This window comes from Clupea harengus, chromosome 17, assembly GCF_900700415.2.
Source record: "Clupea harengus chromosome 17, Ch_v2.0.2, whole genome shotgun sequence".
NCBI lineage: Eukaryota > Metazoa > Chordata > Actinopteri > Clupeiformes > Clupeidae > Clupea > Clupea harengus.
Window position 1 is genome coordinate 25,858,678 of NC_045168.1, and position 70,468 is coordinate 25,929,145.

The 70,468-nt window shown below is 39.9% G+C and overlaps 6 protein-coding genes and 1 long non-coding RNA gene across 15 annotated transcripts in view; 5 read left to right on the plus strand and 2 right to left on the minus strand.

Moving 5' to 3' along the window:
- Positions 1-780: 780 nt before the first annotated feature.
- si:dkey-12l12.1 lies at positions 781-10,563 on the minus strand. The gene is made up of 6 exons (XM_042710234.1): positions 10,346-10,563; positions 6,595-6,672; positions 6,377-6,487; positions 2,479-2,514; positions 2,005-2,037; positions 781-828 (listed from the first exon to the last, which is right to left on the minus strand). The coding sequence occupies exons 1-6, from the start codon at positions 10,460-10,462 to the stop codon at positions 781-783; spliced, it is 423 nt and encodes a 140-aa protein (XP_042566168.1). The 5' UTR covers positions 10,463-10,563.
- A 4,327-nt stretch (positions 10,564-14,890) lies between these two features.
- On the plus strand, positions 14,891-23,873 carry uba5 (ubiquitin-like modifier activating enzyme 5). The gene is made up of 12 exons (XM_031584071.2): positions 14,891-15,186; positions 15,364-15,409; positions 15,508-15,597; positions 16,173-16,282; positions 16,775-16,861; positions 17,104-17,188; positions 17,534-17,638; positions 19,116-19,243; positions 19,474-19,609; positions 20,887-20,968; positions 21,130-21,236; positions 22,854-23,873. Exons 1-12 carry the CDS (start codon positions 15,029-15,031, stop codon positions 22,938-22,940), a joined length of 1,221 nt encoding a protein of 406 aa, XP_031439931.1. The 5' UTR covers positions 14,891-15,028; the 3' UTR covers positions 22,941-23,873.
- Positions 23,874-30,070: 6,197 nt separating this feature from the next.
- Positions 30,071-35,911, plus strand: LOC116224458 (perlucin-like protein). Of its 3 annotated transcripts, none has more exons than XM_031584335.2 (6): positions 30,071-30,182; positions 30,400-30,510; positions 30,849-30,893; positions 34,550-34,695; positions 34,793-34,920; positions 35,159-35,911. In XM_031584335.2, the coding sequence occupies exons 1-6, from the start codon at positions 30,125-30,127 to the stop codon at positions 35,319-35,321; spliced, it is 651 nt and encodes a 216-aa protein (XP_031440195.1). In that variant the 5' UTR covers positions 30,071-30,124; the 3' UTR covers positions 35,322-35,911. The 3 variants fall into 3 exon arrangements, with proteins under 3 accessions (XP_031440195.1, XP_031440196.1, XP_031440197.1); XM_031584336.2 differs by having other exon boundaries at positions 35,168-35,911; XM_031584337.2 differs by lacking the exon at positions 30,849-30,893.
- Positions 35,912-41,778: 5,867 nt separating this feature from the next.
- Positions 41,779-44,156, plus strand: LOC116224411. The gene is made up of 4 exons (XR_004165567.1): positions 41,779-41,931; positions 42,892-43,085; positions 43,169-43,213; positions 44,027-44,156. It is a non-coding gene; the product is annotated as an uncharacterized LOC116224411 (long non-coding RNA).
- Positions 44,157-49,128: 4,972 nt separating this feature from the next.
- LOC105894746 (patched domain-containing protein 3-like) lies at positions 49,129-51,892 on the plus strand. The gene is made up of 4 exons (XM_031583904.2): positions 49,129-49,962; positions 50,414-50,541; positions 50,834-50,979; positions 51,141-51,892. The coding sequence occupies exons 2-4, from the start codon at positions 50,495-50,497 to the stop codon at positions 51,872-51,874; spliced, it is 927 nt and encodes a 308-aa protein (XP_031439764.1). The 5' UTR covers positions 49,129-49,962; positions 50,414-50,494; the 3' UTR covers positions 51,875-51,892.
- Positions 51,893-54,020: 2,128 nt separating this feature from the next.
- LOC122133642 (multimerin-2-like) lies at positions 54,021-56,059 on the minus strand. Its single transcript, XM_042710245.1, has 5 exons — positions 55,723-56,059; positions 55,597-55,650; positions 55,170-55,253; positions 54,559-54,690; positions 54,021-54,452 (listed from the first exon to the last, which is right to left on the minus strand). Exons 1-5 carry the CDS (start codon positions 56,018-56,020, stop codon positions 54,169-54,171), a joined length of 852 nt encoding a protein of 283 aa, XP_042566179.1. The 5' UTR covers positions 56,021-56,059; the 3' UTR covers positions 54,021-54,168.
- Positions 56,060-59,426: 3,367 nt separating this feature from the next.
- The window catches only part of LOC105894744 (F-box/LRR-repeat protein 7-like), a 32,903-nt gene continuing 21,861 nt past the window's right edge, over positions 59,427-70,468 (plus strand). For 2 of the 7 annotated variants that reach the window (XR_006152915.1, XM_042710243.1), the window contains exons 1-16: positions 59,427-59,850; positions 60,011-60,086; positions 60,193-60,247; positions 60,724-60,856; positions 60,989-61,017; positions 61,190-61,285; positions 61,373-61,447; positions 61,553-61,629; positions 61,760-61,825; positions 62,113-62,224; positions 63,007-63,131; positions 63,305-63,426; positions 63,616-63,814; positions 64,322-64,417; positions 64,529-64,631; positions 65,002-65,335. Coding sequence is in view for 6 of the 7 variants with exons in the window: in XM_042710243.1 (XP_042566177.1) it covers positions 59,629-59,850; positions 60,011-60,086; positions 60,193-60,247; positions 60,724-60,856; positions 60,989-61,017; positions 61,190-61,285; positions 61,373-61,447; positions 61,553-61,629; positions 61,760-61,825; positions 62,113-62,224; positions 63,007-63,131; positions 63,305-63,426; positions 63,616-63,814; positions 64,322-64,417; positions 64,529-64,631; positions 65,002-65,335 (1,920 nt within the window). In the remaining variant the exon portion in view is untranslated. Of the gene's footprint in view, positions 59,851-60,010; positions 60,087-60,192; positions 60,248-60,723; positions 60,857-60,988; positions 61,018-61,189; positions 61,286-61,372; positions 61,448-61,552; positions 61,630-61,759; positions 61,826-62,112; positions 62,225-63,006; positions 63,132-63,304; positions 63,427-63,615; positions 63,815-64,321; positions 64,418-64,528; positions 64,632-65,001; positions 65,336-66,921; positions 68,239-70,468 lie in introns of those variants that run through there. The other 5 variants (XM_031583954.2, XM_031583953.2, XM_042710244.1 and 2 more) reach the window with 5 other exon arrangements.

Sequence of the window (70,468 nt, forward strand, 5' to 3'; positions counted from 1 at the left end):
TTGTAGTGTATTGTTGCTATGGACACGCACACATGTCAGGACGTGGTCAGGACGTGTAACAAAATACACTGCTTCCAACCACAAATAAAAGATACATTTAAGCCACTTCTGATATTAACAAATACAAAGTCTAAAAACAATTGACAGCAAGCAAAGTTAATAACAGCGACTTCACGCAGAGGCTCTGGTTTAGGGCCCCCCTGAGCTCAGGGGCCCTTGGGCCTGGGCCCGTTCAGCCCGTTCGGTAATCCATCCCTGCACGCACACTTTCTGTTGACGGACTTTTACTTTGACAACTGTCTAGTCTAGTAAGCCTCTATTAAATTTTTTTTTTTTTTAATTGCGTTAACTGCGTTAAAATATTGTATTGCGTTAATCGCGGCCGCATTAATCGCATAGATTAATGCGTTAACGCTGACAGCCCTAAATGATACACTTCAATTTAATTCAATTTTATTTATATACAGCCGAAATAATACAATTGTCTTAAGGCGCTTCACAGAGCTCAGGGCCTGATCCGCCTAGAGCAAGCACAATGGCGACAGGGGCAAGGAAAACACATGCATTTATTTTTTTATGCATTAACAATGCTGAACTGTTGTTGTCTTTTTGTACCATTGAACCAAATGTGATGACATCTTGTCCCGAATTGTCTTCAAACATAAAATAATAATAGATGAATGAATGGGTCTGTCTGTATTACATTAAAGCCCCTTTTTGTTAGAACTGGTATTGGACTCCCCTTACAGTTGCAGAGTCTAATTCACTTTTACACCACTGTTACACCAATTGCGCTTTGACAGCGGTACGCATGCAGTTGTTGACAACCTGAAGGATACAAAACCGATGGTGGGTGCAAGTGAGACCACAGTGTCAATGAGAGTATTGCCAAATAGAACAGACAAAGTGTTTCCTTGGATATTAAGACAGACCGCAGGATGACTCATTATGCTCTTTATTCAATTTTCAAGAAAGTCTGCAAAGTATGAACTATAACCACAAATATCAAGAAATAACATATCTTTTGTTTCAGTGCCATTCAAAACTTAACATGCTAAAAGCTCAGAAAAGTTAACTCTGATGTCATGGGGTCTACAAACAAAAAGGTTACATATGGTTGCTTCCAAATTGTGTGTGTGTTGCTAAATTGGTCAAGTTCCTAAGGGTTTGCACCTCAGTAGAAAACCAAAAAATTATAAATGCAGTGCATTTACTAACCATCCTTTCACAGAACATAACTTATAATTATTCAACATGATTTCTAACTTAAGATAAGAGGCGAGTTATACTCTTGCATGAAATGTTATCTTATAGTGGTCTGGGACTGTGATACAGAACATCAGTAATTTCACTAAGCAATGAGGCTTGCACCAAATGTGTTCTTTAGGCACAGAAGAAACCTAGATGAAGCAGGACAGTTAGATGACTACATAAGAAATATTTATAATACATTACACTACAGTACAAGAGGAAAGTTCCTGGGAAAATGCATATGAATAGGCTTACATAAATGTTAACTAAGATTATGCTAAAAATCACAATATCTAAAGTATTAAATTGTGGTAAAAGTTCAACTTTGTTTGAAAGAATAAATGCAGTAAGAGTGCGTGCTTCGAGTATATACTTCATGACACTTTGGGATGTCATACACATGAATATAGTGCTTTCCTACATTTTTATTTTCATGTCTAATCCATTCCAAATCATTTTGTTATGCTTCTTATTTGCAAGTTGTCTTCTGGTTGTCCTCCCCTGTAGATCAGAGACAAAAATAACACTTTTATTGACAGCTATTTTCTTTGTTTCTATTTGTCAAATATTTATAACAGTTTGTTCATAGGTCATAACATTACAGTCCATTTGTTGTTCATATATGACCCTGCAGCCTGGGTGCCTGAGAACAGAAACACTTTGGTTGTTTTCCATCAGGCAAGTCTGTGCAATTCTAATAAATAACTTAAGATGGATTCAGTAACATGAGCACATGCTTTAGTAAAGCCTTACCAGTTTGGCTGCCTCGCAACTCAAAATGTCAATCTAAAGAACACAGACATCAAAAGCACATGTTCCAACTGATACTATTCCCAAATCAATTCTATGAAGGCTTCACTGTAGCGGCAGTATTTAGGTACTTAAATCCCTCAAAGGGATTTTATCCAAATGTTTTAGTTAAGAGGATCTGAAGTGTACTTATCTCTATTCAATTTTTCTTCTAAATTAATAAAAGCATATTAAAAGAACTCCCTGGGTATGTGATTTTAGTTCAGTTAGATGGCATTATTATAATTGTCCAGGCTTACTTTGACCATACTTGCGGACATGTGAAATGAAAGTCCATTGTCAGTGTTTTCATCTAAGTGGATCTATTTCAAGTTTGGTCTTAAACATTTCAATGAATGCATTGATTTTTCAGTCTATCCACACAAGGAAAGAATGTGGGAAAATATGCATGGTCCAATTCAAATGCGTTTGACTTACACTTTCCTGTCTGTCGTCTCTCTTCACCCTAGTGACCTAGGCGGACAAAAGACAAAAAGACAAAAGGCGGAAAAAAGTTCACCAATGGTTGAAATTCCTTTTCCTTTTACCAAACTATGTTGAACCGCAGTAAAAGCACCCTACTGGCACAGCTTCAGACAGGTGTGTCAGGATGTGAGATTCTGCCTGCGTTCAACACGGAGGGGGGGTATGCTTCCCTGAATGACTCTCTGCATTGGTTTTCTGCTTCGCCTTGCCTTGATGGTCAGCAACAGTATGGATTTCCATCTTGTCATTGTTCCCATTTTACATTGCACCTCATAATAAGTTATTGAGGTAAACAGACACAGGTCTATCTCTGTAGGGATCAGTTATTGAGGTAAACAGACACAGGTCTATCTCTGTAGGGATGAGTTATTGAGGTAAACAGACACAGGTCTATCTCTGTAGGGATCAGTTATTGAGGTAAACAGACACAGGTCTATCTCTGTAGTTATCGGGGTAAACAGACGCAGGTCTATCTCTGTAGGGATCAGTTATTGAGGTAAACAGACACAGGTCTATCTCTGTAGGGATCAGTTATTGAGGTAAACAGACACAGGTCTATCTCTGTAGGTATCAGTTATTGAGGTAAACAGACACAGGTCTATCTCTGTAGGGATCAGTTATTGAGGTAAACAGACACAGGTCTATCTCTGTAGGGATCCTTTTCCATGTATTCAGACACTTATGGTTACATTATGAACCTCGCAGTGGCGGAATAAAGGGGTCTACTTTGATGCGAAGGGACCCCCCGTAGGATTACAATGTACAAAGGTTTTGCAGTTGCCAGTTATAGTGTTCTTACTCAATACTCGACCGATTTTGATTGTGTTTGTCCTAGTAAAAAGATGGGGAAAATAGGGCCCAGGTTAAAAAAGCCCGAAGTTTCCCTTTAGTACTAGGGCTTTAGGGTAAAGTAAGTCAAGAGTTGTCAATCGGAATGGTCAGCTCATGAACATTCCAATAGCTGATGAACTCTCAGAATGTTATGGCTACACTCAATGCAACTGACAGTAAATTAACAGAAGCCTACAAAGCATCAGAAGGAATTTAAAAAGATATCAAAGCATTTCCGGCTTGCAATTTCGGATTACTGAAATGTTATCTGGAAATGGCTGTTAAGAGTAACGGTAGAAGTCAAGATGAGATGTTGAGGACCAAGAACACTCTCAGATTAAAATAGATGTCCAAAAGGCCAACCAGTCCCCTCATGTGACCAGTAGGAAGATGTATCTGACACCGGTGGGGTGCTGCACTGTTCGACTGTGCAGTGCTGCTTGCACAAACAGGGTCTACCTAGAGGGGCCATCAAAAATGAACTTTACAAATGACCTAATCATAAATTCTAATGTCCTAAGTATAACTTTGGGATTTTGGCATTGTTAGGCATTCTTAGATCTTTATGGGTCCGAACTGTCAATGTTAAGTAATGATCGAAACTGGGCCAGTATTGAGTCAGAATGCTATAACCACTGCCAGGCTCGTAAATGTTATTATAAGGGCCTGTTTACCCAAATAAAACGAGAAAATCTACGGTTCCTGACGTAGCACCTCATTCAGTGCCTGTAGTCAATTATCGAAGGGAGGCACTCCCCTTTGAGTGCCCACTCCAGCACCAAACGGTAGGCCAATGAATGGGGGGCTGCATCAGAGACGATGTCGGTTTTAGTCCAGAGTAAGAGCAAGAATGAAGTGAAAAAAGATATTTTCTGTTCCAAGAAGAATGTTGATGCACATATATCATTATCTAACATTTCTGGCCAAAATAGACAAAATAATTTGTTGTATGTCTTACTCTGAGTGAAAATGTAAGGGACTATAGTTTGTGGATATGACGGCTGTACACTGATAGTGTGAAGCAGTACCTGTGAGTTACGTTCTGTGGTTTTTTAACCAGTGTAGTGAATATGAGGCATGAGTGCGATTTTATGATTTTTATATATTGTTGACATTTTATGAAAATTACATGTATACATAAAGAACAACTTTAACTTCTTTGTATAAAGGTACTTGCCATTTATTTATAAAGTTTTGGGAAATATGCATTTATGTATAGAATGTAAGATTTGTAGTTGAAGGGAAGAATAGGTTTGAAAACGATACTAAATGTAGAGTATCAACATTTATATCAGAACAGAGGTATACCCTATCATAATAATGAGTATAAATATAGTCGCAAGCAGCAATCATCGGGGTCCAGGCAGAATGTCATTAAGTTTGAACCTTTACACCACAGGCATGTAAATGCTGAATTTTGATTGGTTGTTAGCAACCATTTTGTTGAGCAAGCAAAATGAAACAAAGAAATGTGAACAAATATAGTGAAGTATAAGCATACAAAATTTTAACATTTTAGCTTAAGCGGTTTTTTAAGATATCGCAATGTGTCAGTTGCAGTGCCCACTATGAACAAAACTTCAGAACAGAACTTCAAATTCGGCGTGTGATCAAAGAATCTGATAGGATGCAGTGTGTGACTGTTACGGTCCTCTTTAACCTCCGGGTGGTGTAGCTCCTTTCTTTAGTTTGTGTGCCTGCTCTTTTGTCTTTTCTGTTTCGTTAATAGGTTTCAGGTGCGTCCTATATTGGGGGTTGAGGCCGTTCCCTTTATAACCGTATAACCTGCCATCACCGAGTGGCCTCACGTCCCTTTCTTGAATGTCGAGACGTTTTCTACCTATGTTAAATGTTCTGTAATCTTTCGTTACTCCCCTAGACACGAGCTCCTTTGACCCCTCCTGGTCATTCGATGTTGCAGTCAGCAAAGGCTGGCCATAACAGTGACATTTCATGAAGTTTGAACCTTTACATCACATGATGTTAGCTAGTGAAGTGCTAGGTTTTTGCTTTTAACATTATTCACTAGGTGGCACCACTCCACAATCAGGTAGGGTAATGCACCTCCTTCAGGCCAATGGTCTTTGAGCTGTTGAAATATGTCAGTTGCAGCACCCCCTGAGGATGAAATTTCACTAAATATGGCGTGCGTCCAAATAATGTCGTAGTGATTCAGCTTGTCAGGTTTAGTGGCTAGTGAAGCGCTAGATTTTTGCATTGAACAATATTCACCAGGTGGTGCTACGAATGAGTCATTTAATATAATTTTTGGGCGAGACTGTTGCTGTTACCCAAAAAGGTGCCCAAAAAAGGAGCAAGAAGGATATGTCTGAAATCTTGAAAGCAAGTGGGTGGGATGTGTGTTGGTCAGACGACTTGCATCATTTTGGTGTGCTAACCAATCGTCTCTTTCTGGAGCTGCCAATCCTTTCTGTGCTTGTCAGTAGTGGCTCAGACTATGGTGACAGTGTAAATGTGTATTTGTAGATTAGAAGATCAATTTACAGTATGTGCAATCATCAACTGAATAGATGGACAAGGAATGGGTAACATCAAGGTAGGGAGTTCAAGTAAGAAGTATTACATATGGAGAATACTCAAGTAAAGAACAAATACATGAAAAAACCTCCTTAAGTAGAGTAATGGAGTAGATGTGTTGCATTACTTGCCACCTCTGTGTATACACTAACTGTATATATGTAACTTTAACGTTACCTCTGTGTATACACTAACTGTATATATATAACTTTAACTTTATATTTATAGATATGTAACTTTAACGTCACCTCTGTGTATACACTAACTGTTGAAAACCATATGATGTGTCTAGACTTGTGAAGCAAGCACAACAGCATGTAGTCAAACTCTGGATCAGAAAAAAAACTGAATCTAAAGAAAACTCATACGTCAAGTCAGAAAACTGATTGCTTTGTCCAAAAGGTATTGAAAAGAGTGAATTTGAGTAGACCATTACAGTTAAAATAAATCAAGAGTGTGGTTTTTGTTTCGGGTAACCCACCTGCAAAGGAGCGGCAGGGTTGTTGTTGCTAAGCAGCGAGAAGGAGCCGACACGTGATTTGCGCTTGAGCTTCCGCTTGTTATTGGACAGATGTCTTCTTGACCTGTCAACCTTGAAGAAAAGAAAAGGCATTGCATATTTCACACATTACACATTGATCATCTTGCAGCTTTACAGATACCTTCGCTTTACTCATATTTAATAATTGTTAATTTTACCTGTATGAGTAAGTTGGGGCTGCCCTTCACTGTAATAGCTCCAGTTTGGCTTAGGTTAGTTTCCCTTTTCAGTCGAGTCTGATGGACAGGGATTGCATAGGAATGAACAAAACAGTACTGCAAGCAAATCATACAAACTGCTTTCTATTACATTTGAAAAATCATCCTGAAAATTCAAAGTACTTTTTTATATGTTCAATCCAGCTCAAGGTAATATTTCAGATTACTTTAAAGGAGTCATCGTATGCCCATTTCTCCAGAGGTTGACATGGTTCCTTGGGGTCTTAATGAAATTTCTGCAACATACTTTGGTCAAAATACAACAAGGATCAAGTAAAATAGCACCCTCCTCACTCTGTCTAAAACAGCCCCGGTCAGAGCGACCTGTTTTGAGGTGTGCTCAGAGACGGGCCCCGGCACTACCATGGCAACTGTTGAGCGTGTACCTTGGTAGAAACATGGCTGCTGGAGACTGTGACACAGCAGTGCACTCTTACCATTTTGAATCAGTCAAACCATGAACAAGAAGAGTTAGAGAATTTTGCCTTCAACAGGACATTTCTGAATGGTTAGTTAACTTTATGTCACTCCGACAATACTTTTTGTATGTTTGTACAGTGGCTACGGTCTTGTTGGCTGTGTCGAAGACAACCCAATGCTAGTGAGTCAAGTATGTAAGTGTGTTTAGGTACGAGTATGTAACAAATACATTATGTTTATGTAGGTTACTGGTAGTTATTATTCTGGTGTGTAAGTAAATGCAAGTAACACAAACATCATTAAGTTAAGCCTACTACACCAGTAAAACTCAAGCTGTAACGTTTAAGTTAGGTCACAGTCAGCAATGTTATCTGACAACAGTAATGGGCCAAGCAGGGGGTGTACGACCTTGGTGACCTATGTGTTAATTGTAACACAGCATTCAAAAAACCTTCACCTGCAATGTTGTTAGTTTTTGACCAACATGACTAAGGAAGAAAATACAATATATTACTGTTCCCTCTGTCTTACTTTGTTTGTGAATTGCTAACATGTTACATCACTTATGCCATCTCAGTCACCTTACACATGTGTATAAACAAAACTGTTGATGTATTTATTGTAAAGCACCTCAGGGAAGTACTTGTAATCTATACCATCGCACTTTGTTGAACTCTTAATATATATATTAAGAGTTCAACAAAGTGCGATGGTATAGATTACTGTATACATTACTGGTATAGATACTGTATACATCTTTGCTTTAGCTATTTGAACTGTTTTTAGCTATTTGTACTATTGTTGTGTTAAATTTTGTTGTTGTGTTTTATGTTGTCCCTCATCGCACCAACAGGAGCAGCGCTCGGAATTTCGTTGTATGCAAATACAATGACAGTTAAGGCTTTTCTATTCTATTTCTTCTAACTGTAGCCTGATGCCACCTGAACTACGCTCCCTGACCTGGTGAACAAGACCTCAAGTCACCTAGAACTACTCTCTCTTTCTCCCCACTCTTACAGGGGATCTGCTATTCTCTCTTCCTCCCATCTTGCTCTTACCTCTACTGCTACCAGCTCTTAGACCTAAGGTCCCCATTCACCATAGTCTGCTCGAGGTAGACGCAACAAACTCTTTTTCTGCCTAAGAGAGTAAACAAGTTTAGTATAAGCAGCTGCAACAGAAAGTTTGCTAGCTAACTCTACGATGGGAGCAAGCAGAGCAAGTTATCGTGAAGATGACCCGCAACTGTAAGTTGAAAAATAAGAGTCACCAGTTCCTCTGATCTTCACTGCACAGCAATGACAAAATTACTTTGATACAGTACAGTTGCACGTACCTATGGTTAGCCAGATTGGTAACCATACTAATTGGCTAAAAAGAGTAGATTAGCCAAATTATATCCACCACGGAAGACAAAGTATTTATCCCATAACTAACCTACAGTCTGTCAACGTTATACATAACACAAACTAAAGTATTTTATCCTATAACTAACCTACAGTCTGTCAACATTTGACATAACACAAACTAAAGTATTTTATCCCATAACTAACCTACAGTCTGTCAATGTTAGTCATACAAACTAACCTACAGTCTGTCAACGTTAGACATAACAGTAAAACCAAGCATTTCAAGTCTTACCATTAACAATTGTTTTGTTTGTATTTATATATCGTGTATATTTATGTGTTGCTTTATCACATAGATAGATAAATGAACCCCAGCACTGAACAGGACGTCATAGCGCCACACAAACAATAGAGCCGTCATTATTTCTTTTCACACAATATTTTATTATTTTCTCTAAAAAGAACTTGAAGCACCATGTCATGTAGGCTAGCCCATCCTAATAAGTTCAAACGTCAAATATTGACTGCCTAGTTATATGTTGCTTTTAGGTAGTTAGCTTGCTGTTTTTAGATCAACACTCCTTACTTCTGCTTTGAGAAAACATGTCATTGGCACAATCTAACCTAACCTTATATTCCACAGCTTCCACGGCAGGGTTTATTTGATCTACTCTGCGGCTGAGAAATGAAATAAACTACATATTTCTACTAAAGGCATAATAAGCACAAGGGCTCTCATGATCTGGCATGATGTACTGGGATCCATTTATTCATTCATTTAAAGTACTTTTGTTCTTTTCTTAAAATAAGGAACGTTCCATTTAATTGAATGGGCCATCCTGACGTTGAGAGGTCCGCTATTTATTGATAATGACCGCTGCCACTTACAACGGGTTTTGTGCTTTTCCCATCTTTCATATCATTCCGAAAGTGCACTTATTGTAACAGAAATGTATTGTTACTTGAAGTATCTGCTTGAAGTCAGTGAATAATACATTACTACACAACACCTGAAACTTTAAAGTTCTATTTGTGTGAGGAACAATTTTTTCTCAGCTGAAGCCATGAAACTGACATAAAGTCACTAAAAATTGATATTTTGGACAGTTCACTTTTTGGCAGGTGATCATATAATCCTGTCAGGATTTATTTTTCAAGGATGACCAGCAGACTATACATGATCCATCACACAAGCCACAGAAATGCTCACTCTCAGTAACTTTCACTGATGTCCTGTTAGATTTTATATATGATTTATTTATGTTCTTGTTTCTAGACAGTTTTTGTTTCTGGAGCCCACACACCAGGGACAATTATGGAAATGAGTTTTTGACTCTTTAGTTTTATCCTTTTCATGGCCCTTACATTTGGCCCGAGCATCTGCTTTTGATGTCAAGTCAATAAGTCAGCCAGTTTGACAGTACAACAATCCTCCTGTGTCATTTTTGAATCAGGAAAACTGGAGAAATTAACCTCACCAAGAGGACTGAAAAGACCAATAAAGTCATCTTTTTGAGACATTCGACAGAATATATGCATGACATGCCTGGGCTTTCTCCTGGTATTTTGATATGCTTTTCCACTCCATAGCCTTTAGGGCTTGAAGGTTGGCATGCAGCAATTATGACGCAGAAGTAGAAACCTTTCATGGAATTTTCCACCCTCCTGCCTGTGAAACATGTGTCTTCTTCAATACAGAGGAAAAGCAACATTGGAAAAGCAGTAGGTTCCCATGAGCCTAACTCTCTCGACTTTCTATCCCTGAGCTGCATACCTAGGCATGTAAATTGGTTGAAAGTCCAGTGTGCCATGATATAAACGGCTCAGTGATATAGTTGATCTATCTATCTATTTGAAAGCACAAGCGGCATATCCAGAGACTTAATAATACCACAGATTTGACCATATGAAATGCTTCCTACCTGTGTCATGATATCTTGGTCTTTGGTGAGGTCCCTGCTCATATCTATGCTGTTCTGACCCGCTGCAAGTAAGCAGCTCTGCAAGCAGAACAAACAGACCCAGAGTGCGGCTTCCATAGCTGAGAGTGTGTCTGTGATCACAGTATAGCCAGGAATCCATTTTATACCCACAGTCTAATGGGAACCAGATGTGGGAAGTACCATGTCACAGCTACAGACACACACTCACATATACCCAAACAGCCATGGACACACACTCACACATCCCTAAACAGCCATATACACACACTCACATATACCCAAACAGCCATATACTACATACACTCACATACATCCAAACTTGCCTACTCTATGTCAAAACCAGTAGTTACAATGACACTGAAACCATACTAATAAAACTCCAGTTGTACACATACTTAGAGCGCACATGCAGTATGTACAGAGAGAAACTTCTATATAGGTGGACACACACAGTCTCCCACGCAAGGCTGACTGAAGCTCCAAATATGTAGTCTTTCATCCAGGAAACTGTGGTTCTTTTTCAGCCACGTTAGAGAGTGCCACCACAGACCACAACGAAAATAGAATGTGAGTAAAAGAATGTCTGAACGGTGGAAGAGTTAAGTCCTGTCTTTAAATTTAACCCCTCCAGCATTTCTTCACAACTCCTCTTTTTGTAGCTTGATATGATGTAGACAAAAACAGCATGTACTTAAAGCCATGAATTTTCCAAATGTTTTCATAAAAGCCTTATTGGTATTGCATAAGAGGATGTGAAACTCTTAATTTGAGCTCTCTCTTAATTATCTAGTTTCCATGATTCTGTAACATTGTAGAATGTCTGCATGAAGTTGGCTTTAAATAAATTAAAATCATACAGACATTACGGCATGTTGCAAATGGATAAACGTACAGACATTACGGCATGTTGTTGCAGTTTAATGACAGATGAGACTCTACTTCTGAAACATGACAGAATATCCAGCAACAATATGTTTGGTTTGTACCATTCCTGTACAATTGTTCTGTATTTTTTATAGTCATTTCCAGGTACTGTATATGGTCATGTGAAGGGGAGATAAACACATCTGTCTTTCTGTAGGTGCCCAGGCTGTTCTTCATGTAGTTTTGTGGTCACAGGTACGAAACTTTCATCACAATGTTGCCAAATATAAAGCTAGTTTTTATCAGTTGTACTGTTGGCTGTTGGCTATTAGGTAACCTGCTAGTTTTGGAGAAAAACTTCTTGCTACCACTTAAAATTATATAAGAACCAACAATCAAAGATAATTATAAGATGATTTTACCTCTGCTTAAAGCAACACTATGAAACAATGTGCTACTTTTCAAAGGGAGGTAACATGTCAAATATGGCTAAGGACCTCTCAGACAGACACCCCGAACTTTTCAGAGAGTTCAAAGAACGACAGGTTAGCAAATGTGATTATAAACATGAACACCCCCAAGGTCACCCATATACAGCCTAACACGAGTAGCCATTTTTGGGATCATTTTCAAATTCACTGTGATGGTGTATGGTCATGTGACCTACAGACAAACACACCAGTCTTTCCCACTACTCATCCACTATGCCCTATGTAGTTCTGGGGTTCAGGACAGAACACTCCATGAAAATGTGAGAAAGCCTTCACAGCATGATATCGCTAACTACAATGTCAAAAGACACCAGTTAGCATGCTGGCAACCTTTATCCGTGTCAACTTGACTGTTGGTGGTGTTTGCAAGGTGTTTGCATGAGTTTAGGTAGTCAGCTCGCTAGTTTCAGACCAATAAAATAAAATAAATGCTTTTGCTCCTTCACAATCACAAAAAGACAGACATTGATAAATCATCTCATTTGCACACTAAATAACACAGGTCCTCTGCTTATTCACACCTTTACCCAACATGTGTCTATGGATCGATCTCTTATTCTATGATTTTTTCTTTCCCCCCTTTCTCCCTACTCTTTCTATCTGTTTGCTCAACCCTACTCTATCTATCTGTTATTCACACATTACCTTACTTTTCCCCATTTATATATCTATACACCTCATTGTTTTTTATCATACAACCCCATACCCTATGAATGTGAAAATTCACCATTATCTTCATTATCTTGCATGCGTGCATGACACATTTCATCATGTTTTAAAAGGAGAAGTGCTGTTGTATTTATGAGCTGTTGCGAAGAATAAACTTTCCAATGTTATCAACTAAAATAGATTTTCACAAGCTGTTTGTTTGACGTGAAAGTGTGTGTGTGTGTGTGTGTGTGTGTGTGTGTGTGTGTGTGTGTGTGTGTGTGTGTGCGTTTTTCCTTTTTAAGCAATAATTGGGTGATAAGTGACACCAGAAACCTTTCAACCCGCTGTCAAGTATTCGGCAATAAAGATGACCCAGCAGCGCTGTGTTAACTCAGACATACACCTCATACATCTGCTACAGAAAACATATAAACGAGCGATGCTGTGAAATATACAACTTGGCAGAATGCTTTTCACCTCAGACATAGTCACATCAGAATTTTTTCACCTGGCTATAGTCACATCACAGGCTCTGACCTTCCACTGATTCAAAGTAGTTCAAAGTAAAGAAAAACTATGGGAGAAAATGCATGCTTTAGCAATAAGGTGAGAGTGCGTCCACTAGTGACCTAGTGACTCCAGGACGGCTCGGATGGGGTCGTATTGACAGATCTGGTTTCAACAGAAGGGTGTATGATGCTGAAAAACTCATTACCAAGCCTGCGGTAACCTGAGAAACATTACGTTAGCAACATCTTCGGCAATGGTGAACAGTATACCTGGTGCTAGAGCAAACAACATCGAATCACACTTACAACTAATCGCTAATTCTAAACGCAGATACACCAAATGTATTATTCACACTGGCTCAAGCGATGTCCGCTTACAGCAATCAGAAATCAAATAGATAAACTTTGTGTCACTATTTATTCTTTCCATTTCCATTTACATTTCCATTTAGTCATTTAGCAGACGCTTTTGTCCAAAGCGACGTACAAGGGAGAGAACAGTCAAGCTAAGAGCAATAAAAAGCATGGTGTAACAATAAATACTACTTTACATGAGAATTAGAAAAACAACGACCTAGAAAAAAGGAAAAAGAAGTGCATGAATGTAACTGCTGAAGTGCAAGTTAAGCGCTAGTCAGGTGCCAGTTAGGAGGAATGTCAAATGTCTGACTCTGTAGTGTGTTCCGGTCACATACCCATGAACCGCAGTAATGAGATGTATAGCAGAGTATCATCACCCAACAACTGCCTATCAGAATGGTGCCCATGTGGTTGAATAGGACATATGCTTGAAAGTTTGCAAACGACACGCAGACAACAATTTCCCACTTTTTATTTTACAACCATGTTCTACACACTCGAATAAAGAGTTTTGACCCCTATATTGGGAGGGTACAAGTTATAGTTTTCCCAGCCTAACAACTATTGCAGTATCAGTGTATGTCAAGAAGGCCTAAAGCGGTCAATAGGACACGCGTTCGAAAAGGCTGCGGATGCCACGCGGACGACAATTCCCCACTTTTATATTCCAGAATCCTGTTCTGCACCCTCTAATAAAGCCATCTGACCCCTATATTGAGGGGGTACATTTTAGTTTTCTCAGCCTATACGTTTGCAGTGTCAGTGTATGCATCTGATTCATCAGTGTATCTGTTTGAAAATGTGACATAAATCTGCAGGCTTTTTTTTCAATTTCACATATATCCCATCCATCCGAAATCCATGAGGTCAGCGTTTGAAATCGGTGAAAATCTGTGGGCCACCCCGACTACCCCTTCCCACAAGTCTATTGGACTTGTACTCAGTATTCTATGCTATTGGGTGTGAAAATCCATGAGATGTAATGACATCCGTAAAATTCAGACATGTGAAATGTTGAAAAGATAAAACCTGAGATTTGACCCGTCATGTAACCTCATTTGTGGCATAGGCATGAAGGCGTGGACTCACAGAAGTACGCACATGATGGACAACCTTAATGAAATGTTCTCATCTTTATTTCTTTGCTTTTTTTCATATCACAACTTTATGGAGTTGAGTTGCGCATCACAAATATTGTGTTGCAAATATTGTTGCAAAAGCCTTCTTAAAGTTCTTCTATTTATTCATTTATTTATTTTTACTTCATTGTGCAGTTACATAACTGCAGTAAGAAAGGAGGAATGCTTTTTATTTTATGGTGAGACATTTCTCTGAACAATTGGGAAATTGTTGTAGTTTGATAAAATATGTGATACTAAATATGTGTTAGGCCTACATATGTTTTTAGAGCATTAAATATCAAAATGCTTTACCGCTATATGTATTACACTAAAGTAAGATAATTTCATTCGTGCTGATATACCTCAGTATTCTTGGGCTTTTACTTTGAGTTTTTGCCAGTCTTCCACCCGGAAATCGAGACCGGAAGAGGCCTTCATTATTTAGGGAAGTTCCACGCCGCTCGAACGCTTTACCTTTGATCAAATAAGAAAACGCCACGTCACACATACGACTGTTCAATGACGTATCGCTGTAGCTGTAATATCTACTAAATACAACCTGAACATATAGCCAGCCGTCTGTCGTATTGCTCGGGTAATCAGAAGACTCTTAAGTAGCCACTCGTAAAAGACAGCGGAATACATCTGCTGCTTTAAAGTGCTGCAATGTCGACTGTCGAAGAACTCAAGCTAAGAGTTCGTGAACTCGAAAATGAACTGATAAAATGTAAGCAGAAAAGCTACGAAGACACAGATCATCAGGCATGTCCTCGACCAAAAATCGATCAGATGAGCGCAGAAGTAGTGGATTCAAATCCATACAGGTAACGTGAATAAAGTTATTTAATCTTAAAGGTGGAGTCCGATGGGGCATATATGATTTAGCTCGTTATCTAACAGATGTAGGTGTACTGTTTAAATTAACATCGAAAGGTTAGATATTCGTCAGCGTATTTCAGACAGCTGTCAAGTTAAATCAATCGTATGTTCTTGTATTTCAGTCGTCTTATGGCTTTGAAACGTATGGGCATTGTAGAAGATTACGAGGTAAGCAAGTAATGTCATGATAGTAACTTTAGCAAACTACACTGGTTGCCTAGCCAGAGACATTAATGTATAACCCAGTGTTTACTTTTCCCTACCAGAAAATTCGCTCGTATACTGTTGCAGTGGTCGGGGTTGGGGGTGTCGGTAGCGTCACTGCAGAAATGCTAACGAGGTGTGGCATTGGTAAGGTAATGCAAATTAAATTTAAGTTACACGTTGTATTATAATGTGCATTCTCATCCGTCTGATGACGTTATACTTAAAGGTACAGTATTCTGCTGAAAACCAGCACTGGTATTGTGTTAGCTGTTCCTAGCTGGTATCCACCCAGCACCGGCATCTAACTATACGAGACTTCTTTGGTCCCCGCAATTCATATGTTTACGCTGTCGTTTGACTTCCATTCACTTTATCTGCAATTATTCGTGCAACACAACCGCACCTGAAAAAAAATGTATACAGAAAGAATGAACAACAACTACTGTTGCATTTTCGATCTTCAATATACTGTTTGTTTTGAGAAATCTTGGTTTGGAACTCTGGCCCGTCAGCACCCTATCTTGAAGGGAAAGCATTAATGCATATATTAGCCTACACTATAGCAATTTCAGATAGGCTGTGTAATATATGCGGAAACAGCTGTTTGTTGTGTTTTGTTTATATGTGAGTTTTGTTTATATGTACTGAGCAGAATTGCCTTACAGGATTTAGGAAGATGTAGAACAATCTTTCATGCTGCTTTACTTCTTTTTTCACTGCACAGTTGCTGCTGTTTGATTATGACAAAGTGGAGCTTGCAAACATGAACCGACTCTTCTTCCAGCCCCACCAAGCCGGCTTCAGTAAAGTGAAAGCAGCTGAGCACACACTTAGGTACGTTTCTTACATCATTTTATCACCATCAATGAAACCAAACATTTTAAAATATAAAATAACATATTTTGCTTTAACACTTTTTTTATTAATACATAATCCCATATGTGTCCTGTCTTAGTTTTGATAGTCAGGGTTAATCTAGAGTGTAGGAAATGAAAACCATTGAATGAGAAGGTGTGTCCAAATTTTGACTGAATTGTATTGAAAAACAACCATTTTATCAGGTGTGCATGTAAGATATTTATAGAAGCTGTTCATGTTAGCTACTTCTAGTGACCTGAGAGATGGTGAAAATGTTCTCTGATTGTATTTTGAGATGGTGCTGGAAATGCAGATGACATTCTGATTTTTGCACCAGTATTTTGTACTAAATAAAGTCAATCGGTTGGAGACTTCAGATTAAGGACATGTTGGCATAAATGTTATTTAGCATACACCAAGACACTGTAGATAACATGCATCAATAATGAACTATTTTCTTCGGAATAGAAACATCAACCCAGATGTCATATTTGAAATCCACAACTACAACATCACCACAATGGACAATTTCACACATTTTATGGATCGCATAAGGTATGTCAAAACTTTGGGATGGGATTCAGTCCTGTTCAAGGCTGGGGTGGTTTTTGTATATTGCATAGTTGTGCTTATATTTCATACATCATGGTTATGTTTCATTCGAGTCATAGGGGGCTTATATTTCATATATCATGTTTATTATATATCATATATCATGTTGTTTATTCCAGTCATAGGGGGCTTGTATTTCATATATCATGTTTATTATATATCATATATCATGTTGTTTATTCCAGTCATGGGGGGATTGAAGAGGGAAAGCCTGTGGATCTGGTCCTGAGTTGTGTGGATAACTTTGAGGCTCGCATGGCCATCAATACTGTGAGTAGGCCATCAATACTGTGAGTAGGCCATCAATACTGTGAGTAGGCCATCAATACTGTGAGTAGGCCATCAATACTGTGAGTAGATGTTGAACATCATTATCACATGGCCATCAATACTGTGAGTAGGCCATCAATACTGTGAGTAGGCCATCAATACTGTGAGTAGGCATTGAATTCCATTATCACATAATACTTTGAGACATGCATGGCCATCAATACTGTGAGTAGGCACAATAATAATAATGTCATTATCACATAATCCTAATTTCAGTGTGGATGATGTTTTTTGTCCAAAGCACTGTTGGTGTGTGTATGTGTTCATATGTCTCTGCTCATTCAGGCCTGTAATGAGTTGGGTCAGACCTGGATGGAGTCAGGAGTCAGTGAGAATGCCGTGTCTGGTCACATTCAGCTAATTATCCCCGGAGAGACGGCCTGTTTTGCTGTAAGTCTTACATTTCTTCTAAACTATGTACTTGAGCTTATATTTTGTCCTACTTGAAGTAGTTTTCTTATATGAGCATATTTTTAATGAGAAGAGCTGCGTCACTCCATTTGTTTTTAACATAAACAAAATAGGGGAGAGTTGTCAAACAACAAAATACGGTACCAATGTGACAAATTACCCCAGACTATTAACTGCACCGTATATAAACCGGATAACAGTGTTTTATGTAATGTCATAAAACTAACCTGTGTATTGACCGCACCCATGTATTTACTGCAGTTTATTTAATGTTATGTCATCGTATCACTTAAAGCTAAATGCCATGTAGCTGTGGTGCAAGTGCCACTCACCATTTCAAATTGTATGAAGTAGGGATTCATACCACTTAGTAAGCATTTCTTTTGTGGAGGAATGGACGCTAAACGTTGTCAAAATTGCAAATTGTTGATTGACTTCATTATATAAACGATAATCTTCTGACACAGTTTTAGTGGGAATCGCAACCATGATTGTGAGAAGGGTAAGGGGGATGGATTAACGTGATTGTGAGAAGGGTAAGGGGCATGGATTAACGTGATTGTAAGAAGGGTGAGGGGGATGGATTAACGTGATTGTAAGAAGGGTGAGGGGGATGGATTAACGTTATTGTAAGAAGGGTGAGGGGGATGGATTAACGTTATTGTAAGAAGGGTGAGGGGGATGGATTAACGTGATTGTGAGAAGGGTAAGGGGATGGATTAACGTGATCGCAGTGCTTCCATTTTGACTGTTCTCTCGTATGGCCTATACAATTTTGTTGTGAACTGAACTATCAAAAACCTGACCATACGCAGTCGCATGCTCATTTTCGTTTTACGGATAGATGGAACTGTTTTAAGATGCATTCACATTTTGTCCTGTAGGCTTGTGTGTTGTCTTCTACGAACCTAGGGTTCTCGGTGCCTTCACTGTCCCACTCAACAGTGGTTACTTGCTGAAAGATGCAGTGTGGTTATTTGCTGAAAGCAGTCAAGATGCAGTGTGGTTAATTGTTGACAGATCCAGTGTGGTTAATTGTTGAGAGATCCAGTGTGGTTAATTGTTGAGAGATCCAGTGTGGTTAATTGTTGAGAGATCCAGTGTGGTTAATTGTTGAAAGATCCAGTGTGGTTACTTGTTGAAAGATCCAGTGTGGTTACTTGCTGAAAGCAGTCAAGATCCAGTGTGGTTACTTGCTGAAAGCAGTCAAGATGCAGTGTGGTTACTTGCTGAAAGTGGAGGATTCCATTCCAGGAATTTCTCACTTTGTCAATGTTTTGACTATATTTGCAATTTATGTTCCGCCATATTTGATGGGGGTGGGGCGTGAATCCAAAGTTTTGAACGGTAATGTACATCTTTAAGATGTATCTGATTTTCCTGCAACACGCCTCCTGCTTCGGTCAAGAATGGATCTGATCAACACTTCCCCCTTTTACTATTTGTTTCATGGCAGTGTGCTCCTCCGTTAATTGTGGCAGCAAACATTGATGAGAAGACGCTGAAGAGAGATGGGGTCTGTGCAGCCAGCCTGCCTACAACCATGGGTGTGATCGCTGGGGTGCTAGTACAAAACGTCCTGAAGTAAGTGAACATATCACTCCAAAATAGTGCATTGGCGTGTTTAGTAACAGCTCAAATGTTTTTAGTCTTAAAATTGAATGAAAATGTAATTTGTAAAGTCATTCTGATTTGAGATGTTTGCTTGTGATTGTACAGGGCTCATTATATGCACACGTTTTGATTGAGATGTTTGCTTGTGATTGTACGGGGCTCATTATATGCACACGTTTTAACATCTCCTTCTTTGACAGGTTCCTGCTCGGTTTTGGGACAGTTAGTCACTACCTGGGTTATAATGCCATGCAGGATTTCTTCCCCACCATGTCCATGAAACCTAACCCTCAGTGCAGCGATGCCTACTGTGGGAGACAACAACAGGAGTATCAGGTAAGGCACATCACAGGCCTAGGAGAGCTAGGGTTCAAGGGTAGGGTGTTGCTCTGTTTAACTCTATGGAGTTGGGGGACGATTCAATGGAAGATTCAAGCTTGTAATCTGTTTGCATATATCATTAGACACTGCGTGAAAAGAGGTGTATCTGGACTAGCATGTCCCTGTATAATCCTGTAGACTCCACAGATTCTCGAATGTATGGCGGGAGGGTGCTGTGCTGTTAGGCTGACTGGAATAATCCTGCATATGTACCCGGTGTATAGCCATTCGTTGCCATGGTGAATAATCTCTTGAGGGTGCATGCTAGGAAACATTTGCATTTTATACCATGGACCAGCACGTGTCCTTCTATTGGTCAAACATCTTGCCTTGGATTGGTTGCTCAGTGCTTGACCCCTCCTCTAAATCTCCAATGGTCATTGATTGATTTGATGATTTATTTATGTTTGTTGTGTCCATCAACATTTGGCTGGGGTGGTGCAAAGCAGTCCTACACCACTGACAACAGGCCTTTTTGTTTTTAGCTTAAGACAGTTTTCTTGACATTGATAATTGCTCTTAAGCTTTAAACTTACATTTTGTGAGTGGATTTAAGGTTTATGTCATTGCTATCATCATATTTATATGATAAAGTGCAAAGCTTTGAATCTATATTCCAGACAAAATGTATGTCATTGTTCTTCGTCTCGCCAGCAAAGTTCCAGATTCCAGAGCGTTAAGTGCAATAATGTGAAGGTATACTTAAGTGCAATAATGTGAAGGTATACTTAAGTGCAATAATGTGAAGGTATACTTAAGTGCAATCATGTGAAGGTATACTTAAGTGCAATAATGTGAAGGTATACTTAAGTGCAATCATGTGAAGGTATACTTAAGTGCAATCATGTGAAGGTATACTTAAGTGCAATCATGTGAAGGTATACTTAAGTGCAATAATGTGAAGGTATACTTAAGTGCAATAATGTGAAGGTATACTTAAGTGCAATCATGTGAAGGTATACTTAAGTGCAATCATGTGAAGGTATACTTAAGTGCAATCATGTGAAGGTATACTTAAGTGCAATAATGTGAAGGTATACTTAAGTGCAATAATGTGAAGGTATACTTAAGTGCAATCATGTGAAGGTATACTTAAGTGCAATAATGTGAAGGTATACTTAAGTGCAATAATGTGAAGGTATACTTAAGTGCAATCATGTGAAGGTATACTTAAGTGCAATCATGTGAAGGTATACTGTGCATTCTTTATTAACACATGCGCTCTCAATCAGAAAAAGGAAGCACAGAGACCCAAGGAAGATGTTGATGTGTCAGAAGTCAAAGAGGAAGTGGTGCATGAAGACAATGATTGGGGTAAGTATGTTACCATGTGACTATATATATATATATATATATATATATATATATACTGTATATATATATATATATAATATCTCTGTCACTAGTGTTCTATGATTACATGTGGACATGTATGAATGTTTTACTAGATTCTTAAACCCTTTTCTCGCTGATAGGTATTGAGTTAGTCTCTGAGGTCACAGAGGAGGAGCTGGAGCTGGCGTCTGGGCCTGTACCTGTCTTGCCAGAGGGCATTGCTTTAGCGTATACTATTCCAACGCAGGTGGGTGCTTTAGCGTATACTATTCCAACGCAGGTGGGTGCTTTAGCGTATACTATTCCAACGCAGGTGGGTAATCGGCAACATACAGAGAGGTCTGTAGTAGATACCAGTGTTCTAAAGGACGGTCTTAACTATATAATCGTTATTTTAAAAAAAACTTAGATTTTACTAATGCACCAAGAGTGAACTGGTTGCCAGTTAGTCAGGAATCTAAACTAGGAATAAAGTTCGGATGATTACTAATTGGTCATTTAAGCACTGGATTGTTCAAATAAATAGTTAATTATTTTTCCTTTGGGGCTTATCAATGACAATGTAATATTAAAATAGCAAAAAATAATACTGCATTTTGACACAATGCATTCAATGCATTCAGTGCAGGTTCACTCTTCTCAAATATAAAGTGTTGTATGAATATTTTTCCACGACTACCCCGTGGAAGAAGAATATATTGACAATATTTGTAAGCATTTTTTAAAACAAGAAACTCAAAAGGTCCTGTGCTTTCACACAGGAAAGGTGGTTCTGTTTGTCATTGATTGATAGATAAATGTGAAGCTCTAACACACATACATACTTGATTAAAGTCAATCATATGCCGTTGTGAGCTGAAACATGACGTTTCTGTCTTTGTATGTTTTAGAAACGTCAGCACTTAAGAATCAATCTCGGTATGTGTGCTGAATTTTCACCAACACTTATCAATGACGCCACACTTCACTATATTTTTCAAGACATCCGCCACAGACAGAGTTGGTGGGCTAGAACTGGGGGGGTTAATAATTATTAGTAATAATAATGCAGTGATGCAGTCCTGCATAGAAGATAAGTAATGTATCCACCTTTTTAACATGTCTGTGAATATGTGTAGTTTACCTACTTTTTTACCACTACAACACTGGCCCCAAGGCTCAGTGCTTGGGCCCCTTCTCTTTGCGATATACACCACCTCCTCGGTTCCGATTATCTGCTCGCATCACTCTGCTTCTCTTATCACTGCTATGCAGACGATGCTCAACTATATTTGTCACTCTGCCAGATTGATTCCATGGTCTTGGCTTGTCTTTCATACCCCCTTTCTCCCATTGCGAACTAGGTGTTCGTGCCGGTTCGGAGTTGGTTCAACTGGAAACCGCCTTGCTTTTTAATAGCCGCCGTTGGCAGAGTGCCGGTTCTTCGGCTGGTTCGAGATATGGCACCTGCTCCGAACCAGCCCTCGAACTGCCTTGGTGTTCAGATTGTATCAGATACAGTGATGAATGAATGGCACCTTAAACTAAACCTCAAGTCCTTGGTCATCCCAGCCAATCCATCTTTCCAACATAAAAATCGCCTCATGATCTCTTACCTCAAACAAGGTTGTGAGAAACCTAGGTGTTATGATTGATTGATCAGTTAACCTTCTTTGACCAGTTGCGTTTGTGTCTTGGTTATGCCACTTTGTTCTGTACACAACATAAGAAAAATCAGGCCTTCCATGACTCGGTATGCAACCCAATTCTTGGTACTGGCCGTGTTACAGTTTCTGTAGGGGTTGAAGACTTTTACTTCATGACTGGTGCAATACATCTTGTCCCAAAACAGAGTTCTTAATATTAAAGTTGCTGTTGATTTCAGAGCGGAGATTCTGCTTCATCGGCTGCGACGGTGGGAGAGACAGACTGTAGCCTTGAGGAGCTTATGGCTCAGATGAAGAAGATCTGAAAAAGTGCATTTCACACCGATAAAGGCAAAGCCAACCATCATAGCGGGGGAAATTCCATGCAATCTTCAACTCTGCCATCATTTGCAACTCCTCAACTCTGACACAATTGACATGATATTAATATGGATTTATTTTGTAATAATAATTTGCTGTAAGTAGAATACCTTGAACTGGGCCAAACAATTGAGCAAATGCCATTCTTAGAAGAGGTAAAGCACACATGTCTGTACCTTTGATTTTGATTTTGCTTCTCTTGCACATTACATAGTTACCTAACTGAAACTTATTTCAAATTCAAACACATCTCTTAGATCGATTTATCTTATTTATTATCAAGTTAGTGTCATGCTGAAACAAAAGCTATGATCAGTGTTTTTTTTTTTTTTTTATGTAACTGGCAGTATGTATCTGGAAAAAAAATCTCAAGTTGAATAAAATGTCAGAGGAATGGTCTGTCTTGTGATCTCCATCGCCCTACAGGGACACTTAGTGCTGTAGATGGCAGCTACAACATTCCACATTCTGCATGCTCGTTGGACATTTTGGGATTCACAGTTAAGAACTGGTTATCATTTCATAAATATGTTTTTGATGGAAAAGAATGTAAAAAGACACATTGACTAGCTTCTGTTTTTACCCATACCACACATTTAAAGATGTTTAGGTTGTACATAAAATTTTGTCCAAAATTATATCTCTAGCTATGCCAGTGACACCATGCATTACATCACTTGGTGGGAGGATCAATATATTTTAAAATGATGTAAATTGAAATGGATAGGAAGAAAGTGACCAGGTCTTAGCCAGAGGTTGTCCCACTTGTCCCTAATGTTTGCAAAAGTCAGCACAAAAGATGTACTTGTCCCTCCCACAACTTGTATCCTCACAGATATAACTGGATTATTTATAATAAAAGGAAGATGGCTAAATTATTAAGTTCTGTATTCTCCCATGCGAAAAAGTATGCAGCTACACACTTTTCTGCCTACGTGTATTCTCCCCTTGACTCATCTCTATGGTAACGTGTACTCTCCCCTTGACTCATCTCTATGGTTACGTGTATTCTCCCCTTGACTCATCTCTATGATGACGTGTATTCTCCCCTTGACTCATCTCTATGGTAACGTGTACTCTCCCCTTGACTCATCTCTATGGTTACGTGTATTCTCCCCTTGACTCATCTCTATGGTAACGTGTATTCTCCCCTTGACTTAACTCTATGATGACGTGTATTCTCCCCTTGACTCATCTCTATGGTAACGTGTACTCTCCCCTTGACTCATCTCTATGGTTACGTGTATTCTCCCCTTGACTCATCTCTATGGTTACGTGTATTCTCCCCTTGACTCATCTCTATGGTTACGTGTATTCTCCCCTTGACTCAACTCTATGCTGACGTGTATTCTCCCCTTGACTCAACTCTATGGTAACGTGTACTCTCCCCTTGACTCAACTCAAATTATGACAATAGACAGCGCTGATTAGACGCATTCAATGTAGGTCTACGGTGGATTACAGCTTTCGGGATTTTCTTTGGCACATTTCTGAAATGAGAATTAATAATCAGTATACAAATCTCTACACCACCTTGTCACCTGTACAACAGTGTCAGGGACTGAGAGGAACTGACTGAATCCAAACAGCTGGTCCACATCACCAACTGCAAAGCAACAGAGGCTCCTCATCATGGCCTTGACACAGTCGTGATGAAGCATCAGCTGCTCCTCAGCATGGCCTTTACATACTCACAAAACACACACACACACACACACACAGGAGAAACTGTTAGATAGTGCAGAATTATAAAGGGAGCCCATGATAACTTACCGGGTGGATCAGTAAACTAGCGTTTTCATGCATAACTTCCACTCATACTGCCAAAGTATTCAGACTCGCAGCTGCAGTAGCTCAGAGACAACTTGCTGTATTGGTGGCAAAGGACTGGTGACCATGCAGTATTTACACATGCCTTGATCTCTTTCCAGTGCACTTCTTTCCCCCTCTCTTACTGAGATCCAACTGATCACTCTGCCTCAAAAAGACTTTTCTTGGTCACTGTTGCCACAAGCAATGTAAATAAAAACAACTAATGTAAATAAAAAACAAGCAATGTAAATAAAAAACAACTAATGTAAATAAAAAACAAACTAATGTTAATAAAAAACAACTAATGTAAATAAAAAACAACTAATATAAATAAAAAACAACTAATGTAAATAAAAAACAAACTAATGTAAATAAAAAACAACTAATGTAAATAAAACACAACTAATGAAATGGAGCCCAAGGAGTTGTTCTTTACTCTGACGTACCAGACCAGTGTGGTGCCAACCAATCTTACCAATCTTACCAGACCAGTGTGGTGCCAACCAATCTTACCAATCTTACCAGACCAGTGTGGTGCCAACCAATCTTACCAATCTTACCAGACCAGTGTGGTGCCAACTGGACGTTGCTAGCTGCTTCTTCTTCTTTGGTACTGTCCAAACCAATGATCATCTGACAGGCATTCACAGTTTCACTTGATAAGCCACAAGGGTTATTGAGTAATGCAAAATATTGTGCTCTGAAAAAAAACAAAAAACAAAGAGGAAAAGGGTAATGTGTAAGGGTGGGCTAAGAGTGATTGGCGGCGCAGACTTTGACAGACGGCCTGACCCAGCACCCTGTGTGAACTCTGGACAGGCATTGGGTAGCCTACTTTCTGTGGTTGCCATGGACAGATCTTAGGAATGAAATGAGAAATGTATTACTACAAAGGGACATGGGAGGAATCGCATCAGAAATGATGCCAAGTTTTCTTGAAATCCTCCTCTGAGCTGAAAGTATTTCCAAGGCAATAATCACACCTACACACATTTAAGTCACTGAAGCCATGTAGATCTCGTATTTCTGCTATAGTCTTATGTGCATGGTTTACTATTCATGAATCTAGACCTTGGGCAAAACAAACAAATAGAAAGAAAAAGAAAAGCAGAAACCTTTAGCTCCCCCCTTTGGCTGTTGGTCAAAAATGTATTAGGACAGTTGCAGTGGCGATTTTAGCCTGACATTTCTGGTGGGGCAATTTTTTATGACGTCGTGTCACCGTCACAAAAATAGAGGTAGCTGATTATTATAAGCAGTAGGCCTATATTGACCAGTAAGATATGCTATGGGCTGCATTTTGAGTGCCGGCAGGGAGCAGAAATCCAATTCCAAATACATTTCACATGCTTGACACAAAGACACAAAGATGTTGCCTATAATACAGCATTAAAGTAAAATGATTGCAACAAAGTAAAAAGATTAGACAGACACATAGCTCAAATAACTTGCATAATTTATTAAGCTTGTGGCTAGTGTTGCCACCTGTCCCGGTTTTACCGGGATTGTCCTTCTTTTTTGTAGCCTGTCCCGGAAAAATTCTAAATTCTCCCGGGACACGGAATGTCCCGGTTTTTCATGGGCTTTGTCAACATGAACATTCCTGATCATAAAATATGTTTTCCTGCGCGTCCATACACTCAAAATATGTGTTTTATCGTGCGCAGACTGGACGGCTACTAGGGGTGTGACGTAGCATAGCTTATCTCGCTTGTGCATCAATTCAACTGATGCTTGCTATCGGAGGGCGTGTGAAAGAGAAGGTTGAATCACTTGCTGCACGTTACTGTAACTAGGCACTGCAAAAGGAATCACTGCAAATGGTGAGGTGCACATTACCACTCTAAATACTGCATGCAGTGCGCGAAGAGGAGGACTCAGATCCGGGGGCCCCGTAGAACAGCTGCAACACTCAGAAGAAGGGTTGAGGTTAAAAGTATCGGTTAAGCACCGGTATCGAAAAAAAAACCGATACCCATCCCTACTTACAAGTATAACATTTATTCTCAAAATAGCCAGTGTGAATGATAACATGGGTAACATTGTGTAAACATTAGGGCTGAACGATTTTGGAAAATAATCTGATTCCAATATTTTTCCCCCAATATTGCGATTGGGATTTTTTTATTTTATCCAAATTTTTTTCCCAACAAATCGTAATGAATGATTTAAATATGACCAACACAATATTAGATACATTTAGTGTAAAATATTATTTCCCACATTTTACATTTTTATTTAACTGCTCATTACAGAATCAAGAACAACAAATTGGTGGCTTTGCCACTGTGCATTTAAGTAATTTAAACAAAGTCATTGTAAGAATAAACACAAGGCATGCACTTTTTAAACACTGTGTGCTTTTTTTTATACCACGTTTTTAATGGCGAACGTTGCGGTTAGAAAATCGCGGTGTATCATATCGCGATTAAATCGCAAATGCAATTAATCGTTCAGCCCTAGTAAACATCCCTTAAAAAACTGCAATTTAATACAATTATTGCCGCGAGACAGCGTCTCCCTTCACCTTTTTTTCAATTAAAAGACCGGAGACTGGATGTAGGAATCTGAAGTTTTATTGTAATCGATAAGCTACAATAAGGGGATGCCCATGGATCATCTCACTGTGTGAACGTCCTGCATGCCTTTTTAAGGCCCATATCTTCATGTGGTCTGTTCTCTCTATCCAAGAGATCATATCATATGTCGTGGAAAATTCTAAAAGCTTCTCAAGAAACGTCTCAAGGCGAACAGGTGTGAAGATACTGAACGGTTTATTTCAGAGAAGTTAACTGCTGCTGAGCTGGTCCATGGAACATCTCAAAAACTAAGCATAAGGCAAGAGCGATCAGGCAGATGAACTGAGGACAAAGCCTCCTCCAACCCATTTTACACAGTTCTAACCACATCTCTTCTTCCTTGCACCTCTGTCCTTGTTACTTCTCAGAATGAACCACATCGAACTCTTTTGCTGATAAGTTTTGAACAATTTGTAGACTGGGCAGTTGTCACACTGCTGAATGTTCAGCTGTGACCACAGTCGTCTTGCCCTTTTCAGAGGAGCCCGGACAGTTTTCACACTGCTGACTGTTCTCCTGTGAAAACGGTTGTCTTGACCTTTTCAGAGGAGAAGGCCTACAGATTCGCTATGTCTAGTGGCCTTCCTGAGAAGCCTCTCTGCCTTGTGGCAGCCTTCCCACATGGGCAGCCATTCTGTGTAACTATTTCTGTCTATTCAGGTGTTCCATGCTCCAGCATCCGCAGTCCAGTTCTTGTTCAATATTACATTCATGAATGAGTTAAAATACAACAAGGCCTACTTATCAGCAGTTAATATGATGGTGATAATGGTCCCATTATGTGGGCAGGTTAGCTTTATCCTTCTGGCTTCAACAAGACCAGCTGCTGCTAACACACAGGTCGAAAGATTGCGGACGCTAGGGATAGATTTAATACAAGCAAAAGTTACATGCTCTCCCGCAACCACTTTCAAAACATGTTTCCATTGTAGAATGGGTGGCGATGTTAGGCTAGCAGGTTTTCACTGTGTGGGTAGTTAGTCTACTACTACTAGTACTAATAATGACTTGCATTACGCACTGGTAACATGTATAAGGATGTAAAATGTTGGTGAAAATAATGAAGAAGTATAAATGAACAAAGAAAAAAAAGCGAACAATAACTAACAATAAATATTAAAAACACCATAAAATATATGTTTCAGAGACCCTGGATAATAAAGGATTTCTTTCCTCTTTACTCCTTTCATTATGTGTGTGTGGAGCTGAATGTTTTATTTACAGTAACTTTTCCATACACTGTATTATGTAGACCCACACATGGCTTTCAGCAGCATAGAAATGGAGAGTAAGAATGCGGAAAACCCATAGACCTCAACTATCCTACCTGGTGAGCTGGTTATATACGAGCAGCACGTGGCAAGAGCAGGACCGGAGCTACGGTGGCTACTGGGAGACAGGACCGTAATTCTGCCGTTTACACATAGTTACTGTTGCCGAATTAACAGCAAATTATCATGGTGTGCGACATGGTCACAGCTACCTGTCAACTGACTGTGGGAACAAAGCCAGTGCACAAATGCAGGTGGGCCGTGGTATGTCGTGTCATCGATATGTCCAGGTTTTTGTCAGACACAGGTGGCAACCCTACTTGTGGCACACCTGTGGCATACAATATGAAGCAAAAGGCACAACTGAAACAAATAACAGCACCAAAACATGCTGCTAAGTGAACAAAACTTTGTAAAAAGACGATGTCCTATTGATACATCCATCAGCTCCAAAAAAACGATGTTCGTAATTCGAATCGTAGTGTCTTTTCAGCCTGGTGTCACCCTCGCACATCGTCTCAAAACTCACTTAAAAATGTCTGGGTTTACTCTTACTGAGTCGGCTGACTCGTCGTGACCACGCAGGCCCAGTTCAAATCAATTGTCAAATTTATTGAAATAACGATAAGTTCTAAATCAAACAAATAACATCAGTTCAAAAATAGAGAAAATCAATAACAAATAACATCAGTTCAGAAATAGAGAAAATAAAAGTGCAATGGTGTCAATCCTTGCCTCAAATGGGCTGAGTTCCAAAAATATATAGAAATAGGGCCTACAATGCAATTGTGTTATCAATGGTAGACCAAGCTTTATACCTTTGGATAAAAGCGTCGGCTAAATGACTAAATGTAATGTAAAATTGCCACATTTATTTCTATTTTCTTTTAAGTTGATGGTGGATCAGCTGTCTTTTTCGCTACTGGTACTGAATCGCCAACCTTTGTATTTCGTGTCACAAATGTATCCATAATGTCAACATTAGCCTATCGCCCACTACACTTTCATGCTCCGGGAAAGTTATTTTTCATTGTCCCGCTGCAATTAATACGCCGACGTCAATGAACATTTTCGCACTATGGTTCCAGGTCACATTTTCATCCCAGTCGCCCATCTAATCGTAATAGTGTTGTATAATGGTGAGGAATGGGCTAATTAATACAATATTTCTTTGTTTGAGTGTGGTTGTTTAGTGCGATGGGGGTGTATGATCGTTATTGTCTATAAAGGAAGGCATTGTAACGGGAAAATCTCCCGTTCATTGCGTCCATTCGCGCCCCACCCCACATTTTGAGAAACGCGGGACTAAACCAAGTTGTCTTCTAATTTAAATAAATCACACCTCTTTTGTGTGTCCGCCTTCATTCCGAAGTTAGTTAAAGGAAGTAGTCAAAAACAGAACAGTCAGTTCTTACATGGTCAGCCAGTGTTACAGTCAAATTATTTGTTGGCTCGACAATAGTAAAGATGATGGATGATGAGATTTATCAAAATATGGACGAACTGACCGGACCAGACGTCAGTGGTAAATATTTTTTTCATTCATCATCAAAACAACAGCCTGCATACATACTATCCTAATATATCTTAGACTAAGATGTATTTTATCTGTGAAAAACCTGAACCTTTGAACATGAACCTTTGTCATGTTTGTGTCGGAGTAATGTAGTCCAATGGATGTATACTCAAGATTCAATTTCACAATGAAAAAAGAATGAGAGCCTTTTTGTATAAACTGACAGGTCCGAAGTTGAGGTCACAGGTTATGACCCCTCGATGGAATCGTACCAAGTTCATGCTGGTCGCTATGTCTGTTGTACAACTGTGTGGAATCATTGTCCTGGGTGTACTCTGTGAGTATTGGTCACCATTTGAGTTAACACTTAGCTTTAGTATTTTGAAATGTCTATAACTTAAATGATGTCCTGTGTGCTGTGACATGATATAAAAAATACACCACAAATGCATTTTGTGCACTGACACATTACCTATTATGAGGCTCTGCTAGTTAAATGCATCTTCATCGACATTAGCACCCAAAGGACAAGAGGAAATAATGTCAGTCTCAATTGATGAACAAAAGAATGCAGTGTTATCTGGGGCTTTTGTGGTGTTCAGCTCAAATCATTTTAGGTACAGAAAGTAAGTGATGGTTCACAGATATTTTAGTAACATCTCTCTGTGTCTTCAGATGCCTACAAAGACAACAATCCACAACAGTCAACTTGCGTCAAAGGTCAGAAAACTAAAACCGCTGCATACATTATTCATCTGGAAAATTATTTTAGCTAAATTGATCAATAAATAGTCGCCTCAACACAAGATATAATTTTAGGGAAGCTGTATGAGGCTGAGTGTACAAGATGTGAAAAACAGATAGAGGGGTGCGAGAAAGATTCGATATGAATCTGTGCTAGCTGTGGTAGGTGTGCACCTTCGACATTGGCAGCAGACCCAACGGAAATGAAAAGAGGAAGTGATGTCTCGCGGCGACAGTGGCGCAGGAGGTAGAGAAGTCGTTTAGTAATCAGAAGGTTGCTAGTTCCATTCCCTGTCGTAAGCGTCCTTGAGCAAGGCACTGAACCCCTAATTGCTCCTGATGTGCAGTGTGCCATCAATGTAAATGTAAAATGTGTATACATTGTAAGTCGCACATATGTAAGTCGCTTTGGATAAAAGCGTCTGCTAAATGACTAAATGTAAATGTCTCAATTGATCGAAAAAACAAGATAACGATGTGCTGCTGCTTTCTTAGGTTTCGACGGTGGTAAACACAATTGACCGTTCGCAAAACTCCTCCCTAGAACTAGGACTCCGTCAAACTTTGAGGTCTGAGCAACATGGTGAAATGGTGTGCCTATGTGACTTGTAGATCTGACACAAGGTACCCTGAGAGATTAGAGGGAGACGCAGGAGAAAAGGTGGATTAAACCGTGTGGGAGACCCCACTCCCAAGTTAATATATCGAAGATCAACAAACACACATATATCTGCTCCAAGGTAAATTAAGCTGCTCGCAGCGAACTAACCGAGCTATCAGGGAACATCTGAATGTGCCAATCACTGACCATCACTGCCCAAGTCAGAATTATCTATCTGCCAAAAAATATCACATTCCCTTTATCGGCAGAATGGCGAATTATGCCCACATAATGTTATAAAATACCTAGGAGTCACACTCACATTACAACAGAACAGAACCCTGGGTTCCCAGCTATTGTTGGTGAGTGGGCTGGACTTCCTGCCTACCACTACATTTAGGAATTTTAGCAATAGAATCATATATGGTAAGTATATAGCCACTAAGTAATAACACACTAGTAAGTAGAATGTGAACAAAGCAAATAGCGCGTTGCCTCCACTGAAGAAATGCTATACCAGTGTACCTGGCAGGAAATATGGAAATCGTCAGATATAGTTACGATGGAAGAAGTAAATGTAAAGAGTAGCTCCTATTACCAGTACTTTTAGTTAAACAATAGTGATTTAATGGCACACTCTGATAGAATTTAACAAATAGGCGACATTTATTTTCCCTTTAATCTACAAATTAAATAAAGAAATATTGTGTTTGTAGCTGTGTGTAAAATGTATTTATATAAGTTATAAAATGTGACATGTACGTCAATTGTCTAAATACGAAAACCAGCAATATGAAATTAGAAGTTTCACCTCAATTGTGTCACTTTAGCACACATTTACGTGATGAACTGAAAAGTATCAAGAGAACTCTTGCAACCCGCTGCTCCAGTGTCTATAGTGAACATACAACTCTGCTAATCCTCTCTGTAGCAGGCAGAAGACTTCCGATTCCTGCCTCCTAAAATCCAACTAGCTTGAATAAAATAAAAAATACTTCTCACACAGGATTGGGTACAACAAAACTAATTCCAGCAGGAAACAAGGGTAAAAAAAGGCATCATGGTAATTGTAGTTACTTCAAGCAGACATTAATTTCAACCATATAGCATTATCAATAAAAGAAAGGCATTAACAAAATGAATAATTTTCTTAAAGGGCCTTACATGGGTTAATTAATGCTCTCTCAGCTATCCCCGAAGTTAACATATATCCTGGCATGCTTCTAAAAAAGAACAAAATGTTTTTTTTAAAAGGTTAAATCTTTGAAAGACTTGGGAAGGGGTAGTTCCATTGTACAACTTTAATTAAATGCTCAGTAAGCAGTAAACAAATGTCATCTATGATGTAAACACACAATAATGACATTTCTAGTTCTTCTATTCACATATTGTAGTCTAATTACACTAAGGCAGAAGAAGAAATGCAGCGCACCCGCACCATAAAAGCTCTCTTTTATTTTCTTAGCCGCTATACAAAATGCAGAAAGATTCCATTCAGCATCGTCCAGGTGTTCAAATTAATCAACATAAACATAGCTTGTAACCTCCATATCTTGTGCGTTCCCAATCCATGTAGGCTACTGATCATTGCTGCTCTTGCTGTTTACGCATCAGTGGTGTCCCGTCTTTGGGATATCCCCTTTTGTTAGTATATATAGCCTACATGTCCGCTCTCTCCCGTTGATCCAATGCTTAACCTAACAGTCTTTCACTCACCTGTCTGGTTCTGCTGGGTTTCTGGATGCACCAACTGCACTAGATAGCCTATAATAATAATTAAAAAAGCCATTTAAAAGATAAAAATTCAATCCAAGTAACGTCGAATACCATAGTCTTGCATACCTGAGATTAACCTATACTTGATATGCTGTTGCATAGCTTAAAAGATTAAGATCATTCTTTCACATTACCATGCAATACGTCGCCTGTGCTATTGGGGAAAGTAGTACAAATAACCTACTATGAAAACCCAGGTTTACATCGGAGAACTTTTATTTCCATAGGAAATAGAACTGACCTCTTCTGTCCCCACAAGTCACACTTCAGCAAGTAATGTCTGCTGAAACATTTAACATTTCAGCAAAAATGTAAGATCTACATTTTTCGTTCTAATACCTCCAAAGTTGCACATGTATTCCATAAAACGAATTTAGATTATTAAATTGATTACGTAGCCTATCATATTTGGACAATTTACATTCTAATCTAAAATAAATTATCCAGAATGTATGCCTACGGGAGATGGGCCTATCGATCTCAATAAAAATTATGATTGTCATAGAATAAGTGAGCAAAACGCTTTATTTTTGTACCAGATCAAAATCACGTAGGCTACCCTGAATAACAATATAACGGTCAGTCCGAAGGGATGTGGTAGGGCGTTTTAAAACAGATGTGACGGGCTAAAATTATGTTTCAAGGAGGAGTTCTACGGTTTATTTCTTTGAAACTGTCCGGAACCCACTGCGATATTGCCATCATTTCACACTGTAATCTCGTCTGACACATTCAGATTAAAGGGGTTGCCTTACAATGCTATTGGTCGACTTTAACCAAACCTTTGACTAATTAAGTTCAGCCAGGCTCAGTACCTTTGATCGCCCCTTTACCGCTTGCTCATGCACTGTTTCCGCCAACAGTTTTTGTCGCCGACCGATTTCACCATAGACACATACATATATACAAGGGCGTCAGCAGCATTTTGAGAGTGGGGGTTATATTGTGGCGACGCCCATGCATATATACGTATATATGTCTATGGTTTTCACCGCCAAACTAAGGCCCAAAGTGTGCAAGATGCAAAAAACAAATATAAGTTTGCGAGTTAGTTTGAATAAGCATTTATAAACATAATCAGGTGATAGCCGCCAAAGACAGGTTGCCTGCAAGACAATGTCTTTTTTCTACGACAGATGCCTGAGTGAGATATGGTTGACTGGTGCTTCAGGGAATTTATGGCACAAAATAATGTTTTACAAGGCATAACTGGAAATTGGTTCATTTGACACTGCATGGCCTTTTACCTCTGCAGCGCCCAGACCTTGTGATTCCGGATGGATCCCACATAAATGTAAATTCTACCTGTTGTCTGATGAGCTCCTGCAATGGGAAGAGAGCAGGCAGAAATGTATTTCTGCAGGAGGAGACTTGGTGACTATTGACAGCGAGGAGGAACAGGTTAGGGACATTTTATAATTTGACAATCAGATTCACCCAAAGACTTTTATGACCCCAATGTATTAAACTAAACAGATGCTGAATTTATCTTTTCCAGTCGTTCTTGGTGAACCATATCGACAGAACTACCCTCAAGGAAATTCCCTTTTGGATTGGGCTGACCGACAGACAGAAAGAGGGTCAATGGCTGTGGTTAGATGGCAAGTCTCTTCAGGACAACTTGACGTAAGAATTACTTCACTCACGTGTGGAATGGAGTTTGATAAAAATCCCCCCAAAATAGTCTCCTCCAAACAAAGGTTTTCTCTGCAAGACTATCAAGAACAGTTACTTTGACATGCATTGTCTAGAATTTCAAGAACTTTCTAGTTAGTTTTTGGATCAGGACCGTATCTATGGCAGGAAAATGTAACCAGATCTGATCATTTCAGATATAGCAACAAACACACCTTACTCATGATAGGTCTTATAGGTTCTGGGACAAGGATCAACCTGACAATGGACCAGATGGGGAACGTCCAGAAGGACAGGACTGTGCTTGGTTTCGAAGTGTTACACATATCAATAACTGGATGGATGGATATTGTGTACGTCTTCATGGAAGAATATGTGCAGTTTCTATGTAACTAGTAAGCTATTTAAAAGGAATGCAGTACCTTGCAAACACCAACAACAGCACAGTTAAAATTGATGACAGCTTGCTAGCATGCTAACTGATGCCTTTTGGTGATATAGTTGGCAATATCGTGCTGTGGTGGTTTTCCACTGGGACTTGGACCACAAAACTACATAGAAATAGACTTTATTTGTGTTGATCTGTCCTTCACATGACCATACACCATCAAAATTAATTTGAAGAAGATAGCAAGTAGTTGTCTGTAAAATCATACATGGGTAAACCTCTTGAGGAACAACCTGTGGTTAGAATAACAAAATTCAACTTTGAGGGATCATCAGTCATTTTGCAAGCTTGCACATCAACAAGAAAACTGTAAAGAATCTTTACACAAAATGGTGGCCGTAAACCTTAAACTGCGCAACCACTAAACCAGATAACATCACACGTCATAATATGCTGACGTAGGAAGAAATGGGAACCCAACATAATAGTGGCAAGTTTCTAAAGGGACGCTGAGTTAATACCATAATAACTCTGATACTTCATTAGAACCACAGACTCCTTATGTTGACCTTCAATAAAGGCTTAATTACTCAATGAATATTCTTGAAGAAACTTTATTTTATAATTAGTTGAAGAAATTATCCACAACAGTGCTTGTGGTGCCGTGGATGCTAAAAGTACCTCCATGTATTTAAGTTGCACTTCAGTGACTCCATTTCTCATCGGCAGCGCTAAAGGCAGAGAACAGCAGGATGTTTCGGTACATGTATTCCAGAGTTTAGAAGGTGGTTGCTTTGTATGCAATATCAGTGAAATGATATGTGTATGTTGCATCTCCTAGATTTTAAATAATTTATTAGGAATAAAGGCTTTTTTTTCATGATCTCTGGTGTCGGTCTCATTTTTAAAGTTGCATTCCAGGAGCCGGTATCGTAACAACATTCTACTTCTTTGCTGAAATTGGACAGACTAAAGTTCAATCAATGTATCCAAATGAATACAATTTTGCAGTCATCATTACAACGTTCAAATGGGTTGCACATGTTCAGCAACTCAATACTGCCCCCTTCTGGACTTGTAGCATTTCATAACCCTGAGGTAGTGAAAACTTCACAGCCTGAAAACCAACAGAGCATCCAAAATGGAAGAAAGCCAAAAAAAAATAAAAGATGAAGTATTAAAAGTCCGTAACAAAGGTCCACTTGAGGACGTTCCTGATTCTATTTATATAGTTTTATTTACGGTACCAGACAGACCCTTCAAAGAAGGGCAATACACAAGTTATCAAAAGACAGGCCCGGGGTGGGTAATCGGGAGAATTGGGAGAGTTCCCGGTGGGCCGCTTCACTTCTGGGCCGGTCGAGAATTTAATTTTTTGACATTTGTCACGTTAGTCCATCTTCTCTTAAAGTAGGCTACACACGTTCCGCATTCTGACACCGCAGCCTCTGCATGGGTTGTACCATGCTAGGGAGTTCTCCCCTCCCAAATAGAGTTGGTTGGGTCCATAGCCCGTCTTTTCCAAAAAGTTTTCTCAGATAGGCTACCGCTGGGCCTGCCCTACCGCAACGATACGCATCAAGGAGGATGGATGGGAGGAAGAGGCCAGGAGGGGCTGAAAAAGCCAGGTTAAAAAAAAGAAAGGCATTGGTGGAGGATGCTGCCAAATGTGCCAAGCTTACCGATTTATTTTCAAGAGGACAAACACAAGTGGCAACTGGTAAAGAGAGACATAGGCCTAATGATTAGCAACGTAACTATTCGGCTAACGTTGTAGCGTTGGTTAATATCGTTGTAGCGTTGTCAACCTATTCGCAAGCAAAATATTAAATTGAATTAAAATATTAGCCTTTTTATATTACCCAAAAACTGTGCCCGTTGTGTCCATTTAATACTCTCACAGTACAACCTCCTCCTTACAGATGCTTATCATGTCATTGGGTTAGCATATACGTTTCTGTTATGTTTCTGACAACTTGGAGGCTTTCATGTTAATTTGCATAGAGAAGGAAATCCTCATGTCTATAAGCAACGACACAGTTATAGATAAAGTGGCTGAAACCAGTGCAGTGCTTAGGCGGTTACTGATGCTGTAGATGCTGTTGGTGCTATTCGCAATGTAACTATACTGTACTGTGAGTTGAACTGTAAACATTAGTTCAATATGCCTCTTTGTTGAAGAGTGGGATACGTTTCAAATGCTTTATTTATTTATTTCTGCTTTTGTTAATTTATCAACCTATCCTTGTGGAATAGTGGAAATTTGACTGGCTAATATAACGCATTCTTCGTGACGTTTGGCTACGCAACAGTTGCTAAGGCACAAAGTGTTGTCAATTGACCGATCGCGAAACTCCTCCCTAGAACGGCCCTCGTCCAATCATACCTTAGCAACCGCTACTAAGAGAAGAAGGTCCGACAACTTTGAGGTCTGAGCAGCATGGTGAAGCAGTGTGCTTACGGGACTTTTAGATCTGACATAGAGATTAGAGGGATGTGTGTTTTTTTTCCGCATTTCCAAAGCCCAAAACACAAGAGGAAAGGTGCCGGCGGTGGATTAAACAGTGTGGGAGACCCCACTCCCACCTCAATATATCGAAAAACACACATATGTCTGCTCCAAAGTAAATGAAGCTGCTTGCAGCTAGCTATGATATCTATCTAGCGAACTACGCTATCGCTAGGTATGATAACTAACTGTCTAGTTGAGAGAACATCCCCAAACAGTTATGGTTCATGACAACTTGTATTATTACCACTACAAGTACATAACTAGTCTCTCCAACTAAAGTGTTAATGTTAAAATCAAAATGTTACCGTCAAAATGTTAATGTTACCGTCTGTAAAATTGCACTCTGAGCTATCCTAGCTAGCGATAGCAAACGCCAGCATTGAACAGAACTTTTAACGAACACTTTGTATTTATGCTTGATACAACATTGAACAGAACTTTTAACGAACACTTTGTATTTATGCTGCTGGCGTTTGCTATCTCTGGCCAGGATAGCTCAGCGTGCAATTTACAGACGTAACATCAACATCGCTAGCTAGGATAGCTCAGCGTGCAATTTTACAGACGGTAACATCAACATCGCTAGCTAGGATAGCTCAGTGTGCAATTTTACAGACGGTAACATTAACATTTTGATTTTAACATTAACACTTTAGTTGGAGAGACTAGCTCGAGCTTAACATACTGTATCAATGTTGAACAAAAGGCCATTATGAAGTTTGTGGCATTTTGTGAATGGGCAACCTACTCCTGAGTATCCCAAGGTATGCATAAGGCACAACCTGAGAGCAATAACCTGGTGATCTGATACAAAGCCATAGCATTACATCAGGATCATCATTTTACAAGGAAGTTATCACTACAGTGACTGTGAAATACTTTCAGCAACATGCACACACATCCCTTGAACAATAACGTCACTAGCAGCTATCTTGATCCACACTGGTACGTTACTGTACTGTTCTCTAGATTGTCACCATCCTAGCTAGCTAGATCGATAGATACCTCCAGTACCAGAGTGTCTCGCCAGAGACGGAATAAATAATAAGAATAAATAATCGTTGTAGGTTATTAGCTAGCTTGAAATATTATATACATATCTTACCCAGTGGTGAAATAACATGACTAGTCTACAAGGTTTGTGCTGGTTGCATTTAATGAAGAGGTCGTAGGGTTTCTCATTTTTTTTTATTGAGACCTGTATACTTTTCCTTCGATTATTGTTGTGTCCACTTCGTTGTTGATCTTAATATTTTGGATATACTTCCACTGCATACTGCAGTCCCTTTTGCCTTGATCTGGAGGATATCGTGGAGGTATTACTCCAAAAATCATCACTCACACTGACAGCTATAGCGCTTGTCCCCGTACTCGCCATGGCTTTTAGCTTGACAGTTCCGGGAATTGTGTCGGACGTAGCAACAGTAACTAAGGGGGCGGGGCCCTGGCGATCGGTCAATTTTGACGTTTTATTCGTTTGACGTTGCATTCTTTTGTGGTTGCATTCCTTTGACGTGTCTGCATTACCACGTTTCACGGCCATGAATTTGTTTTTAATGTTTTGTTCGACAATGTTGGAACTTGTGTCTTTTCTTTGGAGCTTTCGATAGATGTCTTTTCATAAAGAAGTTTTTTCAATGTTTTTTTTTTCCAGTAGGATTTTTGTCTGGCCTATGTTGTAATAACCCTTGTAGAGGATCATTTTGGGAAGACGCAAATAGGACCCTTTAAATTCGCTGCATAGCCAACGTCAGGCAATGTTTCTCCCCAAACCTCCAAAGAGATGATGCTGCTCAGGGTACTGAGCCCCTGACTAAGGTCAGTCACTTTAAAGGGGGTGAATACTTATGCAATCAGTTCTTTTACATTACATATTTTTATTTAATTGACATTACTGTGTAGAAATCTGTTTTCACTTTGACATTAAAGAGGGCTTTTTTGTATTTTTTTTGTCAAAAATGATTGATTTATAAAAGCAATAAAAGGGTAAAACATCCAAGGGGTTGAATACTTATGCAAGGCACTGTATGTTGAAGTGTAACTGTTGTTGTCTCTGGTAGTGGCATGTGCTCTAATTGTTCATGAGTATGGAGGGGGTGGGTCGGTCAGGGACACCAGACACCACTGTTGAGTCTTCTGGTGGTGTCGCGGACCTAATTCAACTAAATATTGATGAAGGAACTTGTAGAACTTGTATATTGGGATTGTATTTTATTTTATTGTATCTTTTTAAAAATTTTTTTTTTATTTATTGTCAATGTTATGTTTGATATACGTTAATGCCTTTTTTAGGTTGTATAGCCTTTTTCACTCTGGCAGGGGGACTGCCAATGGAAACTAGCCTTTTGGCTATAATTGGGTGCATTTACATTTTAATGTTCATGAATGTACACTGTCCCTCTTGATCAAATAAACAAATTGATTGATTGATTGATTGATTTATTGATTGATTGATTGATTGATAGGAGGGGTGCCTGTTCGAAAACTCAGGCAGCTTTGTTGTTGTATCATGCTGCTCAGGTTTTATGGGTGGGCAGCCATGTTGTTGTGTTTTTCAGAACAGAATTGAAATTTTTAAAACAATTTGTTCAACCTCCACATCATCTAGTCTCTTGTGCACATGATAACTAGTCTCTTCTGCACATGATAACTAGTCTCTTCTGCACATGATAACTAGTCTCTTTTGCACTTGATAACTAGTCTCTTGTGCACTTGATAACTAGTCTCTTGTGCACATGATAACTAGTCTCTTCTGCACATAATAACTAGTCTCTTCTGCACATGATAACTAGTCTCTTGTGCACATGATAACTAGTCTCTTGTGCACATGATAACTAGTCTCTTGTGCGCATGATAATTACTCTCTTGTTAAACAGCAGTTTATCAGTCTTTTGAACACATTGCAAATGCTTTGGTTCAGTCATGCAAATGAGTCTCACTGGCTGCAGTTACCTTATCAGTTCCATTATCAATGTGTTATGTTGTGGAAATGCATCTTTATTTTGAGATACTACATGTGAATGAATTAGAGAGCTTTGTGTCTGTTCACCTCTTAATGCCTCCATGTGCCAGTCCACTGTGTCATTCTGACTGGAGGGGTTTGGTGCAACATGCTTATCTGTTGACCATCTGGTCCCTGACTTCCTCCCTACACTAACACTCACAGCAGTGTACTTTAGTATATATGAATCATATTTCTCATCTTTCCTTCTACAGTCAACAAGATGCCTCAACTCATTGAGAGCCCATCTATATGTTATTCATTTAAACAGCTGATTTGAGATCAGTTCAAACATCCTGGATCCTGGATCCTGTGCTCATGTGGAAATGGAAATGGCCCAGTCTCTGTGAATTCACATCAGAGTTATTGTAGTTTTTATTTTTATTTGGACTTTCAGTTTGTATTTTTATATAAGTTTAGTTTTAGTTTTTAGTGCATACGTGTTTTTACTTTGAGGAATTGTTTAGTTTGTATTTAGTTGTAGTGTTATTGTGAAGAAAGCCTTAGCATATAGAAGCTGAAAAGGTAGGATGAAAGAATGCATGACCATCAATATGATTTATTTCATTCATCCTGGGTCCTTTTTCATTAGGCTAGTGTCTCACAAGAAATCAAACAGAACAGGGACAGCCACAAAGCACATCAAAGGGGGGAAACGAAAACAAAGCTGATTTTACCTGCAATTCTAGTTCGTTTTAGTTTGTGTGGCATTGTTCAATAAAGTATTGTTCAATGTATTTAGTTTTCATGTTTTTTCGTGTTAAATTTTTTTTATTTCAATTAACAGAATTATCTTTTCATTGCAACTTTTAGTTTAGGTCTTAGTTTCCATGAACTATAACAAGCTGACTCACACTGACTTCTTAAAAGAAGTTTGTGCAAGGTTCGATGGTTTCACAGATTGTCTTCTCCGACAACATCTGCTTTTTTGCAACGTCTAACATTTAAAAGCCCAGGCCACAGACGTATAACCTCATGTGGACTAGGACTAGAGGAACATAGACTCTCACTTAAATACTACCACACGAAAGAACATCATGTTCACCTCTGCATATGCAGCTCTCCTGGTTTCCGCTTCGTTGCTACTAGTGCAAGGGGATGGTAAGTAAGAATTGGAATTATGTGAGTAGAAGATTTGTAGAGAAGGAACTGGGTTTTGTAGAAAGTGACGGTAAAATATTTCAGTTATATGTCTGCAGCAGATAGGCCATCCAGGTAGATGAATGAGAGCTACACAATGAGGTATTGATCTACTTTTTTGATCTACTTTTGTATTAAAGTCAAAATGAAAATAGAAAAAAGATCCCTTGAGTAGAACAAAACAATCTAAATGTATATACGATGAATTAGGGATGGGCGATATGGATCACAAATCATATCTATATGTATATCTATATGTAGGACATGTCTTGTCTTATCTGTTGTTGTGCGTGTGCACTTTATATGTTTCACCGTGGGAGAGTGGGAAACGTTTTTTCGATTCCTTTGTATGTCTTAACATGCAAAGTAATTGACAATAAAGCTACTTTGACTTTGACTTTGACTTTGATATCCCAGTTTTTTTACCTGACTATTTACCGTGGTTTATACATTGATAGATATACTGTAATTACCTGACTATTTACCGTGGTTTTATACATTGATTTTGCTAAATGTCTGCAGCCCTGTGGTAAATAGGTGCAATTGTCATACACAGGACAACTTTTCCCCGCCTGGTAGTTAGAAACGTGCACAGTAACTCTGCCAGATAAAGCGAGAATATGTCTGTCTCTCTCTCCCTCTTTCACATACGAAAGACGGCATCGGATAGATCACACATTTTCATTCACACTTTCATTCACAGAAAATACATAGACAGGAAAAACTACACAAATACATTTTATAAATGATATTGTCTAATCCTACATCTCGTTTGAAAAATATATTGGTGTTCCTCTTATACCGATATATCCCCCAGCCCAAAGATGAATTCTTTCTTCAGTAAGACTACAGAATCATGTCTCACTATGTTTGGTGGTTCATAAAATATATTTTTATTTTGTTTTTATAAACTTTTCTCAGCGGTCTCAACCGTTTGCCTGGATGAACAGGGTCAAACATACCAGGACCAGGAGAGTTGGCAGCCACACCCATGTATGTCCTGTAAGTGTGATAATGGAAACCCAAATTGTGTTCTGAGCTTTTGTGCCCCCCTGCTCAACTGCCCCCATCCAGGGGTCGTCCCACAAAACCAATGCTGCCCTGTCTGCCCAGAGGTAACTATTGCTCCTTCCTAAACCTAAGGAGTTTTTTTTTTCTTTCTTTAACAGTGGTTACATATCATTTTGTATATTCACAGATGCAATGATATTCAGATGTTCCTCCTCCTGGCCCCCAACAACAGGTACGTTTTCAGTCCCAGTCCTGAGGGGCCTTTTCCAAACTTGCCCCTACACCCTCTCCCTACCCACTTCCACTCCGTTTGTGCGTTCATGTGGAGGGTCCGCCACATTAAGGGTCATCTCAAACCAATTAGCAGGAAGTGGGTTATAAGTCCCTCCATCAACATGCCTGAGTGAGTCTGCATCCATGCAGCCTTCACAAACATCTGCAGCAGTTTTCTTTCAGGTCCACGTAGCACCATAACTCTACCTGTCAGTTTTCTGGCCGCAAGGCCGTATTTGTTAATGAAAGAGTCACTAATAGCACATCAGTGAAACTGATATTAGGACCAAACGTAGTAAAACCCTGAATGTCGAAAAGTAGTAGACCTACATCATACAAACATGTGTTTGCATATTGCAGAGTATGGGGAAAATGAATGAAAATAACACATGAAATGCAGCTCAACACGCACATAATGAAAAGCGAAAAATAAATTCTATGTTTCACAGCGTCCCCTAAACATATTTTATGGTGTTTTTAATATTTATTAGGTTTGTTATTTCAATGAAACCAGTCTGTCAATTCCCTTTTTCTGTTTAAGAGCGTGTAGTCACGCCGTGACGGAGTGAGGAGGGTCCAGTTTGGACAAGGCCCCAAGTGGGTGTCTCTTAGTTTCTACTCTGTAACTCAAATGTCTTCACACAGGAAATGATGAGACCTTTTGCCTTGTCTCTGTCACTGTTTCTTCCTCTTCTTCTCTCTTCTCTTTGCATTTGTTTATCCTTTATCCTCTCTGTCTCTCTTCTCACTCTCTCTCTTCTCTCTCTTGCAGGGTCGAAGGCCATGGCCAGGGCAGTGATCCCACAAGATGGATGGGACAATTATGCGTGCGGCCATCTTGTGTTTCTACATGGATTTATTAAAGCTCCATGAAGCATGTTGAATAAACGAATCAGACCTGACTCCTCATAGCGTCATCCTTCTGGTTACTCCTCATAGCGTCATCCTTCTGGTTACTCCTCATAGCGTCATCCTTCTGGTTACTCCTCATAGCGTCATCCTTCTGGTTACTCCTCACAGCGTCATCCTTCTGGTTACTCTGCACATCTAGTCCTCTGCACATCTATTTTTAATTTTGTATGTGTCTACAATCACCACGGTAATCTATTTAACAACAATAGTGATGTTACAAGTACCCATGTCAATGAATATGACAGCCTGAAGCCTTCTAATTTCAGCAATTCATTTTAAATTCAGCAATGAATTCAGCAATGAATTTAATGCAGAATTAAATGACTTTCTATTCCTACAGTATGCAATGATTCATTCTGATATTTTGATTCTCAACTTTTTTTAAATTTTTTTATTCTTCTGATATTAATAACTACATACACAGAAATATTTCTTACTATAATAAATAAATCGAGTTTATTCTTAATGTCATCAAAAGATATAGAAAAGTTCTAATTGCCTAATTGAATTGTTCTAATTGTTCTAATTGGCAAGTAAACGTATAATAAGCGGGATAATGTACAATCCGACGGTCAGCATCTGACAATAAATCCTTTCAGGTTCGTCCCATCAGGATTTATTTTCCTATACTGACCGGTGGACTATACATTATCCCTCACATGTTCACTGGGTGAAATGAAGGTGTATCTGGAGATATTTTCACTATATTTTTCACTTTTTATGACACTGCAGATAGAGCAGAATTAGTCCATATCCAGAAGTAGATCCAGGGTGTATGAGCCAAAAGTATGAGGAGATCACTAAGTAAGTAAGTAAGTAAGTAAGACTTTATTTATATAGCACATTTCGTACAAGTTGAAGTTCAAAGTGCTTTACATAAAATCAATAAAAGCAAGCAGCAAGAGCAATACATGGAGTAAAATAATGATCAACATCGTATCAGAACCTGATGTTCCGATAGACTTCTTGGATTACTAAAATCATGATAAAAGGTATAAAAGTAATTTACTTCTGCCTGGTCTTTAGCTCAGTCGGAACCACAGTGCTGCTTCATAGATTCTGCCTTACCCTGTTAAATATTTTCCCTAGTTATGGTTCCGCCCAGAGGCCACCCTTCCTTCTCACTAAGCTACATTTTGTGTCATTTTGCTAAAAGTCAGACTCTGGAGTATATGCTGGTCCCATAACCATTAACTGTTGCGATGAGATGTATAGCAGATTCTTTTAATTGATTACAAAATTGTTTGCAAACGTGTTGCATAAACAATTGACTATCCATATCTACCTTTAATAATTTCACTTGAGTTAGCATGCCTAGCTTTTTAAACAAGCTTATTTTACTGCTGTTATGACTTAACATGGTTAATGGTGCATGGTTGCATGGTTTAAGGGTGTTTTCACACCTGTGCTTTTCAGTCCGGTTAAATCAGACTCTGGTTTGTTTCCCCCCTTGATTTGTTTGGGTCGGTATGAACACAGTTTTCGCACCGAGACCGTTGAGAGGAGGTGGTCTCAGTCCGGTCCCAAATGAGCCCTGGAGTGGTTTGTTTGTGGTGGGAACGTGATCCGACCCAACTGCCAGGGAAGAGAAAGTGGTAGCAAGAGTCAGAGGTTGAGAAGAGATGAAAAGAGAGACTGACAAAAAAGATGAAAATAGGATTATATGAATGATGCTGAAGAAGAGGGGAAACTGAAAGAGTGAAAGAGAATAAGGAGCTGAATAGATGGACATACATAGAAAGTGAGGGGTTGAAATGGAATCTCTCTGCTGCCGTCAACCTGTCCGTTATAACTGTCCCAAACAGCCAAAAGGGGGAGCTAAAGGTTTCTGCTTTTCTTTTTCTTTCTATTTGTTTATTTTGCCCAAGGTCTAGATTCATGAATAGTAAACCATGCACATAAGACTATAACAGAAATACGAGATCTACATGGCTTCAGTGACTTTAATGTGTGTGATTATTGCCTTGGAAATACTTTCAGCTCAGAGGAGGATTTCAAGAAAACTTGGCGTCCCAAGGCCATGATGAGGAGCCTCTGTTGCTTTGCAGTTGGTGATGTGGACCAGCTGTTTGGATTCAGTCAGCTCCTCTTAGTCCCTGACAATGCGCCAGCCTCGTCTAGTTTTTAGGTCCTGCTCAAGCTTCTGCTGAATGACCTGCATCCTTCGCATCCTGGCCAGTCACCACCCGGGCCTAAAACAAGAGAGGATAGTTGGTAAGACATTAACTAGCGACCGTTCTCACGTCAGATTCCAAAGAACTCATTTAACTGTGCTCCGCAACTCAACCAATGGTCATGTTTACTGAAAATGACTTTTGCCCATCTGGTGTTTGTAGTGTCCTCTTCCTCCAGTTCCCCTGACCTACGCATAAGGAGAGGAACAAATCATTCTGACACCATTCTCAGAGACTGTGCCTGACAACGGACCACCTAAACACTCTTTAAACCTCTTATTTCTGGCCTGTCTCTGCTAGCACACGACGCTGGGAGTCCTCATTCTTTTCAGGTGGCACACATATACGCCAAGCTCACCTCTCTGTGCAGGTAGTTCGCCTCTGACAAATCAGAAAACACGTAGGAAGAGTTTACTAAGAATGTACTGACAAAACCCACTACCAGGACGAGCTAGCTTGAGAAGACGTGAGAAATGTTACTTTCTCGTAGCGGACCGCCCTCTCCCAGCGGAGATCAACCGTGGTTTGGACACAACACGACCACATTAACAGTGGATATTTTAGCCGCAGGACTGAATTAATTGTACAGTCGCTGAAAGTTCAGATCATACGTACGTAGTCTGAAGGGGTACGGGACTGTAAAAAGTTTGGGAACCACTGAATTAGACGATCCCAAACCCAAAATCAAACCATAAGTAAATCAGTGATTTCACATGGATCAAAATCAAATTAAAACACCTAACTCAAACCTTGGGTGTAAAACCAAAGATCAAAACTATAATATTAAAGGCAGTAAAACTCAGCAAGACCCTAGCATTCTTGTCACTCAGGGGTTGCAACACGCGAATAATTAAACCTAAATTAAAAGGGAAGTCAGTTAACCGCGACAGTCAGGCCAGGAGCAGCACAGTGAAGCCAAGCAGTGGAGCAGAAAAGCAGGTGACAGTGAAGCGCCGCCGCGACGGACAGCAAAGCCAGGCGCAAAGAGACAAAGCAGCACAGCAGCACAGGATGGCAGCGAACAAACTCAGCAAAGCAGCAGCCAACAAGCCTCTGTACACAAAAGTAATAGGTTTAACCGAACGGTGATACTACTTAGAGCACGTACCCACTGGTTGCGGCAACATACCTGTAACGTTGTATTTTTACCGGGAGACAGTAGAGAAGTCCACACACCTCCACCTGTGCCACACCAGAGAACACGCAACCATTACCCCACGCCGGCTACCCCCAATACTACATATCCTCCTTACCGACTGCACTCACCGGTCCCAGATAAGAGTTGTGTTAGAGTGCTTGCTCACGGAAACGTATTTTTATCTGGATGTCAAACAAGCCTGACCCAGGGTTGCTACAAGTGGAGACATAATCAGGTTTTAAAATCACTTGTGTGTCTGTTTGAAAAAAAAAATAGTTAAGTTGAGGTTAACTCTTTGCTGGTTAATGACAGAAACAGTAGGATTTATTTTGTGCAAGAGGGGCAGACACAATGGACACCAGGCACGTACAAACAGGGCTGGCTGATGGGCCAAAGCGTGGGATTGGGGTTTGCTGGCTGATGTCAGTAGACAACACCCAAGTCCCACAATGTTGTGACTGCTATGAGAACAGACATGGTGTTGTATTCTGAGAGTGGGCCCATTGTTTAGTTTGGTAAGATACGACTGAGGAAGCATTTGAAAGGAAGAAGCTTAAGTATGCGTTACTGGTAACAGGAGAGAACGAGGCTGGCAAGCACACACAAGATCAGTTGAGAGGTTCTAAGGCTTTGTAGCTCAATCAACCACAACGCTTCTGTTAGATTTTGGTTTTCAAGGACGGTTATTCAAAGAAGAGTTGTCTGAGGCTGCTGAAAAAGCGAGCCAGTGGTTGTAGCTGAGCTTCAGCTTAACCTGAACTAAAGCTGAAGTCAGTGAAATCTTGTCAAGTTCTATCTTGAGGTGTATCTGTTGTTGTCTCTGGTAGTTGCATGTATTCTTACCCATCATGAGTATGGAGGGGGCGGGTCTGGGATGCCAGACACCGCTGTGGAGCCTTCTGGAGGTGTCGTGGGCCTAATGTAACGAAATACTGATGAAGGAAGGGGCCTGCCTGCAAGCCCCAGTGAAATGCTCACAGTGGCAGCTTTGTTGCTGTTGTTGTAGAACTCAGGTTCTATGGTTGGGCAGTCATGTGTTGTACTGTGAAGGAGGGCCCGGGTACAACATGCGGCGGTTGTTGCGACTGTCTCCAGCCAGTTATGCGTTGTTGTATCTATGGTTTGGGCAGTTTTTATATGGGTGAGGTTGCTAGCCATGAGTACTTGCATGTGACAGCCAGAGAAGCGAGAGGTGTGTGTGTGTGTGTGTGTTTCCAGACTCTAGAAACAGATTGGAGATGTTCTGTATCACAAATCATACTGAAAATATAAATGCATAAAACCAACAAAGTGCCTCGTTCATGGGTCTGAGATGGAAGGTGCCAAATCATCTTCAACACAAACAAAAAGGTTCTGCAAGCATTTAAAACTCTGTGTCTAATCAACAGCATTATCTTTGATAGATACATAACGTCTTTTAATGTATGACTGATGTGCTTGCATGAACAGAAAATGATTGGATTCTCTGTTGATAATACTTAGTTATAGGTAGTTATTAATTAAATGAACCTCTCTCACAGTGACATGAACTGTAAATTATATGTCCCCAGTTTTCTGTGTTCTGCTGACTACAAGGAAGCACCTGTCCCACAAGAGCACAAACCCCTCTCTCATTTGTCAGTAAGGAGGTGCCATCTGTTTACGTATGTGTCAACCATTCATCACCGGTTCATTGAGTCAGACATTTCCTTGTAAATAGGAATGTATTCGCATTGGAAGATGATCCAAAATAAGTCGGAGAGCTCAGAACTTTGCCTATAGGCTGAAAATATAGACGCTAGAAATGCATGCATGCAACACAAACTGCATCGAAAAGCCTATATCAATAGGATTTCAGAAACTGGGTCTTTTCGTGGGTAAACATCCGTGGGTGTTTTTACTTTTACCGTCGATGTTATCCGGGGGTCTCGGAGCGGGGTTTTACTTTCTCGGTGAAAGAGAAGCAAATGACATCGAAGACCAGTTCACGCCCGCTAACGGCCAGGCTAAGACAGAGAGACAATATGTCAAAACCTATTTTCCTCACAGTGACGAATTCTCTCAGTTGAGGCTGTACACAGAAGGGGCTTACGCGTCGTTGATCGTGCAAAGTTGTTCGACCAAAGACCTTCTCTCAAAGGATCTGTTTCGAAAAGTAATCGACTTGGACCAGAAAGTACGAAACATCACGTCAAAATTAAGAGGAAGAACCTATGCTGATCTCTGTGCAAATTCAAAGGGAAATTGCGCTTCAAATGCAGTTTTAGACATTACATCCAAAGCTGGCAACACATCTATTGAATATCCATTTCATCAAGGCGAGTTTTTAGGATCAACAATTGGCGGTGTGACTCTGAAATCGAACAGCAAAGCAATACAAAGTGCAGAGGCAGTTCGGCTTTTCTATTATTTAAAAGATGCCCAAACTGAAATGGACAGAGGCGAGAATGGTGCGTGGCTACAGGCTTTTACAAAGACTTTTTCAGAAGAAAAACAGACCTACAGGTAAGTATGTGTCATTCCCTTGTGCTATTAAAGGTTACCCGTTTCAATTAAACATATTTAGCCGGCAGCAATTCGAAAATGATTCCGGTGTGTTGTAGATCTCCCCCGTATGATTTAAGTGTAAGCCTTTTGCATTTATTTACATGGATTGAAAGGGGGGGGGATTTTAAAAAGCTAATGCAATTTCAGTTAGTGCTTTTTAGCCACACGAAGATTTGAATCTTGAATTAAAAATCATGCAAGTATTCCACTTAACAGATTGATTATCACAATTAGTCACTATCAATAAAATGCACGTTGTCATGACATTTTTTAATTCATCTTTTTTTAGATGAATTCAGTTCAGTTTTTCTGTTATGTTATTTATCACAGTGAGTAAACTTAAGGATGCCTATCACCAGCATGCCACCTGCAGGCATGTTTGTATTCATAACAACTTTGTTTATTTCAGATATCTGTATCTCATTTCACTTCCATTTCAAGAGAAGAAGAATTTGACAGGAATTCAAAGACAGTGATTCCATTATTCTCCATGACTTACTTTCTGGCCATTAACATTGCAGTTGCTTCATGTCTCAGGTAGGTTTACAGCCATGTTGGATGTGAAAAACACATCCACCATTCACACACCACTAAAATGTGCAATGATTAGATCTAGGCCTACAAGTCGTTTGAGATGGTTAGATTAATATAGTAGATAGGTTGGCCTCATCCCTATATGTTTTTTGTAGCTCCAAATCCATGCAAAGGTTTTGCAAAGGAAATTGCTTTATAAATGTATCACACTTTAGACTGCTATGTGGCATGAGGAGGCTATGTGTATCTCAGAGATGGTGGCCCTTGGCTCGTGTACTGGGTCCTTCTCTTTCAGGTTGGACTGTGTGAGAAACAAAGTATGGGTGGCCTTGGCAGGTGTTCTCTCTACAGGCCTGGCTGTGCTTACCAGTTTTGGATTGCTTCTCTTCTGTGGGATGCCATTTTCAATGACTGTTGCCAGTGCCCCTTTTCTCATTCTCGGTAAGACTGCAATTTTGTCATCACATGTGTTATTCAATACATTCACTTCATGTTTGTTTTCTCAACATAAAGCATTTCCCATTCGTCACACCCAGTAGTTAATATGGCATATGGCATTATTATACAGTTGTATGATGTTTTTAAATACCGGTTGTTCCTAGGTATTGGTGTGGATGACATGTTCATCATGATCTCGTGCTGGCAGAGGACAAGGGTTCATGACAAGGTAGAAGATCGCATGGCAGAGACGTACAAGGAGGCAGCTGTCTCCATCACCATCACCACTCTGACTGATGCCCTGGCCTTCTACGTTGGCCTCTTGACGCCTTTTCGCTCTGTACAGTCCTTCTGCACGTACACCGGAACAGCCATCCTCTTCTGCTACATCTACAACATCACGTTCTTCGGTGCCTGTCTGGCGCTGAATGGACGACGGGAGAGAAGCAACAGACACTGGCTGACATTCAGGAAGGTTAAAACTCCAGATGAAGACAACAAGAGCAATGCCTGCTCAGTCGGTGGTGCTTATGATCCTGAGACAGGTGCAGAGGTGGGAATGCCCATCAATGTCTTCTTTAAAGAGCGTTATGGACCATTCTTGACTAATATATGGACCAAGGTGTTTGTGGTTTTTCTCTATGTAGGGTATCTGGCTGGTAGTGTGTATGGCTGTTTTCAAATGGAAGAGGGCATAGATTTGAAACATCTTGCACCTGATGACTCGTATGTCGCTAGCTATTATGACAACGAAGACAGATATTTCTCATCTTACGGCCCCTTTGTCATGTTAGTCATTAAAGATAAAAACGTTCAGTATTGGGAGACAAGTGCTCGTCAAAACCTCAAAAAGTGCCTGAAAAATTTGAATCATCCAAAATGGTTGCCAAAAACATGACTATATCTTGGCTTGACTCTTATGTGCAACATGGAGCTCGTGCTGCTTTAAATATTTCAGATAAAAATGTATTCATGACAAACCTGCCCAAATTTCTTAATGTGTCAGGTTTCTATCAGGATGTTAATATTTCTAGTGGCAAAATACTGACCTCTCGATTGTTCATCCCCAGTATTAACATCACCACTGCAACTGATGAAAAGAACATGTTGAACTTTTTCAGAGACACAGCTTCCACTTGTGGGCAAAACATGAATTTGTTAGTCTACCACCCTGCCTTCATTTACTTTGACCAGTATGCAGTCATTGTTAGCAATACTATCCAAAATATTATAGTAGCTACTGCAGCGATGCTTGTAATTTCTCTTCTGTTGATTCCACATCCTCTCTGTTCTCTGTGGGTGACCTTTGCCATTGCTTCAGTTATAGTGGGTGTAGCTGGTTTCATGGCTTTGTGGGATGTTAATCTAGACTCCATCTCTATGATCAACCTGGTAATCTGCATTGGCTTTTCTGTGGATTTCTCTGCACACATTTCCTATGCTTTTGTGTCAAGCAGCAAAAAAACACCCAATGAAAAAGCCATAGACGCTCTCTACAACCTTGGGTATCCAATTCTCCAAGGAGCTGTCTCTACTGTTGCTGGTGTTGTTGTCCTCTCAGCAGCAAAGAGCTACATCTTCAGAACGTTCTTTAAGATCATGTTTCTAGTCATCTTGTTTGGGGCCGTCCACGGTCTTGTGTTTATCCCAGTGTTTCTAACATTCTTTGGAGTTTGTGGCACTAGTAGAAGTGTTGAAGATGAAAAGCCTTCACGGAAACATGTTGATACCCCTGGGGTCCAGCCAATGAGGGCTACTATTCCCAGCATTACACAGCAGCTAGGGCAATCTCTTTGCACTTCCTTTAATAGAGGGCTGCCCTGTCGACCTGCAAGAATTCAAACATATGCTAATTTTCCCTCCCATAATTATCTTGACTTACCGGGGCAATATCAAGTAGGTAACAGCCCTTCCTTGAACAGGGGGCAGTCACGTGGAACTCCAAGCGTAGAAACATCAGCTGGCATTCATTTAACACAAAACTCTCACTACAGTATAGATCCTGACTGTCCTTAAGTTCTAGTTACTTTTATACAGTGCGAATATATTTTTGTATCTTTATAATTTGACTACTTGACTACATAAAGACTTGAGACTCCTCTTATTGGGAGGAACTGGAACTGTGTGTAAATTAAAGTACTGATTTGATACACAGCATAATGTAATAATCAGCTTCGGTCACTTTTTTTGCATGTAATATTCTGTTTGTGAGAGCTATGTATCATAAAATACTCTTTCAAACATTTGACCCGTTAACATTTCCTCGTTATTGTAGTCAGTATGTTAATGTTGAAGCTTCAGCATGTTTGTGTCGTCTTGCTATGGTAAACGGTCAACCCACGCTGTGCTTGTAAAATTACTCATTTTGTGTATACATTTTGTATTGTACCACTAAAAGCAAATAAAACGTTTAAAAAGTAAAAGTTGTGTTGTTCAGCTCATCACATGGTGTCTGCTGTACTGAGGCCGAAGTACAAAACCTTTTTCCAAACAATATGCAAATAATTCAAAATTCAGCATCACAAACACAAATTTCTCCCATTTACAGTAAAAACTATTCCCACAGACAGTTTTCAAACAATCCTTAAACCATTTGTTGGGGTCCATGCTTCCATGACTATCTGTTTATAACACATTCTGTGGTTAAAGAATTAGCCCCACATATGTGATGAGTGCCCCATGCCCTAGTTCCTGTGTATAAAGAACAAGATAGATAGATAGATAGATAGATGGATACTTTATTAATCCCGAGGGAAATTTAGGTCATCCAGTAGCTTATACACATACACAAATACACATATACACTTATACACCACACCGACATACATACATAAATTACATATACATACACATAGGGAGAACATATTCACACAGAGTGTTTCCAGATGCAGGAAAGGGTCATAGGTCATCATGAAGGGGCCAGTGTGTGTGAGGGCACATGAACAGATATGTTTCCCTTTTGTCACATTAACTTGATGTCGAGTACTCCAAGTCAGGTTCAGTCAGGATAAACTGACAGACAAAGTTAGATGGTCAAATAGATTGTTTGAGGACATATTTTATTTGTCATGGTTTGATTTGCTTTTCGATAAAACGTTAAACCATTAAACATATAATATACATATCTACTCCACCACATTGCCAGCAGAGGAAAATTAACAAAATAAGTCAAATCTCCATTTTATTCACCTGTCACATTGGGAAAAGCAGGTGGCCACTAAAGGTGTTATAATGATTTCCATTATCATGTATCCATGCACCAGGGTAGAGTTGCACATAGACCGCATCTCCCACCTCTAGCAGCTGAGACACTCCGTTAGAGCTGTGGACACTCCCAGCTGTTTGGTGAACATAAGCAATGAGAACATGCTGTCCATTTCTCTGTAGTGTCACTCCTGATGGGTTTCTGCTGCTACCAGGACCATACACCTTGAAGTCGAACTGATAGACTCCTCTTACTGGTGCTGTGAAGATGCCTGAATACCAGGAGAAAATACCAGACGTGATTGAAATCTATACATTTATAAGATCACGATAATGTGCTGAAATGTAGAGCTCTATGAACAACTTGAGTGTCTTTACCTGTGCTTGGGTTGTAAGCATTGCCAATGTTTGTAAAGACATGTCTATAGACCAAAGTGACTCCAGTGTTAAAGGGTCCTGTGTTTTTATGGTCAGACTCCAAAATTGCAGCTGAAAAGGCTACCTTCCTCTCTGTGAATCATGAATAGAGTGAACAAAAGCATAACTTTGTCAAAAGAATAATAATAACTATGGCATTATTCATTAGGTTCTGCATCCTCTCTCTCGTCATATGGACAACATGCAATAGAGGATGGTAGAGGTATGTTTCATTTTCCAAGGGGGAAACTGGTAAAGTTTGTATGGGCTTTATATCATTCACAGCAAATTTTATTTACATCCAAATATTTCTGAAAACGTGATGAAGACCGTGAACCTTCAGAACAAATGTAATTAGGCAAATATAAATAAGGTAAATAACAAAACACTCAAGCACATCAAAATTAATTGCAGAATAAAACTGTGGTCTATGCTCTGGTGCAACGGTTCTTTGTGCCCTTAATACCTCATGAAGTGATCATATAGTGTTTATTGAGTGCTTGTGAGGAAGACGGATACATTGTCAATCACAGTTTTGAAATTTTGTTTCTCATTCTAAATGAGTGTGTTACCTCGATTCTCTCTCTCCAGGTCTGTGACTTTCATCTCAGTGCTGTTGGACCAGGCTTTCATGGCTCTCAGCTGAGCAGCTTGTTCTAAAATTGCAATCGGGTCATAAATCACAGATCAATGAGAGGAATACCCAGTGAATGAGCTCATGATGTCATTCTTTCACTTTACCTTTATTTTCTCGTTTCAGGTCTCCCACAGCTGCATTTAGATGGGTGGACTGAGCTGAAAGGAAGTCAGGTTGAAGTTTAAAAAAATATATACAAATCAATTCAGCCATTTTTGCAATGAAGAGCAAACCACTTGAGGAAACCTTGCAGATTAATTTAAAATGTGCTGTGAATCACAGAACAACTGTATTGCTAGTGACCATGTCCTCTGTTTTTCTTTACCCTCAGGGTAGGATTATAATTTTACACAGGTGTTTACCTTTATTTTCTTGTTTCAGTTCTTCCATAGCTGCATTTAGGTGGACGGACTGAGCTGAAAAGGAAATCAGGTTGAAGTAAAAAAAATAAAAATAATATTTAGCAATTTTTGCAATGAAGAGCATACCCTCATATGTTGTCCTCAGCTTCTCCAGGTCTGTCATTGTGTTCCTGAGCTCAACCCTCTGTTCAGCCAGCACAGCACTCATCTCCCTCAACACGGCATGGATGTCAGCTTGGCAGATGCATTTGGTAGAGGATGATGGTGTTGCCTCCTCAAATCTGTCTTCCGGTGTCTGGTTCCCTGTGTTGCCATTTCTGTTGTGCAGACCTTCATGATTAATGTCATTCTCACTTAGATTGTTGTCTCCGTTGATTCCAGACCAACCACAGCACAGCAAAAACAAAACAGCAACAATCTTCATTCTGTGTTTGTGTCTTCACATGAAAAAGTAACAACTCAGTGAAGTTGGCATCCTTAAGTATGGTGTCTAGGTTAATGATTGCAAGATATTGCTACCTGGAGATAATATGATACAGTGATGTGCTGTTAAACCTCATGATTTCACTTATGTCACTGGTGAAAGGTACAATGACACTGGCAATACTCATCATTCATTAACTTCTTTGTATCCTGCTTTAACCTGCTGAGAAATAATACCACAACATGGTAATTAATGTCACAATCACTGCCTCGGCCTGATTCTCTGACATCTTATTTGCTTCGTGCAGAATACCCTCACATTGTCCTTATTAGACTGAAAAACACATTATCAACAGCTAAACAGATGCAGTAGTGTCCAATCTCATGCATTTATCCATTTGTCCTGTCAAAAGCAATGCTTCATCTCTCTTTAAATAGACATCAATACAAAATAAAACAAAATCAGGTCAGTACATACTGTATATTCCAGATGTCAGATGTACACAAGAGCATAAAGTAAAGCAGAATTGCTGTGTTGATGTCAACTTGCTCTGAGAAAGATCATATGACCTTGTTTTGATCAAGTGGGTCACAAATAGTGAATGACTTCCTTATAGCTTATTGGAGCTGAGCTGTAAACATCCAGTTCCTCATTCCTTTAAGCACGTGCATTTTCAATGAAAATATTACCATGGCACAATCCATGCATCTCAAAAAGCTGTTCAATTCTTATGTAAAGACATGAATGCATTCTTATTTAGTTTAAGCAAAAATGTCAGATGTAAAGAAAGAAACAGAGGGACACTAGCGTTCTGAGAGAGAAGCATGAGATATCCTCTGTGTCAGAGCTTAAATTCCAAATGTCAAACAGTACAAAGTAAACTCCAGATAGAAACTGAATATCAGATACACTAATGTAATATTCTTACATTGCTTGTAACTTTACCCGTCATTTTCTGCTTTGCTATTGTTAGTGTGTTGGCCAGTAAATTGGCATATCCCCATACTCATAATTCTGAAGGAAAAGTAGCCAGATGGTAAGAAAGTATAGATAAAACAAAGGTAAGACTTTATCTGGATAATCCACCTACAGAGGGTTTACAAAGTATTTGTTATATTTCAACAACGTATTAGTTAACATTCAGCAATTCAGCTATTTGCTTTTGTCTGTAGATGTTTAACATAATAGTATATGTGACGATTTGTGAGCATACACATTCTAAGAATACTTTAACTGAACTATTCACTCAACTGAGGTTATACAAATATTCGACAATGTATGTACAAATATTCAACAAATAATTAGCCAACAATTGAATTTATCTTTGTTGAATATTTTAAGGCTCAACATTTTATATTCATATGTTGACAATTGTTCAGTGAATGGTTTACTATGTGTAAACGTTATTTCTTTTTTTCGATGTTGATGTCTTGCATGTTACAAGTCTATGTTTTCATTGCTTTTGACTCAAGATAAATTACTTACTAAACAAACCACGTTAGCTTTTGCCTTGTCCATGTAGGCTAGTGCATTTATAAAAGGTAGCCTTTAGCCTGCCCCAGAATTTCAACTAAATATATTTAAACATGAAGTTGACTCTCACTATGTAGCTCAATCAGTCAACGTCATTGACTGGAATGTTTTAGTCATTAGTAGGTAGTTATCAGGCTTTGGCATTGGTCAGTAGGTGGCAGGGGTGTACTTTGTACTGTTGATGTTTCTGTCCTATTCATGGTGACTTTACTTATGAGATTTTCCATTGGAACAGATACATGTGCTCCCCTTTGCTCTTATCCATATTTGTGTTTTACAGGTGAGCTGGTGGAGATTCTGGCACTCAGTTATTGAGCTAGCTTTACTGACATATTACTGTTATTCTGTGAAAAGACTGTGAGAAACAGTATCAACAGCTAAACAGATGCAGCAGTCTCCAATCTCATGTATTTATCCTGTCAAAAGCAATGTTTCATCTCTCTTTAAATACACATCAATACAAAATAAAACAAAATCAGGTCAGTACATATATATTCCAGATGTCAGATGTAATCATGTAGAACTAAAGTAAAGCAGAATTGCTGTGTTGATGTCAACTTGCTATGAGAAATATCACATGACATCTTCACTGCATAAATCGTGCTGCTATCACACCTGAATTTCCCTAACGGGATTAATAAAAGTTTATCTTATCTTATTTTATGACCTTGTTTTGATCAAGTGGGTCACAAAGAGTGACTGACCTCCTTATAGCTGTAAACATCCAGTTCCTCATTCCTTTAAGCACGTGCATTTTCAATGAAAATATTACAATGCTCAATCCATGCATCTCAAAACGCTGTTCACTTCTTATGCAAAGACATGAATGTAAGCATGTCCTTACTATCACGTTTTGGTGCCATGTTTTTATCCTTCAGTGTTTGGGTGGACAAGTCTTTTTGTAGAGCACTCTGCACTTCCAGTTAATCCCTGAGCAGTGTTATGCCAGCCTAAATAATCTCACACACACACACACACACACGCACTCACACTCTCTCTCTCACACTCGCACACACACATTTAGTTAATTAGTTAGGTACATATAGTTAGATTACATATTGTGTGTTTTACTTCTGAAAATGTGTACATAAATGCTTTGATTGTATACGCTGGTCTATTTAATGTTTTACAAGAGTGAATGTTGCCAACCTCTTCTATTCAGAACTCCCAAGACCTTCAACCTTTCCTAGCTATAGAATCATGACCTGTAGCTGTATCCTGTGCTCCCAGTAGAGAACTACTTTTAAAGGATCCAGTCTGACATTCATTTTACATTTGCTAATAATCCTCATTAAAAAAAATAAGGCTTTATTTACTGATAGGGTTAAGAAATTAGTATTTTTTCAGTTAGTGTTTCCCACTTGTCTTTTGAACAGTGTGTTTTAATTTAATTTTCTTTGTGTTGTATGTACATTCACAAATATGATGTATTTCCAACTGTGCTACTTATTTACCACCACTAATCTCATATTTGTGTTGTGAACTTTTTTGACAAATTTGACCTTTCTCAGTGCCGCCACTGCCATTTGCCCACCAGGTGGTCTTTTGTTGTGCCAGGACTATAGTAGTAATGACATACAAACACAACCTCCTTGTTGTCAATGCAGTGCCTTCACTTCATCGTGGCCTTAGACTGGAGTACATTGGCAGTTTCTATAGTAACACCAGATAGATCTCATGGAGTGGTGTAGTGGCACAAGAGAACGTGGAGATTTTTCTCTAATTTATTTTAAAAGCCAAAACAGACATATAGAAACACTGATGACTAATTGAAATGAACCCTTTGAACTGTTTTGGGTTGGTGACAATGTACACAAGTAGAAAAAATATATATGTCCTGAAAAATGGCTAATGAGCGAGTGGTGATCCCGCGGCTGCTTCCTCTACCCTGATTGCATCTGGTGCGTCAGTTGAAATTGGCCCTGTGGAGAGCGACCACTCCTCTCTTTCCGGAAACTCATGTGTGTAGCGTCGTCTCGAACATGGCAAGGGATGAGAACAGTGCGTGTATACGTATGCAATGTGAAAGACAAGATCTGTAATTAGTTGGATACATATGCAATGTTTTCTACAATATGTTCTGTCATTTGTATATACAACGTGTGAAAGATGCGCAAGGTGTGCCTGTCGGCACGATACACCGAAGCGTGCACGTGTTCTCATTCTCGGGTGTCGTTGTAGTAAATACTATCTGTGTCGCTGTAGGAGCAGGGGGAAAGTCTCTCGTCGACGACCTAACCACCAAATATGCCGAAAAACCTTGGAAAGAAACATTTCAACTTGTCCGACGGTGCATGGTAACTATCCAGTAGAAATAAGCCTGCCTATAATTATTAGTTCCACGCCGGGAAACCACCTTCCAAGAAACGACCAAATATATCCTTGTCAATTGACAAAGAATACTGACAAGGCCAGAAGGTGCTCACCCCTGTCTTCAAACACCTTTTCCTTTCCCAGGGTAGGAGCAACCCGGATCCCAAATCTTCCAAACTTCTCAGTGGTTGTCTCCAGAGACTGCAAAAGGCTCTGAATGGTAAGTAATGCATTTTTGTGTGTGCACAAGACATTAAGTTATAATAATAACTACAGGAAGAGCCTTGACTACATTTGTTTGCATCTTCTTTTTTTTATCATCTCAGTGTCTTCTCTGAGTACCATGGTGTCCAGGTTGGAAATAATTGCCAAACAGAGAGGGTGGGTCCTGGATTTTGTTCAGTACATTTTTCTAGACTTATGAATGTGAAAGTAGCTAAGCTATGTATAATTCCCTAGCCTGACGATGTCATACTCATAATTCTAGTCGAACTTCCCGACTTCAAATGTTGTGGGCGGGGCTAAGTTCGGTCTGGTATCCACGCTAATAATTCCCATTCTAAACTCAGAACTCCATTCGACGTATAAGTCCTGTTCCATTTCACATCTGCCCACGATATGATTTAATCAGTTAGGTGGCCACCATCTGCCTCCGCGTGTCATGGCAGTCGCGGAGCTAATTTTGATATGTTTTTTTTTCAATTACCTTAGAATTGTCCAGTATCATTTGGATTTTGCAGTACTGTCACTTGATATGAAAAAGCACCTATGCCATTGTTGTTCAGGTCAAATGTCAAAGTGTTCTGTAAATACCTCAGCGGGAACACCCGAGGGTTTATTCCGTTTGACCTCCACAGGCTGGGGTCACACCTGAGCCCCACAGAGACGGCCTGTTACCTCACAGCTGACCTGTTCTACCTGGAGGTGCTGCTCAAGCCTGACGGTGGTGTGGAGGACGTCAAAGTGGCCCTGCACGGTGAACCCCCGCTGGTGTGTTCCGCCCTCGTGTGCTTTACGGTTACGCCGCCGGCCCACCAAACAATCAGTAGAGATGTGGGTTCATGTTCGCCTATTTATGCATCTTGTCTACATTCTGAGTTTGGTGTTTGTTTTGTGCTGCAGTCCAGTGCGTTGCTGCTTCAGCTGTTGAGGTGAGTGACATGCATCCATTTACTGTATATATGTGTAATATATGCTGTGAAAGATGAGTCATTGTGTAATGTACGGCAGCAGGTTGGACGGTTCGGCTTGGCATTTAACTGTGTTTTCAGGCTACCTCATAGCAATGCTCAAATATAAGTTTTCCTCTCGTGCAAAATGTAGCATGACGTGTATCTGCTTGTCCAGACAGAAGAAGTTTGAGGACTTCTCCGCGAAGCTGTGTGACCTGTCATCCCTTTATAATATCCCTGGTGACAAGTACAGCATCTTAACGGCCATTTACTAATAGAATGTAATCTGTGTGTATCGATGCGTGGGTATAATCAATTTAAACATCTCTTGTAGTGATGCAAAGATTAAGGTATGTACTGCCCTACAGTTCATGGAGAAGGACTTGGTTACCATATCACATCTGCCCAGGTGGGGGAACACTCGAGTCAAATGGATTTTTAAGAGGATAAATGTCTGAATATCACATGTTCTCTTGTTAATCTGATGGCAGGTGTTTATAATCCTGTTTTATAGATCTTTAAGAGAAAATGATGTCTACATTGACACAGTTCTGAACGGGAGAGTTGGGAAAATTGTGCCGAGTGGACCAGGTAGCTAATAATAGCCACTTCTCATTGGTTTAGAATATGCTTATTGAGCACATAGGAGTTCAAACAGGCCCAGGAGGTTTAGGAGAATAAGTGGAAATATTCCATTTCTCTTTCGTGCTCATTTTTCCAGGAACCCCTATGAAGATCCAGTATTCCATCAGTCCCTCTGACATGCTCTTACAGAGACATGGTGCGGGTATGTTGTGCTCATCGTTCTATGCTTGGACTGAACTGCCCTCCCTTGTCCTAGTTTATTCTCCATTGACTGTGTGTGTGTGTGTGTGTGTGTGTGTGTGTGTGTGTGTGTGTGTGTGTGTGTGTGTGTGTGTGTGTGTGTGTGTGTGTGTGTGTGTAATATGTATAAGGTATATCTTTAAGACTGTGTGCTCGCAGTAGAGAGCATGTTTACTTTCCCCGGTCTCTTGTCCGGTCATGTCAACCTGTTTGACTAGGATCACCTGAAACTGTCCTTGTTTCATGCAGATATAGAGGGACTCACTCGGGATGCGTTTGTGATGCTGGGCTCCAGGGGGAGCACACATCGCCTCCAGCTGGCCTCTCTTATTCCTTCTCCCCCACAGACTGATGCCCTGGGGTGAGTGGATGGGTCCGTCTCCGCCACGGTCACTCAAACCTGGAACAGTCATAGGGCCACATGTATCAACCATGCGTATGCACTAAAACCGTGCTGAGCACTCCTCTACACATAAAGCGATATTGATGAATAGATACTTAGATCTAGTATACTTAGATACTAGATATGAATAGAAACCTGCGTACCCCTGTGCATGGTCTTCAGGTAGCGTACGCATACGATTTATAACTGGAAGGTTGGCCACACTAAGAGGAACTAATGGTAATGTAAGTAGGCCTGGGCTAAATAATCTGCATCTCTAGGATCAGGGTTTCTTGTGCACATGGGCCTATTGTAAATGATGGAGGCCTGTTACTGCCGTAACTGAACTGTCAGCGTAGCCATCCTGTTAATTGTATGGGAAGTAACCACCCGGTTGACTTGGAGCTATATTTATCAGTACGGAGGACTATATTTAAAATGCTATCTGCAGCATTGTCAGGTTTTCACAATGTAATCTGCGTATTTGACTACTTGTATTGAAATACAAACAATGTGAAGCGCGTTCGGCTGCACATGATTTTACACTGCTTTGACGAATGTTCAGATTTATGATGAGTAGGCATATGTTGTGCGCACGTAGTGTTAGATAACTCTGATTACAAACCTCCGAACACAACTCATGGAAGTGTGCGTACACATGGTGCAAGAGAACACAAAGGTTGATTAATTTGGCCCATAGTCATGTAATGCTCTGCTGTGCGTTATGGTCGATATCATTCACTTTAGTGTGCTTGTTTTAGCTTCCCACTGTTTAGTCCAATCACAGAAGTGGCCTCCGAGTCTCTGCAAGCCTGCTTCACACTCAAGCTGAAGCCCCCTTTAGCTATTTGCTCTTCTGTCATTCGCCGCATGGAGCAAACCACAGGTAACCTCCTACTCTAGGATAACACTTATACGCAAGTCATCTGGTGCAAAGTACTGCATGGCTCAGGAATATAGTAAACATTTTCCAAGTTCAGGAGGTGTTTTTTTTTTTTTTTTTGCAACGTTCCATGAATCAGATGGATTAAAGAGGTGTCCTTGTGCTTTGCATTGAAGATGTCAAACCTGAGGCTGACCAGCAGAGGGTGCCATTGTTGCAGCTGCTGATGAGAACTACATTAGGAGAGCAGGGCTTCCAGGAATCATGGGATCCTGGCGAAGAGGCCAACTTTACAGTGGTTTGTGGATTGTTGACAAGTCTCAGCATTTTAGCATTACAGTTCATTCCATGTTGTGTATTCTGATTATCATTTTCTGGTGTCAAGTTTTGAGACTTTGTACATACTGTTTCATTGAACGTAATGGCACCTACACCTTAGAAGGCATACAGTGGTCCTCTAAATCAATCCTACATCTCTCGCTAACAGGCTCTCCCAGGTAATCAGGTACATGGGTATGTTTTGTCTGGACCTGCATGGAGTGGAGGATCATGGGAAGGGGCCCTTATTGACACCATACCCTTCACTCATCCTGCTCATGTGCCTTCCCTCCTGGAGCTTCTTCGACATCAGTCAGCTCTCAATATCCTCTTGGCCAGCTGCATCACAGGTCCCAAACACTGCCCAGGTCTGTTGCATCACGCATGCCCCTGCTCTTTACTGATTACATATGGGTGATCCTAGGAGTCACTGCTGCTGGCTCATCATTTTATGCAACAGTTGACTGAAGTTAAGGAGAGGAGTAAAGCTTTGTGTGCACAGACATTCTCACAGAAAAAAACACTTTCGGATAGGCTGTCAGGTGTCCCAGTATTTTCATCTAATAGAAGATGCTGCCAATAGATCCAGTCAAAAGTCTCTTCACCATTCAGTAAGCTGGATAGTGGTAACTATAGCAACAACTGGTGACGGGCAATTGATACTATGCCAAGGAACAAAACAGCGGGTTTCCATAGAAACGAACACCCAACACAAACGACAACGTAAATTCTGGGGCTGGACTAGAATGGAGTTGGCTGTCTCTGCCGCCATTATTTTCTGGACAACTCTGCTGCATGGATATGAGTCATAATAATGAGTCTTTTGAAGGACATTGAGTCTGTGTGGAACACGAGTGTTTCTGATTGGTCTACAGGGGCATCATATGACCTGTACTGTGAGGTTCTCCCAGTCTCAGACTCCAGCGTCTCCGTAACCTTTTTTCTTCCTGGCACCAGCTCTCTGGCTGTTTGTAAGTATGGAACCAAATACACTGAAGTATGTACTGCATGTATGTGCATGAGTCTTTTGGTTATGTGTATACAAACAGAAGTCTTAATCTGTGAAATCCCTAATCTCTCAGTGCTAGTGACTGTGATGCACCTCTGCCAAGTGCGTTGCCAGCTGTTTGCACCTCTGCTAGTGGATGCTGCCATGAATGACTACATCTCCAGGGTTACGACTAGGTACGATCATGTTTGTTTTACTTTTTTCATCAAATATATGCATTACCATCCAAGCATGGAATAATCTATGAACTGTCAAGGGTCAAGATGGGTAGCACACCCTTCTATCCTTACTTGAACTTACCAAATTCATAATCAATGGCTTCTGTAAAAAGTGCTCAAAATTGTCCTAAGGTGTTAGGATTAGTTGGAATTTTGGCATTAGAACGTTTTATATATATATATATATATATATATATATATATATATATATATATATATATATATATATATATATATAAAAAATACAATACCACATGCACTGCACATTTGAGCGGGAGTGATGCTATGGTACAATGCAACAAATTAATTTGGCTTGATTGTTTTGCAGATGCATGTCAATTCCTATAACCATGCGGGCGATATACAAGAGCTTAACCAGTCCCCTCTTCTCTGATGCATCTGGCACCACTACTGCCCCAGGAGTCTGTACCTCTCCACATGAGGTAAACACTGCGGCCTCTTCCATGGTGCACCACTCCTTGCATCCAGCACCAGATCTTCACGCTGGGTCATCGGAAATGGAGAGCACCACAGGCGAGTTTCTGGGACCAACACCCCAGAATTCCGCCCAGGAGGAGGAGGAGGAGGAGGAGGAGGAGGATCCTGCCGCTATGTACACCTCTCCCAGTTGTTATGTCATGTCTGTATCTTCGCCTCAAGAAGTGAGTGATGTCAATACAGAAGCTGCTCCTAACCATTATCCCTTGTCCTCCGTGTGTGTGTGTGTGTGTGTGTGTGTGTGTGTGTGTGTGTGTGTGTGTGTGTGTGTGTGTGTGTGTGTGTGTGTGTTTCCACACTGGCCGGCCAGTGGTCATCTAGCAGAGCCTGTCTAGCACAGGGCTGAGTGGGGGGGAAGCAATTCAGATGAGTGCAAAATGTCAGTGTAACAGATGTTTTAGAGAAAATCATTAATAAAGATAGCAGTTTGGTAATACATTGGTGTACTATAGTATATTCCTAAAATAAGAGTGTCTTAGGTCTCTCAAGGCATGCATGAGCGAAAACGGTCAATGGCTTTTGTATTTTAGCTTTCATTTCTTCTTTTCCTTGAAGACAATAATCAAGGTTTGTAATGAGAAAGACAGACTGCATACACTGAGCCTCACATAAAGCCAAACTAGAATAGTATTGAGCACACATTCTCATGGGAACCCTTTACAGGCAGAAAATATGGCTGTGGTGGTTAGCCGTTTTCTGCATTCTCTCTTTCAGGGTCCGTGTGTGTGTGTGTGTGTGTGTGTGTGTGTGTGTGTGTGTGTGTGTGTGTGTGTGTGTGTGTGTGTGTGTGTGTGTGTGTGTGTGTGTGTGGTGTTGCTGAAGAATCAGACATTTTGTGCTTGTGCACTGGCCCAGCAAATGTCCTCAGTACATTCAGCTTTTAGATCTACCTGTACACAAATATGGTGTCCATAGAAGTTAGTGTGGTCCAGTAGGATTTAATAGAATTTGTCCATAAAAGGTTTGTATCCTCTTGTGATTTATCACTACTTGGACCTGTTTCTGATCGTTTCTTCTCCAAAAGCCTGCATGGTCTGAGCTTTCCTGAATTTGTTTGCTTATTTACCTCTCTAAAGATTGCGTGCACATCAACATAAGTAGGCCTCTTTAAGGCGGGAAGTAAATTGCATTCTTGGTGCGTGCATACCACAGAGACTGAACACTTGGCTGTAAAAGGACTGTGGGGCTTGGCATTTGACCCCTCTGGAGACGGCCAGAAGCGTCCACTGATTAGTACCGTGCGAGCCAAATGAACACTGTAAAAATCAGAGCCTGCTTCAACACATGCAACTCTCCCAAGAAAACGTCCAATTCTGACATTAAACAGTTACACAAGCACTCCCTCAATAGAACGGGTGATTTAATTATTATTATTTTTAAGGAAAACAACAAGGAGGTGAAGGATTGGAGTGAGCAGGAAAAGGGAAAGGGAAAGGTCAAGCAGGAATATTCAGATTTATTGTAGTGGGAATGCCTGTATCAGTATGAATAGCGTGACCATCTGCCAGTATTATCCTGACACTGGCAGCACAACAAGTAATTCCATGAAATATGGCAAAGAAAAGAATGGGGATTTGAACCGTCACTAGGCTGGTTAACTCTGATCAGATTTGGGGTAAAGAGTTTTCGGTTTGACCGTGTAAACAAGTCCATGTCTCCCCTTTTCTTGTGTCAAGACTAGCTGGGTAAGCACTGACACACCTACGTCCATTGTCTGAGCTGCTTAAAGGCCACAGGATGTTACTGATATGAAGATCGGGGAAGTAATAGAACGATAAAAATATCTTGGCTATTTGTTTCACAGTTCCTGTTGTTTCAACATTTACAAGAGAATGTTTCCGTTAATAGTGTTCTGGGGCCACTTTATTTTGTTATTTATTTTTTATTCTTGACTGGACAAAAAACGGAGTGGTTTGGGACAAACAAGTTGAGCGGTTCACAAATATGCTATAGCCGCCCCACTGTTACACAGTCTGCTAATATAAGACATGCATGATGTCGGATCACCACACTGGGCTGATGTACTACTCTGGTTGAGAATGTTAATTGTTGTCCTTTTTCCCTTACACTAAATCAAGAAGTGTTTCTACCTCTGGAACATGGGAAAGAAATATAGAAGCATTTTTCTTCTCTTGTTAAGCAACTAAAGGCCAACCAGTGAAAACCACAGGTCGTTGCCTTGCTTTTCACAACCTGAACTCATTGACTCCTCCACAATTTGATTTTTTTTTTTTTACAAAGATGTTAATTTAACTCTTTGTAATGACTGACTGCATATTCTAGAAATGGTAAATTGACCTCAGCGAATGGAGCTCATCTATAGATTCTTTTTAAGCCTAATGTAGAAATGCTTTTAATGAAAATAATAGTAGATCTTATCATTTAGATGTCAATTAGGCATTTCATGGAAGCTCACATTTAGAAAATACTTCCGAAAAAGGAACGTAGTTTGTGTTGCTCACTTTTAGTGTAGAATTAAGATATAAGCGTTTATGTTGGTGGTTCTAATACACTTGGTATGCATTCTTTGTGGTTAAGGTAGGTCTGTTATGTATTTCTATCCTTGTGGAGGCATAACTATCTGGAGGACGTTCGCGGTCTCTTTAAGTGTAGTCCGGCCCCTATCCTCTCGCAAATTGTCATCTCACTTGTGAAAAGTAGACTTCGGCAAAAGTTAGTCCACTTGCTCAGTTAACGGATGTGGTCAGTGCGTCGTATTTGCGTTGCCTATTACATTTCTTCTGGATATTCTAGGATTGTGCTTATTTTTCTCCTCTGTACAGACCTACATTAAAAACAATGTGCATGACGATGTGCGTTTGTCCCTGCTAATCGGAGTACGCAGTGATAGGCGCACTGTAACTGCGTCTCTCCTGTTATGTGCTTTTATGGACTTCAAACGAACGTCAAGTACGTTCCTAATGGATGCATATGTTTTTGTATTGACATTTTGACTGCCTATGTCGTTGGATGACCACCTCATGGATATCCCTGAGTTTTAGGTGAAGTTTGGGCTATGTATTCATCAGGATGGGTGCGAACAATGGGAAGCACAGTGAGAGTGAGGGTAAGTATAGTTCTGTAAACCCTAAGGAATCGAATCCTTTGCTTTCGTCAACCTGCGCTAAAGTGTCGATCACATTATTTGAACGGGAGTGAATTTGCTTGTCATGCAAGCTCAGCCAAAAGGATGTACCTGTCAAATCCAGCGCAGTCTAAACTGAAGAATTGTTTTGCAATGGACAGAAAAAACGTAGCAAAGCAATACTAATATGGGGAGCTTTTTCTGATATATGAATATGTTGAGACGTCTGTTTACTGCTATCACTTCCCCATGCTTTGTCTTCGATTAAGAGACATAGTGACACATTGTCCCAGGTACTTAACATATTGTTTGCAAATGTTTGCACACACCTTGCCTGTCCTACCTGTTGCCAGAGGTTACACAACGAAGCAAGTGAATGCTAGGGTCATTTTGTTCCCTTAAAGGTTATAATTCAATTTTCCTGCTGTAACATTGGAACCTTGTTTCAGTCACACTGAATTCATTTGTACCTTGATACATACCTTAAAGGCGCAGTGTGTAGGATCTAGTGGCACCTAGTGGTTAGGCTGCAGATTGCAACAAGCTGTGCATACCTTCCCTTTCCAAGCGTGTAGGAGAAGTTACGATGGTCGCCAGGCACCAGAAAAATGTAGAAGGTTTGACCATTTTGGCAGTGTAATATATGGCATCCTATGTAGATACAAAGGACTGGCAAGGCAAAGCAGCTCTTTTCTCACATGATAAAAATGGATCCATTAAGCCTATACCTGTTAAAATATGCTTGTTGCTTATCCCTCTTCAAACAGCAAAAACGAATGGACTCTAAAGCAAGTCACTTAGCTAATGAGTCATCAATTTCACAAGCTGAGCAGAAGCTAACCATTTGCTTTACTGATTGGGGATCACAAGTGTTCTCACAAGGTGTTTCATTTAACCTTTATTTAATTCTCGCGAATACATTGAGGATAGTTCCTCACCAGTAGAAGAGTTGATAGATGATGGTGGTGTCTTACTTCATGTGTGCCTAAATGTCTTTAACAAATTACCATCAGCAGAAAATGTGCCTGGCTGTCTATTTTGGGCGACAGGTTGGATCTAATATAGCGGCCCATGATGTGATTGATTGTGCTGCGATGAACGGAAAGGCAGGATAAATAGAATAGCAAGCTTAAGTTTCATTTCACGATCAAAAGTGTTATTTCATTACCATGTCAATCTGGTATTCCTGGTCCTTCACAGGCCACCATTGACCTTGCACAAGTCCTCAAAGCATTAGACTGAAAAATGACCGCTCTAACTCTGAGCTCAGTGGCCACACATCCATCTTTACCAAGGGAAAAATGACAGAAATGACCAAGTATATTGGTGATTTGAGGGTAATTAGACAGGCTAAATACCAACACTTAAATATGATTGAGCATAGGTTTGAGCATAACAAGAGGGCAATATGGTCAGAAATTATATGAACACTCTCCACACAGCCCAAGTTTTATTTTATAGGGGATCAGCGTCTTATTTCTCTTATTTAAGCCAGATTCTACAGATTTGACTCTTGCTTCGTCAGGCCAAACATCTCGATGGGTATGAAAATCTTAGTTTTCTCAGAAACCACCCCAACCTGAAAGAGCACTACAGCAGTTGCCCTTTGCCTCAAGAATCCCAGGCCCTGAGCTGAACAGATCCTCCATGTCTTCCTCAGCTAGTACACTTCCAGCTGAATCCAAAGCCGGTCCTGCTGCTTTGGAAAACTCTACTATCAATCCCATCTCTGGATAAGGCGTAGTCTGGATAAGGCGCAGAAAACAGGCCTTACATCACTGATCATAACTTCATAAGGGTCCTGAGGAAGCAGGCAAATCAAATTCTACAACTAGTACTGGCACCCTCCACATGACCTAGGCCTTCCTGAAGAAAGTGGTTTATGAATATAAAAAAAATATTGTCTATGTAAATATGATTTTTTGATTTGAACCTTATGTTGTTCTGTCACCATAACATCAAGTTAAGTGGATTTCATTGATATTTGCAAAAACGTTCACATTTCAGACTTTTATAACCACATTTCAGCATCCAGCAGGACAGCGTTAAAAAAATTGACCAGGGCTGCATTAGCTTTCCTTAGCAACGCAAAAAATAACAAAATGCTCCTCTCTGCCCCGAACTCTGGGTGTTTGGAGGACATTTGGGGTCCAGCGAAGTGGTGACTCACATTCTGTGGAGTGGAGGCAGAAGCATTAGCAGATGTTCTGCC

Bases quoted from the DNA above. Each gene is read 5' to 3' on its own strand.
- LOC122133642 (XM_042710245.1), bottom strand. From the start codon at position 56,020: ATGAAGATTGTTGCTGTTTTGTTTTTGCTGTGCTGTGGTTGGTCTGGA. The intron at 54,691-55,169 runs GTAACACACTCA...CATGATTCACAG, and splicing joins CCTGGAGAGAGAGAATCGAG to AGAGGAAGGTAGCCTTTTCA. The intron at 54,453-54,558 runs GTAAAGACACTC...CCTGGTATTCAG, and splicing joins TGCTTACAACCCAAGCACAG to GCATCTTCACAGCACCAGTA.
- LOC105894746 (XM_031583904.2), top strand. From the start codon at position 50,495: ATGACTTACTTTCTGGCCATTAACATTGCAGTTGCTTCATGTCTCAG. The intron at 50,542-50,833 runs GTAGGTTTACAG...CTTCTCTTTCAG, and splicing joins GCAGTTGCTTCATGTCTCAG to GTTGGACTGTGTGAGAAACA. The intron at 50,980-51,140 runs GTAAGACTGCAA...GGTTGTTCCTAG, and splicing joins TGCCCCTTTTCTCATTCTCG to GTATTGGTGTGGATGACATG.
- uba5 (XM_031584071.2), top strand. From the start codon at position 15,029: ATGTCGACTGTCGAAGAACTCAAGCTAAGAGTTCGTGAACTCGAAAAT. The intron at 17,189-17,533 runs GTGAGTAGGCCA...CTGCTCATTCAG, and splicing joins CTCGCATGGCCATCAATACT to GCCTGTAATGAGTTGGGTCA. The intron at 20,969-21,129 runs GTAAGTATGTTA...TCTCGCTGATAG, and splicing joins GCATGAAGACAATGATTGGG to GTATTGAGTTAGTCTCTGAG.
- si:dkey-12l12.1 (XM_042710234.1), bottom strand. From the start codon at position 10,462: ATGGAAGCCGCACTCTGGGTCTGTTTGTTCTGCTTGCAGAGCTGCTTA. The intron at 6,673-10,345 runs GTAGGAAGCATT...CCTGTCCATCAG, and splicing joins ACCAAGATATCATGACACAG to ACTCGACTGAAAAGGGAAAC. The intron at 6,488-6,594 runs GTAAAATTAACA...CTTTTCTTCAAG, and splicing joins GCCCCAACTTACTCATACAG to GTTGACAGGTCAAGAAGACA.
- LOC116224458 (XM_031584335.2), top strand. From the start codon at position 30,125: ATGATGGATGATGAGATTTATCAAAATATGGACGAACTGACCGGACCA. The intron at 30,183-30,399 runs GTAAATATTTTT...ATAAACTGACAG, and splicing joins GACCGGACCAGACGTCAGTG to GTCCGAAGTTGAGGTCACAG. The intron at 34,921-35,158 runs GTAAGAATTACT...TACTCATGATAG, and splicing joins TCTCTTCAGGACAACTTGAC to GTCTTATAGGTTCTGGGACA.